Source organism: Culex pipiens, chromosome 3, assembly GCF_016801865.2.
Source record: "Culex pipiens pallens isolate TS chromosome 3, TS_CPP_V2, whole genome shotgun sequence".
Lineage (NCBI taxonomy): Eukaryota > Metazoa > Arthropoda > Insecta > Diptera > Culicidae > Culex > Culex pipiens.
The window spans coordinates 92,515,642-92,586,666 of record NC_068939.1 but is presented as its reverse complement, the minus strand read 5'-3'; the positions used below and the strand labels follow the sequence as shown (position 1 = coordinate 92,586,666).

At 40.9% G+C, this 71,025-nt stretch overlaps 4 protein-coding genes across 12 annotated transcripts in view; 2 read left to right on the top strand and 2 right to left on the bottom strand.

The window, feature by feature from the left end:
* LOC120430839 (protein lingerer-like) overlaps window positions 1–14,439 on the bottom strand; it is a 23,178-nt gene extending 8,739 nt beyond the window's left edge. Inside the window, exons 1-8 of one of the 4 annotated variants that reach the window (XM_039595960.2) lie at window positions 14,268–14,439; window positions 5,962–8,180; window positions 5,723–5,898; window positions 5,454–5,656; window positions 5,255–5,389; window positions 900–992; window positions 628–752; window positions 240–553 (exon numbers count right to left, since the gene is read on the bottom strand). In XM_039595960.2, the coding sequence (XP_039451894.1) occupies window positions 240–553; window positions 628–752; window positions 900–992; window positions 5,255–5,389; window positions 5,454–5,656; window positions 5,723–5,898; window positions 5,962–8,146 (3,231 nt within the window). In that variant the 5' untranslated portion in view covers window positions 8,147–8,180; window positions 14,268–14,439. Of the gene's footprint in view, window positions 1–104; window positions 554–627; window positions 753–899; window positions 993–5,254; window positions 5,390–5,453; window positions 5,657–5,722; window positions 5,899–5,961; window positions 8,181–14,267 lie in introns of all 4 variants that reach the window. The other 3 variants (XM_039595958.2, XM_039595955.2, XM_039595959.2) reach the window with 3 other exon arrangements.
* A 9,242-nt stretch (window positions 14,440–23,681) lies between these two features.
* LOC120430837 (probable 28S ribosomal protein S16, mitochondrial) lies at window positions 23,682–24,363 on the top strand. Its single transcript, XM_039595953.2, has 3 exons — window positions 23,682–23,900; window positions 23,962–24,121; window positions 24,184–24,363. Exons 1-3 carry the CDS (start codon window positions 23,784–23,786, stop codon window positions 24,315–24,317), a joined length of 411 nt encoding a protein of 136 aa, XP_039451887.1. The 5' UTR covers window positions 23,682–23,783; the 3' UTR covers window positions 24,318–24,363.
* A 2,584-nt stretch (window positions 24,364–26,947) lies between these two features.
* Window positions 26,948–58,284, bottom strand: LOC120430836 (receptor expression-enhancing protein 5-like). Of its 6 annotated transcripts, XM_052710046.1 has the most exons (5): window positions 58,037–58,284; window positions 57,682–57,844; window positions 32,556–32,788; window positions 32,394–32,493; window positions 26,995–27,251 (listed from the first exon to the last, which is right to left on the bottom strand). In XM_052710046.1, the coding sequence occupies exons 2-5, from the start codon at window positions 57,809–57,811 to the stop codon at window positions 27,010–27,012; spliced, it is 705 nt and encodes a 234-aa protein (XP_052566006.1). In that variant the 5' UTR covers window positions 57,812–57,844; window positions 58,037–58,284; the 3' UTR covers window positions 26,995–27,009. The 6 variants fall into 6 exon arrangements, 5 of the variants coding, with proteins under 5 accessions (XP_052566008.1, XP_052566007.1, XP_052566006.1 ...); XM_052710048.1 differs by lacking the exons at window positions 57,682–57,844; window positions 58,037–58,284 and adding an exon at window positions 50,894–51,048 and having other exon boundaries at window positions 26,948–27,251; XM_052710047.1 differs by lacking the exons at window positions 57,682–57,844; window positions 58,037–58,284 and adding an exon at window positions 35,869–36,170 and having other exon boundaries at window positions 26,966–27,251.
* Window positions 58,285–59,791: 1,507 nt separating this feature from the next.
* On the top strand, window positions 59,792–61,564 carry LOC120430838 (RNA 3'-terminal phosphate cyclase-like). The gene is made up of 4 exons (XM_039595954.2): window positions 59,792–60,212; window positions 60,285–60,976; window positions 61,043–61,301; window positions 61,366–61,564. Exons 1-4 carry the CDS (start codon window positions 60,171–60,173, stop codon window positions 61,447–61,449), a joined length of 1,077 nt encoding a protein of 358 aa, XP_039451888.1. The 5' UTR covers window positions 59,792–60,170; the 3' UTR covers window positions 61,450–61,564.
* The last annotated feature ends 9,461 nt before the right edge of the window (window positions 61,565–71,025 follow it).

Below are 71,025 nucleotides of genomic sequence, written 5' to 3'. Positions count from 1 at the left end.
GGTTTTTGATACGAGGTTACAAGGTGAGAAGTAGAGTACATGCAAAAAAGACAACGAGTAAAATTTCTACGATTCGAATACTAATAATCAAACTAACTACTAACAGGATATATTGCTGGGGTGCCATATTGGAAGCCGCCGGGCATCACATTACCGCCGTAAAAATAAGCGTATGGCAGGTTCAACATAGGACCACCAGACCCTGTTTGTTGTGACATGGTACTTGGGACGTTACTAACAGGAGACGAGTTGTTGTCGGTCCGAGTGAACCGACCATCGGACATGGTCGAGTACGCGACGGAACCGAGGTTAGCGTCGCGCACACCGGCCGCACCGAGACTCGTCGGCGTTTGGTAGTTCATATCGTAGTATCCAGGCACATGTGACATACGCTGCTGAATCATTTGCAGCTCTTCGTAAGAGTAAACGGGCTGCTGGTAGAACGGCACGCCCGGCTGAATGTAAGGGCTGACCATCGGTATGTTGGGCACAACACCACCGGTTCCGGTGCCACTACCACTACCACTACCCGCACCGCCACTGCCCGATTTAGCTGCAAAAGAAAAAGAAAAAAGAATTTGTTAGTCCAACTCCACAACTCTAACCAACTCGAATCAGAAGCCATACTTGTCGTGGATACTACGGAGCTGTTGTTGTTGGGCAACGATGACGAACTCGACACGCTGTTGCTGTTGTTGTTGTTGGCGCTGTTCTGGTTCTGCTGGTTCGAAACCGCCGTGCTGGAGGCCACACTGGAAAGAAAGCTTTCATCAGTTCAGACGCGCGTCACACTTTTCGCAAGTTGGTTTCCTCTCTTGGATTAAGATGGGTTAAGGTTAAGAAGCAACGAAGACCTTTCTCTCTCTCTCTTGTGGTGAGCGGTGGTGGGGGTGGCTTACCTTTCAAACTGCGTCGACACGGGCGTGTCCTTTAGCTTGGAACTGCTAAAGTTACTGTACTGTCCGGAGGAGGTGCTCGTACTGCCAGAGTAGCTGTTGTTACGTACGTGTTGGGGATGTGTGTGAGTTTCGTTAGCGGGTTTGCACACGCACCAAAATTTTTTTTGGTATGATTAGGTGATGAGGTGAGTGAGTTTGTAGTATGAGAGATATCCGATTCGGTAGGGATTAACGGCAGAAACAAACATGGAAAACGAAGAAAAAAAATAAAATTTGTTAGATGTTATTCGAACAAGGTTGAACAATGATTGTGGGTATTTGGGAAGCGATGAACACTTGTCATGCAAAGAATCATTTCTATTGTTGAGTGCTTCCTGGGAATTGCACAGTAAAACTAGGTTTTGTGTTTTGGTCTTTATACAACTCAATCCATTTTACCGAATCTTCTCTGAGGTTATCTTTACGCAGTAGGCCTGGCCGTTAAGAAAAGAAGAAGAATGTTGGAAGTAATTTCCCCAACATTTTCTTGGGTGAGGAGGGGGGAGGTATGTTAGCAGTCCCGAAACTGTATCATCCTTACTAAAGCGGCCAGGTCTACCGCGTTGCTTCAACCGCAGAGTGGATCACATTTCACAGAATCTACAGGGGAGGAAGGATGCGTGGACAAACCGTACCAAACGCCCTGGATTACGACTGTCCAATTTTATTTCCCCAGATTTTTTTTAGATATTTTGGCTTTGGCTCTGAGGTCAGATCCAGATTCAGTCAACTTTCTTTTGAAATTTTGACATTTCAAGGAAAGGACTCTTTGATTTCCGGCATGTCTAGTGCTAAATCTCTATTTTCAAACGTAAGGGCATCTCCAGCGCTGGGGTGCAAATCAAATTTGCACCCGGCTCATTAATACCGAGATCAAATTTGCCACATTGAAAAAACTCCGTCATCCCCACCGCTAGGGTAGCAAATTTGCCACCGAAACAAGCCCACCGCGGGGGGAAAATATGAGTTTTTATCATTTTTTGCTCTCGTTTACCTTCAAAATCAATAATTATGTGTTGATTCATGCCTAGAAATGCTAAAAGTTTATTAAACTTTATCCTATTGAAAATTTCAAAGAATTTCATTTTTTCGAAAATGTCGAAAGTTAAACCATTTGCTACCCGATTTGATTCCCACCAAATTTGCTCTCGAGTTTGCCCCCGAGTCTCCCACCGCGCGTAGCAAAGCAGGTATCAAATTTGATCTCAAGTTCATTTGTGGAAGAAAAATATGTGTCGGTACCTGTCGGGTACTCATTTTCTAATACCCGACAAGTATCGGCAAGCCGGGGGCAAAGTTTTGAATGCGTGTTTCGGAGATTTTTGTATGTCTGCACTTGTGTATGATTCAAAAATTCAAAAAATCAAAAATTCAAAAATTTCAAAATTTCAAAATTAAAAAATTTAAAAATTCAAAAATTCAAAAATTTAAAATTCAAAAATGCGTTTAAATAGCTTATTTTTTTTCATATATTCAAAAATTTAAAAAAATAAAAATTCGAAGAGTCAAGCTGGATCTCAAGCTGGAACAATCTACCAACAGAAGTTAAGGTCAAACCAACTTTATCAGCATTCAAAAGTTCTTTGAGAAGTCATTTACAAAACTAGATCTAGGTGTTAATTTGTTTCGTTTATTTTGGATCTAAAGTAATCATCACAACGTCCTTCCTTAACCTGATAAAAAGTGTTATACTAACAGGCTATCGTTTCCAATAAATTACAAATTACAAATTACAAATTACAAAATTTTTAAATTCAGAAAATATAAATATAAATATTTAAATAAAAACTTTTTTTAAATAATTTTTTTTAACTTTTCCAATTTTTAAAAAATATTGTTCAATTTCTTTGAATTTTTTTAAATTTATTTTTTTGAGATTTTTTTATGTTTTTTGTTATAATTTTTTAAATGTTTTTAATTTTTTAAATTTTATTTTTAATTTTCCATTTTTTAATTTTTTTTTAATTTTTTCAATTTTTTATTTTTTTATAAATTTTGTATTGTTTTTGATATTTTAAAATGTTTTTAAATTTTTATTTTTAAATTTAATTTTTTTTATTTTTTTAATTTTTTTTTATTTTTTTAATTTTATTCAATCTCTTAAATTTTTTGCAATTTTCTTTTTTTTTATTTTCCTCAAATTTTTATTTTTGTTTTTATTTCAATTTTTTATTGTTTTTTTTTATTATTTTTATACATGAAAAACAATTTATTTATTTTCCGTGCATGATTCAGTTTTCCATGCATCATTCCATTTGCCGCAGTAGCAAACCGGCAGAATAACGGGTAGCAAAGTGAAATCCCGAAGAACTGAGAGCAAATATGCTACCGCGACAGGTACCGCGGTGGGGTTGACGAAACTATGAAACTATTGGCACTACGCCCCCCGGGGCATGGCCTTCCTCTAACGTGGGATTTCTGCTCCAGCGGCTCTGACGAGACAGGAGAAATCGGGACCGACGTTTTACTTCACCATCCGATAGAAGCTCAGTGGATAAGGCGGGAATCGAACCCGCGTCTCATAGCATCATCGGGATCGGCAGCCGAAGCCGCTACCCCTGCGCCACGAGACCCGGTGGGGTTGACGTCAGGTGCAAATTTGATTTACTTCGATGTTTGCTACCCGCGCTGGAGATGCACTAACCCGATGCATAAAAAATGGCTTGTGTTTTCAAGAGATATTTAAGTCTTAAAATTGCATGAAAGGGATAACTTTTGATCAATTAGGTATTCCGCCTACTCGATTAGAAGGTTAGAAAAAGGTGCTCTGTTTACATGAACTTAGCAAAGTTCGATGCGGTCGTCGATTTTGTTCGGGGAAATTCATCGACAATCGACGAAGACCATGTAAACAGTGCACACAAGCTGTCAAATGACGTCACGGCGTAAAACTTATTTGTAGGGTTAGTGAAATTTCTCGATTTCGCGGACAGCGTGAAATCCGCGAAATTTGTGTTTTTCCGCGAAATCCCGTGAAACTGTAACAATTTTTTAAAATATTTTATCAAACTCAAACAGGAATAAAAATAATTCAAAGATCTACTGTAGAATTAAGCGAGTGAAAATACCCTTGTTCAATTACTGATATAGGGTAGTGAAATTTGATGACCGTCCGCGAATAGTGTGAAATTCTTGATATTTATAAATTTTTTAAGATCATTTTTATCTTCAAACAACTTCAATATTTTAACTATAAAGACTTTTTAAGTAAATTTTTTAAGTTTTCAATTGAAAAGCTTGATATGAACCATTTGAAGAATTGTTTAAATTTATCAGATTTTGGGAACTAACAAAATTTAGTAATATTTTTTCACTTAAGTAAAAATTTCACTACTTTTCAGTTTGAAAATTAAAATTTCAAAAAGAATAAGCTTTGTTTTATCCAAAATTAAGTGAAGAGTATTTATTATCTTCGAAATCTCATTTTAAAAACATGTCAGATTTTTCTCTAAGTTCTGTTTAATGTTAGCGATATTTGATTATTTGAGTGGATGAATCCCCTTTTTTTGTTTGCTGTTCTCATTTTAAATAAAAATTTTGATTTTGTTACAAATTATATTATTTCTGCCTATTGATTTGAAATTTTGTTTCTGAAGAGATGAATCCTTAAAAAATATTTTGAATGGGCTAAATGTTGCGAAAAATTCAAACTATTTCACTCATTTTGGGTGAACAAGATTGTTGAATCTTGCTTTGATATGAAATTCAATAAAATGTAAACTGTTAAAACAGAAGCAAATCAGCGAAAACGTTTTTACTTTATTAGTTGAATATCAAAAATGAAGATCAATAAATGATTATACGCATGCCCTACATTTTGTTTTAAAATATAAAAAGAGCTCATCCATAAACTAGGTGGAAACTATTTTGTTTCACGTTCAAATTTAGTGAAGTTTTTTTTAGTTTGTTGAAGAATAATATATAACGAAGCATAAAAAGTAGTTTCTGTGATTTAAACAAAAGATTTTCAGAGTTATTTTAACATTTTTCACGTTCCGCGAAATTTGCGTGAAATTTTGTGTTTTAAAATTGAGGTCCCCGTGAAATTTGGTATTTTCGAGCGTGAAAAATCACTAAGCCTACTTATTTGGTTCAAATTAATTTTTTCTTGCTCCAATCATCGCATTTCATCAAAACTTATTCCTGAATTGCGATTAATTTAAAAACTTACAACTGCAAGTTTATCGTTATCCCCCGTAGTGATCTGTTACTGTTACTAATGCGTTGTCAATTTATCAAACAACAAACGGACACACCGGACTCACAGACAAAGGGTAGTGCAAAACTGAACAAAAACACTCCGAACTGTCACTCACCCGGTATTACTGTTGAGTCCCGAGTTTCCGTACACGTTCTGCGAGCTGTTTTGGTAGCTCTGCTGCGACGGGAAGGCCGACGACGTCTGACTGACCGGGTACTGGCTCGACAGGTAGCCGGTGTTGGTGTTCGAACTGCGGTAATCAAACTCCAGGTTAATAATTATCTACGCGGTCAACGTTGGACCTCAGTGCCTACCTGTTACTGCTAACATTGTTGTTGTTGACGGGCAGGTTCGGGCTGGACTGGTTCACCGTGGACACACCCACCGAACTGCTCGAGTTGTTGTTGGGCACGACACTGCTCGACACGTTGCTGCTGGGCTGCTGGTACGAGTTGACGCCACTCTGGTTGTACGAGCTGTAGTTGTTGGACGATGCGGGATACGTGTTGGTGGACACCTGGAACAGGGAGAAGGTCACTCAAACTCTTACGCTGTTGTGGCGTTGCGTGAGGCGCACACTTACCTGTGTGCTAGAATAGCTGGAGTTGTTGTATCCTTGCGGCGCAGCCGACGATGGATACGAGGATGTTTTGTTCGCCTGCGACGAGGTGGAGTACGAGACGTTTTGATATCCGCCAGAACCTGCGTTCGTTCCGGTGGACTGACTATAGGGATCAGTCTTGGTGAGTTGTTCTAGCGCTGCCAAAGAGAGGTGAGCGTGTTAGTGGGAAACTGTGTGGAGACAGCTAGTTGAAAACTCACTTGACGTGGTGCTGTTGATGGAGTTGACGTTCACCCCTGCACTCACGGACGAAGGAACAACGGTGGAGGCGTTACGCTGCGAGTAACTGCTGGACAGGCTGTCGTTCTGGGACGCCGACAGCGAATCGCTTTGACCGGGCAAAATCTGCGTGCTCTGTAAGCTGCTGGTGAGATTGGACTTGGGCTGCAGGTTGTTGACGACGCTGGCCGCAGACTTGCTCTGGTAGTCGCTGACATCCGGCTGCTGGACGACGGTGGGTTGAACCGCCGACGGAAGCTGCACCGACGCGGACGTGTTCTGCTCCAGACTGCTGGTGCTGAACTTGTCCGTAACGGCCGACACGCTATCGAACGAATCGTCCGTGCCAAAGTCGAGACCACCGAACTGCACGTCCAGATAGCCAATGTTGTTGAGGCTGTCTCCCGGCATTTCGACGGCACTTGACGGAATCTTCGACGGCGGTGGAACTCGCGCCCGCTGCCGTCGAACTGGAGGCTGCTGGGAGGAACCTGTAACCTGGTCACTGTAGCTGCTGGTCGTACCGTACGTGGTGGGATATTGCACGGTGCTCGGTTGGAACGAGTTGACAACACTCGCCTGGAGATTGGAATTCTGCGAAGATAGTGTATTGAAATACTGTGATTGTTCCGCGGAGAGCGACGCCGACGGGTTGATCTGCGGGATCTCCAGCGCCTGTCGCAGATGCTGCGCCGCAGTTGGCGTTGGGTGGAGATCCGGATACTGAACCGTGTTGCTGGCAGCAGCTGCCGCCGTCGCCGTGCTGGACACGACGGTGGTGCTGTACTGTTGCACCAGATCAGTCTCTTTCGGCTGGGGTGGATTCAGAATTTGCTGTTCCAAACCCGGTGGGGCAGACAGTTCCGTAGGATTCGTCACCGAAGCCGGAACGACCGCGACAGGCTGCTGCGAGGCGGCCACGACTGCTGCCGCCGTCTGAGGCTGCTGCGGCTGCGACTGCTGCTGAGATTGCGTAGACGGCAGCTGGGAGGCTGCCTGCTGCTGTTGCGGCTGCTGCTGCGCTGGCTGCGTCGTACCGGCCGCCTGCGTACTCGGTGTGAAAACTTTGGTATCCGACAACGACCCGGTGTACTCCTCGTTGTCCCAGTCTCCCCAGGTGTCGGTGAATGCAGACGTTTCCTCCGGCTTGGTGAGATCATTGGCGGCACTGGGCGTCGACACCGGATCCCAGGCGTCAATCTCCTGGTGGTCGTTCATTCGTGGTCCCCGGTTTTGATCCCGCGGACCGGGACCACGAGTTCCGACCCGAGGACCTCCACCGCGTCCACCTCGCGAACCACCAGCGTAACTGCCACGTCCCGGACCATTGTCGCGACCATCCCGCGGAGGACCACGCGGGCCACGTGCGCCCCGATCGAAACCGTTACGATCACCGCCACGATCTCCATCACGGAAACTGCCACGACCTCCACGACCACCAGGACCGCCCGCACCACCAGGACCTCCGGCGAGACGCTGACCTCCGGGTCCACCCGTACGGGGGCCACGGCGATCCTTCGAATCGTTCGAGTTCATACCGCCACCACCGCCGGAACCTGAACCAGCGTTGCCACCAACATTGTCCCAATCGCCATCACCCGGAGCGGACTCGTTCTGCTCCTTGTTCTGCGATTTATTCTTCTTCTTCTTGGACGTTGTGGCAAACGCCCCGACCGGAAGTGTCTCGAGCAGAAAGATGACCGCTCGGTCCAGATCGTTGTCACACTCCTGCAAGGCGCAGCAAACATCCTCCTCCGAACGTTGCGTTGTCTCCATCAGCTTCTGGATCTTCTCCTGGATCTTCGGATCGTCCATGCCGCTTTTGATGTCTGTGATTTGAGCAATGCGAATCTGTTCGGCCGTCGGCTGCTTTGTCTTGATGGTGTGTGTGGTCGTCTGCTGTTGGTGCTGCTTGTCCTGCTGTCCTTTGGAGCCACCGCCGCCGCTGCTGTTGTTATCTGTGCCCTTGCCGCCCTTCTGTGGCTTGTCGCCACCGGTGCCGCCATCCGAGTTGTTGTTGGTGGCCTTACCGCCCTTCGGCTGCAACTGTTGCTGCTGCTGCTTCTGGTCGTCGGTTTCACCGCCGGCATTCTCTTTGTTCTCCTTGCCGGCCTTGGACTTGGTGCGGCCACCACCACCACCTCCGGAACGGACCTGTGTGCTCATCTCCGCTATATATACAGATGTATTTACAATGTAGCTGCGGGGTGTAGGAGGGAAGGAACGGGAAGGTGGTTTAGAATTAGGTGAACATTTTTTTTAGACTAGCTAAAGATTACAATTCGGATCATTTTGCGATGCGGCGAAACCTCAACCTTTCTAGCTGGGCGGGTTGTTTGTGGGTTCAAGGTATGGTATGTCCAAAATAGAACATAAGTTCTATAGTTCCGGAGTTTTTTTTTTAAGATCTAATAAACATTTTTTGTATTTCTTGCTTTTTGTGTTTTCAAAGTTACGAGCCATGGTTAACATAAACTTTGTAAAATATTTCCAGAGTTTTTTTTATTGAAAAGGTCCTATAAACAAAATTTTCAATTTTTGCTTTTTGGGTGTTTTTGAATACCCCTGACTAAAGGCGGTTCTAAAAACACCCAAAAAGCAAAAAAATAAAATTTGGTTTATAGGACCTTTAAAAAAAAAAACTCCAGAATTTGCAACGGCCTTAGCGAGCAACATTCAATAACTGGGCTATGCTCTCAGCCCAATTACCGAACAAGTACTGTACAGTGTTTGATATCTTTTTAGTAAACTCATCAAAAGTCAGTCCACGTAAAAAAACGAAGTTGACTTTATAGCTGTCTGCCACCATTGCTAGTACCAACCACTAGTGTCTTCCTTTTATCTACAAGGACTTCGCCGCCCTGGGCTCCTAAGTGTATGCAAGTATGGCACGGAGCGACGGCGCTGAATACCCATATTTACACAAAGAATTTTAGAGCGCTCGCCGCGGGATTCGAACCAGCGACCTCAGGATTGTGAGTCCGATTGATCCACACGGGCGGGCAGTCCACGTTAACAACTTTTAAATGAAGGTTAAAGCCAATCATTACGTTTATTTATTGATTCTATTTGTTCACATTATATCCGTAGTACCAGTTCAATAGGGCGAATCTACGATTGTAAACAAGCAGTCTATCCCCCTCTTACTTTATGTGAACTATCACTTGAGCAAAAGGCTTGTTTACAAACGCAGATTCGCCCTATTGACCTGTTACTACGGACATGAACTATAGATTACCCATGGCGCAAAGGAGCTTTTGAAAAAGTACTCTTCCAAAACTCTAAACTGTTCAAAAATCATGGGATTTTTTTTTGTGTATCAAAAGGGGCCATCGATAAACCAAACCAAAATGATGTTATAACTAGTTTACTGGCCGCATTATAATCAATCTTGCTTTTCATTAGAGGAATTATACCCATTTCAATCAGTCTAAGCCGTTCGACCAATTCTCATCACTTTTGCAGTTTTCCGCTATTAAATAAACATTTTCATACACATCAACAATGGAGAATTTCTTGCTCACTTTTATTTGAGCTACTTATTACTTTGGAACAGAGCGAGTTGTGGCGCTATAACCACGGCAAATAGTGTCCAGGTCATTTGAGGAAATACAATGTCCCATCCCTAGAGGGTCCCGGAGCACCAAAATTTCTTAGCATGGTGGCTCCCAACGATCAATTGCCACAACAAACAGGAACGAGAGCGGGGGATCCCCACGTTTCTTCCTCCCTTGTAGATTCAGAACTGTATTGCTGTTTGAACATTCGTGTTCAAACTCAATCCAATTCAACGAATCATCTTTGCGGTTAACTTTACGCAGTTGGCCTGGCCGCTTTAACTTTTGTGATGTTTCAAAGCAATTTATTGCATTGGGGCACTGCAATTGTTAATAATGACAAGAGGATGCTAGGCGTTAATCAACCTAAGGCATTTTCCAGGATGCCCTCGAAAGACTGGCTGCGTTAGGGTTAGATTAGATTAGATTAGATTAGAGCTACTTATTACTTTGAAACAGTAAAAAACACTTTATGAAAGCTAGTTCGTGGTATGATTCACTATACCACAAATAATTTGTCACTATATGGGGAATAAATTGTTAGGCACACTGATTTATTAGGGTATAATTCATAATCTATCATGCTGATAAGGCCGATAATAGAAATAGGCTGAGAAAGGGTATATTTCCCCTAGTTCTGACTATTTCAAATTTTGGATTTAAATGCACCTTGGAAAATATTTTTTGAGTTTTTTATTTTTTTCATAAAAACTATTTTTTGAGTTCTGGTGAACCATTTTGAAAATACCGTTAAATAAATCAAGCAAGTTAAAATTATAAATTCAATTTGCAAAAGCTCTTAAGAAGTGTCCAAAACACTCGTAAACATTGTTTTGTTTTATCTATGTTTTGCCAGCTTGTAAATATAGTATTTAATTACAAACATTACCAAAAAAATACAATTTTTGTTTACATTTTGGTTTGTAAAAAAGCTCGTACTTCACCAATGTGGATGAAATTTGGCCAAAAGTTAGTTTATATATCTCGGATTAGTTTTCAAAAAGACGTAAGGGAATATTAATGTCGGAGATATCGGTGGCTCTTGCGGTTTTTTGAAAACGCATCCGAGATATCCACCCCTTAAAAAGGATCTTGACTTATTATTTATTTAAGATATTTATTTATAAAATTACGAAAAACAACCTTTCAATGGGATTTTAAGTGAAACGTACATGTGTTTAGCAATTTGTCAGAAAAGTTCAACTTTATTGAATTAATTGGGGCCATTTCTTCATTAGAAAAAGACAAGACAAGTTAGTAGTTTTACAAGTTTTTTTTTATGAAACCTTTAGGGGCAGGGGGGCAGAATGGACCGCCTAAGTAAAATGCGCAAAAAACATAGAAAAACGTAAAAAATATGAATTCAGTGTACAGTCATCCCACATATTCGGAACGGTTTCCAGATCGGCCAATGTTCAAAAAATCATAGCAAATCGATAATTGAACTTATTGATTCGCTTTTACCTTCATTTGAAAGCTTTTCTTGCGATCTTTCGAATGCTGTATCGAACATCTGCAAATTTTAACTTTTATATGAAGTTTTTGAAGAATTACTTTGACCCTTGAAAACCACAAATTCGGAACACTTTTTTCTTACGAATGTAAACAAACTTTGGATCTCTCCAGGAGTACATATTTATTACCAAATAAGGACTTCACACACCAATGAAACTCAAGCTTAGTGATGTTTTATACATTGTTTGATAACTTTTTTTTTGTGAAAATATCAGTTAAATTCAGGTGTTCCACAATTGTGGGGCACAATAACATCCCACAATTATGAAACAGGCCATTTGGAGGCAGTGTTTTGCTGCTCTGGACAAAATAGTCTTGGAATGAAGTTTTTTGTTCAAAAAGTACTACTTTTACTAGTGAAAAAGCAAGATAATGTCAGAATGAAGGTTCTAAAAATAGTAAGGTCGACAGAAAAGCTACTTTTGGCATGCTATTGACAAATCATCATAAAAGTGTTCCGAATTTGTGGGTGACTGTACTGCCGTTCTACGCATAATTGTCCCATGTTCAAAAAAGTGCAACTGAGAAAAACGCGATTGAAATTTTTCGACCGATTTCTGTGTTTCTACGCATAATTGTCCCGTGCGTTCCTATTCGCCCTATGTGTCCCTAATCGCCCCAGTTAGCAGTTTATCACTCTTATTTGTGATCCTCTTGCTATACAAAAGGTAAACAAGGCATAATGCTTAGTAAAACTAATGATTCCGTGTAAGAAAATACTTGATGGGACAATTATGCGTAGAAGTTCAACGATGGGACAAACAGACTTGGTGTTGTTTTTGATGAGTTTCCGAACAAAGTACCAAATTTTATGTGTTTTTCTTAAAGTACACATCAGACTAAACTTAAAAATGGCATAAAGTCAAAATCGTCAAAAACTGACATGGGACAATTATGCGTAGAACGGCAGTGTAGTAGGCTTATGCTTTGGGATGTTCCCTTCAATGCTGTATACTTGGTTGAGGAAATCGTTTAGCTTAAATCTATTTTTGATGCAATTTAAAGAATGTTTTTTTCGACTACTTTCCAGGGTGCGGGGCAGAATGGGCCACATTAGAAAACAAGCCATTTCAAGCAAAACAATGCCAAAGGGCCGTTGTGGGTTTATAAACAAAGAGTGTGTCCTCCTCACGCTAGAGGGTGTTTACATCTGGCATGAAAGGGATACACTCTTTGTTTACAAACCCACAACGGCCCGTTGGCATTGTTTTGCTAGATTTCGTCTATTACAATGTTGAAGGGAGATAAGAAATGACTTAAGGGACCTTTTTAACATAGTTTCCATGAAGTTAGATCATTTTTATAAAAATAGTCACTTACAAAAAAAAAACATGTTTAAAAATAGTGTTAATATGTTGTTAAAAGACACTACTTTTACAAATAAGCATCAAAACAAGTAAAAAATCAACTAATGTTGCATTAAACGTGATTTGTGAGGCTACTAGGAGTGAAATAATCAATTTACTCCAAATTTCGTAACTTTTGATTGTTTTTATAAGGCAGGAAAAGGGTGGTCCATTCTGCCCCCAAGTGGATTTTAATTTAAGACTTCCACCACCAAGCCTCTAAATGATTTTAAGGTTCAGTTGTTGTTTGTTTACCTTGGTAGTAACATCTAGTAACATTATAAGCATTGAATAAACTTTTTCAAACAATCCAACTTTTCAGAAAGCTTATTTAAAAACCTCGAAATAAACAACATTTGCGTGATTTTGTCAATAAATTTACATTTTTGCTCATAATTCGAAAAATACAATGAATTCAAATGCCGTTTTCGGTATGGTGATGTTATTTGACGTCCTTTATAAGACCCTTGCCTGACAGTTGGTCTAAATCCGTTCTAACCAAGGGTGGCCCATTCTAAAGCCCAAAACCAAGGGTGGCCCATTCTACCCCCCCCCCCCCCCCTCCTGCCACTATAGGAATCTAAAAATTTTGTATTAGTTACATCACAACTTTGAACATGTGATTTTTTACTATGATTCAATACAAGACAAAATTTAAATGACAAAGTGATGAGCTGAAAGTAGCTGCATGATAGAATCATGTTCTTGAATGGTTTATACATTGTATATCGTTGCTATCTATTTCTGACAGGCAGTAAACAGTTGGACGACTAATTAATTAGCATTACATCGCTAAACCGCAGTGCACTTAATACATATTTTGATAGTTTAACAAATTTACATGTAAAATCTAAAAAGATACTATTAATAAATATATAGAAAAAAAAATCGTAATATTGTTTTACTGATTACTAAATAACTTGCACGCCAAGTGACGTAATTTTCCCATTCCCAACCAGAATTCACAACAACATTGTATGTACTATCGGTGCCAATCACCTTCCCCAAACCGCATCAGAAAAGGTTGAGCTTTCGCCGCATCGCACAGTCAGTGGCTTAAACATGACTATCTCTATGTAGGTAGCTGGCTAGTTTATCTTTGCTCGCGCGAGTCTTAACTAAAAAGTAACAGTAATCAGGTGCCCGGGAGGGGGAACGGACCGCGGTCGGTGGCAAGCGGCGGGGGAAGAGCCGTACTCCAGAGCGATGTACGGTTAATTAATTTCGTACTCCCCTTCTTTCCCAGCCGTCGACGTGGTCCGTTCCGTCCCGCGGCGAGTGCATCTAGCTCTGAGGTGTTTTTCCGGTCTTCCGGGGGCGCTTTGAGACGACTCGGCGGCGGTGTAAGAAATGGGCCGACGTCGCCGCACCCCTTTGCGGCTGTTGTGGACAATCGAGCGGGGTGGAATGACGGCGGCTACTCCTCACCCCCGCCGCCTTCGTCCCATAACACCTCCTCCTTCAGTGTGCGTGTGTTGTGATGTTGGGACGGATAAAAACACACGCACACGACGTCGGTGATGAGTCTCCCGGAAAACCGTAAAACATCTCCCACGGAAATGGGGGGGACGGCGGCACAGTGTGCCGGGTTTGTGGCCTCGTGTACGGTCTCGGAATGTGGTGCCACCAAAAGGGTGGTGCGGGAAGAAACGGCGAAGAAGCTGCGCGACCGCGACTGGTCTGCCCTGGACAAAGACGGGTCGTCGTCGTCGTGCTGCTGATTTTCACTTGCGAAATCGATTTTCTTCCGGCGTCTGCCCCGTTTGTCATCACGCAAAACTCCCGGAAGGGGCAACGGAGGAAGGCCTCGCATTACCGATGGAAGAAACGGTACTGCTACCGCGGCTGGTCAACATGAACCACACTCACTGTCACTGTGTCACCTGCGAAATCTACGCCGTTAACGGGAGGGGTGTCGCCGGAACAATCCGCATACACTACACTAGAGGCTCTAGGAGACTCTCGTCGGGGGAAAAACTACGACGAACCACGGAGAAAATGGACCATGTGCCAAATTTTACTTTCTGCTGCTGCTGAGGCTGCTTCTTTGCTTCGCGAGTTGCTGCCCCTTGTTGCACCTTCTTGTTGTTCTTCTGCTGATTCGCTCTCTCTCGCTCTCTCCCACATACACATACACTCATTCTCATTCGCTCGAAGCGCGCTCTCCCTCTCCATCTCTTTCGCTCACAAACACACCAACACAAAAACGCCAAACCATCATCGTCATCGAAAGCAAAGCAAACCAACAACCCCGGACGCCATTACTGCTGTTGTTCGCCGCCACACCACACGGCTCCGGCGACTTCTTCGGGGGGAACTCTCGCACGAGAGAACCAAGAGAGGGGGAGAGAACACGGCGAGAAGATTTTGGACCTTGCCGTCGTTGTCGCAGAGATACCAGTCAAGAGTTGCCAGGTGTGCCAGAACAGTGTTTATGAAATTTTCAATTGGGTACTAAAGCCCTATGTCAATTTTTATGTACAACGGTAAAAAACACGATTAAAAACCATTTCTGATAACTTTTTTTCATTTCAATGCAAAATTTTTTTTTGACAAGACAACATTTTTTCGATGAATCAACTATGGTCCCCTTGGAACGAGCTGTCAAGTAGGAGCTTTTCTGTCAAGAAGGACCGCGAGGTTAATTTTTCAAAATTGATTTAAAAATCCATTTTAAACTCTTTGTGGTCATACAAAGGGTCATTGTACTCAGAAAAATAAGCTTTATCGCTGTAAACAATAATATCAGCAATCTAAGCTTCATTTTAGGACCCAATTGGGAAACTTACTTGACCTTGAAAAATCCACTATCTTGACAATGTATACAATGTAAAAACGTTACCAAATCCACCCTTAGGTGATTGGTGCCTTCCTCACATTTAGAGGGTAATGCTATCCAAAATAGATACAAAAGGGCGTACCTTTCAGTGTTCTATCAACATGATTTATTATTCATACCATCAGATTGGGTAGTCAGATCATCATAATTCAGGGCACTAATGTGCTTATAACTTTTGATAGGGTTTTCAGATCTTCAATCTCTTGATAGGATTGTCAGATCTGCAATCTATTGAACTCATTGGAAAGGTCTTTCGTCTTTCTTTTCCAACGACAAGTCGCATGACAGATCCGGACAACGTTTTGATCCAAATATATGAGATCCGGCCTCTAAAAAGTTCATAAATAACACTTAAGAGCTTATAACTATTGATAGGGTCGTCAGATCTTCAATCTTTTGAACTCGTTGGAAAGGTCCCGTGGTGTAGGGTTAAGTGTGGTTGCCTCTCACCCAGTCGGCCTGGGTTTGATCCCAGAAGGTCTCGCTGGCATTTTTCGAGACGAGATTTGTATGATCACGCCTTCCGTCGGACGGGAAGTAAATGTTGGCCCCGGACTAACCTAACAAGGTTAGGTCGTTAGCTCAGTCCAGGTGCAGGAGTCGTCTCCCTGGGTCCTGTCTCGGTGGAGTCGCTGGCAGGCAGTTGGACTAACAATCCAAATGTCGTTAGTTCGAATCCCGGGGTGGATGGAAGCTAAGGTGTAAAAAGAGGTTTGCAATTGCCTCAACAATCAAGCCTTCGGACACTTAGTTTCGAGTAGGAAATCAGGCAATGCTGTAGAGCGAATTTGATTTTTTAGAAAGGTCTTTTCAATACCTTTCTAAAAATGTATAATATGATAGGGTTTCTTACAAAAACCACCCTTTTTATTATCTTCCGGACTTTTGATAAAATTGTTTTTTAGCATAACTTTTGAAGTACTAAACTAAACTTTATATTTTTTAACAGCGACTTATGGGACTCCAAGACCGATCGAATGAGATCAAAACGGTCTAAATCGGTTCAGCCAGTGCCGAGATAATCCAGTGCATTTTTTATCATTATCCCACCACACACACAGACATTTGCTCAGAATTTGATTCTGAGTCGATATGTACACATAAAGGTGGGTCTAGGAGGTCAAATTAAGAAATTCGTTTTTCGAGTGATTTTATAGCCAGTCCTCAGTAAGGTGAGGAAGGCAAAAATGCAATGCGAAAACGCAATTGAAACTTTTCTATTGACTTCTGCGTTTCTAAACATATTTTTTCCGGGTCCCTATTTGCCCTGTGTCCCTTATCATCCCAGTTAGCAGTATATCACTCTTATTTGTGATCATCTTGCTATGCAATAGATAAACAAGACATCAGGGAATGCTTTTTTTTTTTCTTGTATTAATTTCCTTTCAAAATGCCTAGATTTATGAAAGCTTGAGTACACTGATAAACAGCATTACACTTTTTCAGTTCACTTTTACACACTTGTATGGGATTTTTCAGTTCAAGTATGATTACACAATTTCGTGTAATCATACTTGAACTGAAAAATCCCATACAAGTGTGTAAAAGTGAACTGAACAGTGTGTAATGTTGATTATCAGTGCAACAAGTGAAAAAGGCGGACAAGTATTTTGAATATTTGAACCATTTTGCTAATAGGGCCCCAAAGCGTTATATAAATTTGTATGTATAACAATAAAAAAAACGAGAAAGGGTAGAAACACACAGGAAGTTTTCTGAATTTTGAGTTTTTGATATTGATAATTTAAACACTGACACTGGCAACACTTCCATGATTGATCTCGGAGTAAAACAATTGAGAGCGAGAAAAAGAGAGGAAGTGGGAGACAGAGAGAAAGAGATTAGATTTCTCACCCTCCCCCAGTTTTGGCCCACCACGCCGGCTTCCTTACCTCGTCTAGCAGTGCACACACACACACACAACGCCCCATCATCATCTCTGTCGCACACGCACACACACGCATACATTACCAATCTGCTTCTTGTGCAGCACCACCATTCAGCACCAAGTTCCGATTCCGATGTCGGACGGCTGGCAAACCGGAGAGCGCACGCACACACACAAACAAGCGCAGAACAAAAAATCCTTACAAAAGATGATCCACGGAGTTGGAAAAAAAAGAAAAAAATGGGAAAGTCTGGGCTTGGACGCGAACCCAAAGTTGGCACTTTTTCCGACCCTACACGGCCACAAACTAGCACAAAGTGGAGCACTACCCTTCCGGCATACTTTAGCACTATTTCCGGTACCGAAAATCTACTTTTTCACCGTTAAAATTGTAAAAAAAAATTGTTGACTAATAATGATGTCCGAACCGAACGTACCTGCAAATGCGCTTTAATACGCGCACGGCGAAACTTTCGCAGTCTGTGAGCGAAGAAGTGCTATGTGACAGATGTAGCGTTGTCCCGTTCTCGCACCCACTCACGAAGGGCTCGCTCGGTCGTGCTGGCTCTGTCTTTCCGAGAAAACGAGCGACGAAAATGGCGGCGGCAACAAAACTCGCCCCGCTCCCTTTCAGTCGACATATACGAAACGAGGGGTTTGCGAGCGAATTTTGTGAATATTTAGCTGCAGGGCTGCAATTCGTTTGGAGACTTTTAATCTTCCTACACTGAAAACCCAACCATGGTAGTTGCTACCATATTGTAGGGTTAAGTTGAGAACACGCACCGACGATTTTAGCTGAAAACATTCCGTGCTTAGATTTTAGATAGAGCTATCTAAGCTCGATCTCACGCACACTAGCTTACCATTTGTTTTTGCTGGCGACCACAAATTTTAACCTAAAAATCCATCGTGTACGTACACGCAATACATGCGCACGTAGATAACTCTATTGACTGATTAAGACAGTCAGTTTTACTATGTCGAGAGCAGTATGGTAATTTTAACCCTCCAATATGGAGAGAATGATAATGATTTTGTAATTGCTAATAAGCAGCATTTTTACCAAATGTTCTTAAAATTACCATGGTTGGGCTTTCATTGTAGTAACATTTAAGGCTTGAAGATGAGGCCCTCGCAACGGAATTCGATTTCGAGCACTTCATCCTCCTTCAAGAATGACACAGATTTTTTCGGCACACTGTCCAGGTTCATTCGGCTGAACTGCGCCGTCGCAAGATGAGCATTTGTGGGTGGTTAGTTGCTAAAAGAGATGGAAGTAAGTGAAGTTGGCAAGCCACTGCACACATTCTCCGATTATCCCGTTTCTCATCTCTCCTTCTCCTCACCGTCTTGCGTCTTCAACGCAATCTCGTTGTTCATGCAACGCTTCGGCAGCGTCATCTCCTCGACGATCTCGTTCCAATCCTCGCGGGAATTGACCTTCAATCACCAATCCCGGGCCACCACCACCGAATACGACCGGTGCGAATCCACATTCCTACCTCCCATCCTACAAAAAAAAAAAAATCAATCACAAACCCCACTGTGGCACTGTCCCCACAAAACACCCAAGCTTCCGTCTCACCCATTCCGGTCGTGGAACAGCTGCAGTTCCTGCAGGAAGCTCGCATTGTCCTTTTTGAGCACTTGACCTCGTTCCGTACCTGCATCACCCTCCTTCGAAAGCGTTCCGCTGCTGCTGTTTGGCTCACGAATGTTTCCGTCGCCGATTCCTGGCTGCTGCCACGGTCGGCTTTGCTTAGCGTCCTAAAATCACCAGCACCACCAGACCCACCAAAGTGTTTGTTTACATTTGGAACTTAGTCGTACACGGTTACAGCGGTGTATGCACATCGGAAGGAACCGGTCAAGAAAAATTTCAAATGGGCAGAGGCGGCAGCGAATGCAAGCCAGTGAGGGTGAAGAAACGCCCCAAGAAAACGCTCCCTCTCCTTTGTTCTGCTGTTCGTGAAGCTATTTCTTGACCCCTTTCCTTCCGATCTGCATACTAGCCTTACACGAGAAAATCAAAATGAAAGAAATTCTACAGTCGTATTAAAGAAGAAATCTTAATTTTGCCTTCCTCTTTGAGCAAATCATTCAAAAATTCTGGAGTTTTTTTTTAAAGTGAAATAAACCAGAGCAAACGAGAGTTGCTCTAGAGTTATCTATGTGCGCATGTATTGCGTGTACGTACACGAAAAAAAGTGAGGCAAAACAAATGGTGCGCTGGTGTGTGTGAGATCGGGCTTAGATAGCTCTCTGGGAGCAAACGGGAGGAAACGAGAGAAATTCAGAGAAACGAGAGAAACGCCATTCTGGCTGTTAAGAAATGTCACTTTTGACATTGTTGACGTTTCTCTCCAATCGCATCTGATGTCCTGTTTTTTTGTCGTTTTGATTGTGCCTTTTGAAAGTGCACAACTTTTTTATTTGTGTGAATAAAACATTTTTGGAAAAGTTAAATGGTGCTGCTTTTTCAATTAATTTGTAGGAAAGTCTTGCTCGACATCCCGCTGCATGTAAGCATCAAGTTCTGGTAAGTATTAAGGAGGAATTTTCAACCGGACTGGGGAACTTTCCCACGGTTTTACTCGAGCATTGCACATCTAATTTTTGTATCTTCCTCATCTGCCAGATCATGCTTGGGAATCTGGTTCCGTGCGGGAAACTTTCGTCGTACGAGGTCATGGAACGAGGCGTATCATTTGCAGGAGCTGCTGACTCTCTTGGACACCTGGAAAGAACAGACATGACCGTACTAACCGATGTACTGACCAAGGACAAGGACAAGTGCACCGTTGGTCGGGGATGAGTGAACAGAAGGCGGATAAGGTTACCAAGACATCGTGATTCCGTGGAAATATGCTGACCGATTATGATGTATACGAATGTAGTTATCTGTGTGTGTGTGTTGGTTAATAAAATCGGTTTTTCGAGGGGTGGGGGTGGGGTTTTTGTTGAATCCCAACCAGCTACGTCGGGATTATGATCGGCCTTCAGCAGTACGGAGTGTTGTCCAGTTCGACAAGCGGATCTTTGAGCTTATTTTGCTTAGCTTTCTTTTTCATGGCGATCGTGGTTCTCGGGAACCAGCAAAAGGTGGTGCGCCGTCATTGAGGTCGGTTTCTCGACATCGGTCAGAGTTTTGCATCAGCATGGGCCGAACCCTTTCTTGATAGATTCGTGCCGGCCTGGGCCGTGCCCTTGCTAGTAAAAACTCGAACTGCTCAAAGGAAAATTACCCAAAAATCTTCAGCCGAGCAGATGATTTTTTTTGTACAAGAGCACAGCGTCCTTTAACTGGGAGAACTTCCGATTCACTAGCTCTGTTCCGAGTCGACAAGAATGGCCGTTTGTTTGAGGGAATAGTCGCGGTAAAACGATCTTGTGGTAGAAACTCATGGTTCGAAAAGGAGCGTGGATCGAGTACGCAGGAAACGAGCGTAACTTTAGGGACCAGATGCACGCCGACCTCGACATAGCCCACAACGACAGGTGCCCTACTAAATGGCACACCGCGCCACAAATACAGCAGCGGAATCTCCGCCAATTCGATGTGTAGCATTTCGAACATCACCACCAGAACGTGGTAGCTCGATGCTGAGGAATTCGCCAGGGTGCCTCACACAACGCCTCAGGTTGACCAGAACTAACGTGGTCTGGCGGTTGGAATGGAGCACGTTTTTCCTTGTCCATTTCGTTATTGAAACTCTTTCTCGTTCAAATCCCCGCTGCTATTGCCGAACAGTTTCCGGATCGGTATTTTCGACCGGTAACTGGACACCGACAAGCCTCTGGAGGACATTTTATTTCCTCCCCAACCCGACAACCAACAACAACTGACCACGAACGACTTTGTAGCCGTCGTTGCCACCGACGGATTGCCTTTCGTCGTTGCCGCTTGAGGTACACATCCGTACGCCAGGAGTTAAAAGTACCGAAGATGCGACAGATTCTTTACGGAGGCTTCATCGATGCTATATCCGCCGTCAGTCTACGCGGGACACTTCCAGTACAATATGGCCAATCTTGCCAGGTAACCTGACCAGGGGCTAAAAGAACACATCAAGACAGATTAGGGACAGAAAATATTATTGACAAATTTCTTTGAGCGACTCAATCTGGTAATATGTAAATAAACAACGAAATGTCATTTTGTTGTTTTGCTCTTCTCTCATCTTTTGCTCTCTTCAGAGAAATTTCTCTCGAAGCAACCAGAGCAACCGAGAGCAAACGGGAGCAATCGGGAGGAATCGGGAGGAATGTAGAGCAACCGAGAAGAATGAGATGGGAAACTGTCAAAAGTCAAATTTCTGAGCAACGGGAGCAAAGTAGAGGAAACGGGAGGAACTTAGAGTAATAAGAGTGACTCCCTTGCTCACTGTCTTGCCCCGAGAAATAAACCAAATTTTCAGATTTTGTTTTTTGGGTGTTTTTTAATACCCCTGACTCAGGGCGTTTTAAAAAACACTCAAAAAGCAAAAACTTAAAATTTGGTTTATTGGATCCTTTAAAAAAATCCAGAGAGGGTGAAGAAATGCCCCGAGAAATCACTCCCTGTATACTAGCCTTAATGCTAGTACGGAGTTCTGAAGGAGAGGGGTCAAGAAACAGCTTTACGAACCGCAGAACAAAGGAGATGAAGCGATTTCTTGGGGCTTTTCTTTACCCTCTGTGACTTGCTTGCGCTGCCGCTGCTGACCATTTGATTTTTTTCTTGATCGGTTTCTTCCGAAGTGCATACCTTACATTAAAGGCAAATGCTCGTTTGGATAAATCAAACTCGTGTTTGTTTGGTAACGTCAAATTCACTTCGACCAGTCTCCCTAATTAGGGTCCTTAGTCACAGTCCCTTCGAAAAATGTTGCCTAAAATTTCGGGTGGTCCGTAAAAAAAACTGCAAAAAGTCGCATAACAAAAAACTTTAGCTGGAAAGAAAAAGCAGATCTGATGAAAACAAAACCGTTATTTCAACGTTTATATTTTCTACCCTATTGAAGCAAACTTTATGTTTTACCCACCTAACCAAAGTGGGAGTCTTTAATTGGGTACTAAAACCCTATGTAAATTTTTATGTACAACGGTAAAAAACACGATAAAAAATCATTTCTGATCACTTTTTTTATTTTTATGCAAAAAAAGTTATTGACAAGACAACATTTTTTCGATGGATCAAGGACCTTTTCTGTCAAGAAGGACCGCGAGGTTAATTTTTCAAAATTCATTTTAAAATCCATTTTAAACTCTTTGTGGTCGTACAAAGGGTTATTTTACTCAGAAAAATAAGCTTTATCGTTGTAAAGAATAATATCAGCAATCTAAGCTTCATTTTAGGAGCCAATTACAAGTTGAGAACCTACTTAAATAATAAAACTTTGTTAAAATACTTAAAAGTTAACTTAAACCTGGAAAATCCCAACCGCTGATTGCTATGTATTGTGTTTCATATGTTTATAGGACCTATTAAAAAAAAACTGTAGGATGGTGCTCAAGCTCAAAACCTTCCAGTCACGACGTTTAGTATGATTCTTGCAGAATCAGTTCTACTAGAATATTTCGTGAGGACTTTCTTTTGAGGTTATTTTTTTAGTCTTAAAAACTATTTTGAAGCATTTTAATTTAGAGGAAAACATTCCATATGACAAATATATGCGTGCTATGGGGTTAGGTTTCGTTCCCCTAACTCAAAGTTCAAATCTGTTTGTTTTTTTTTTCCTAAATGCAATACTATGTTCTGCAGATTTGTTTCTGAATAAGTACAGAGATTGTCGACATTCCAGCCCTGATCTCGCGAGAGAATTTCGTTTTGACTAGGGACCTACATAGGGAAATGAAATGTTCCGAGAGAAATTTCAAACTCCCAAAGTCATTCAAATTTAAGGTTGGAAAACTTGTGGGTTTTCTTTGGTGCTGGCTCGTTTCTTGTACCGAACAAGCACAAACATAACAAAAACTACCAGATTATTATAAATAACAGTTTTACAATGCTTGTGATTGCTAAAAATCTCGTTTTTTTGGCCAAAATTATTTTAAATTGATTCCAACCTTGTTCTTGCATAGTCTTGTTGCTCGATTGGAACCCCGATTTGACAGTTCGATTGGAACCCTGAGAGTGACATTTCGCCTCTCCATATAGACAAATCCAGCGAAAGCTCAACGCTGCTTTTTGATGGTGAGAGATTTGACATCTCCCATACTAAATGTCTCGATTTTCATACTTTTTGTTAATTTTCTTCTAAAATAAAACACCTAACATATGAAAACTATATATTTTTGATGCCCAAAATTCCTGCTGAACCGAATGGTGTACTTATCTCAACTGCAAATTTTTCGAACAGTTTTTATTTTAATAATATTCTAGACACATTTTGTGCACCTAATCAATCAATACTTTTATCATAAATAATCATTTTATTGCTTAAAAATTGAGTTTTCCTGAGCTCCCATATTCAAATACATGAAAGCTGTCATTTCTAACACCATTGGCCACCTAGCGGCCATTTCAAACTGGATACGTCTATAGGCCCTCTAGTTTTGACAGTCGATTTTTTTGCTCAATTGTCAAGATACAAAACAAAAACAAAGTTATTCAAGTGTGTTTTAAAATCTTGGTAATTTTGCTGGAATTGTCCCAGGGCCAGTTTAAAACAAAATGCCTCTAATCCCCGCCAGTGGAACGGGTCGGTTCTGGGCCAAATCGGCAAAAATCATCCGGTTCGCCCGACAAGGCTGCACCAACCGGCCCTTCTTTCACATTGTGGTTATGGAGGTTTGTGCTGTTCACGCGGTCGGTTTGATTGCGTTTGTTCTCATGAAGGCTTTCTTTGCAGCGCCGGAAGTGCCAGTACCAGCCGGTAATTGAGCAGATCGGCACGTACGACCCCATCCCGAACGAGCACAACGAGAAGTTGGTTTCGTTCAACTTTGAGCGCGTGCGCTACTGGCTCGGCAGCGGCGCCCATCTGTCCACGCCCGTCGCGGAACTGTTAGGTAACACCCGTCAGCCTAATTTATTGGTGCAATTTAATGCAATTTGATCTCTGAATTTGCAGGTGTTGCCGGTCTACTTCCGGTCCATCCCCGAACCTACATGAACGCCTGGAGAAACAGACAAACGGCAGAGAAGGTGGCACAGCTGGAGGCGGCCAAGAAGCAATCCGAAGATGCCGCAGAAGCTAGTAGTTAGGACCGAAACATAGTCATTTAGTTAAAATATAAATCGTAAAAACTGACGAGTTGGCGTTTATTCGGGGAAAGAGTGTTAACACAGAGTGGGTGGTGTTTATATAAAAGATGCGCGTGGCAAAGCCTACTGCGCCTAAAGCTAAACTAAACTAATCACCAGGGCCGCACTTAGGGTTGACTTCCAACACCCCCTCTCAAACCTAAAGTGCTTCGAAGCTACTCGGTCGAAACAGCTTCGGCCCTTGGTGAACACATCGGCGAGCTGGTCACTTGTCAGGAGGAACTGGCAACTTGGCGTGTTCTTCCTGGCCAGCTATCACGGATGTTGTTGTTGCGGATGCTCCGAGGTTCATCCGCTTCCGGTTTTGTAGATCTTCTTCGTAGTGTACTTGCTCTCCTCTTGACTTGCCACCGGAGAGTTGATGGCGGTTCCGATCGGTTCGCAGGCAAAACCGAATGTTGAGCGACGATCGACGACGTCGCTTCCCCGGTCTCCGTCCGCAACTCCTAGCAGCGGATCGACGGTCTCGTTCCGTTTGCGCTCCTTTAAGCTTCGAGATCTTCTTGAACAGCAACCGGAACTTGTACCGCTTTTGCCTGTTTTGCAGCGCCTTCAAGCCAACCAGCGATTTGTCCAGCTTTCGCACCTTACTCCCCCTCTCAAATCCTGGAGGCTTCCGTACTTCTGTCTGGTGCAGCTGTTCCACCGCTTCTGCCGGCAGCTCACGAGCGACGATTCGGGCGTTCTTTTCTTTGTAGTCGTACCCCGCACGTTGCGAGCACCCCGTCACGACGAGACGAGCTTTGTACCTGGCAGCAATACCATCTTCTTCCTTCTTGATCCTGAACACCCACTTGCAGCACAAAACTCGGCGACCAGCAGGTGCCTCGACGAGATCCCACGTGCGGTTCTTCTCAAGCGACCGCAACTCGTCGTCGATAGCGCGCTTCCACAGCGGCCAGTCGTCGCGTTTCTGCAGCACTTCATTGGTGTCGGGAATCTCATCCACGAGCCTTGCCGGCCACTTCAGCTTCAACTCGTGGTCGGGCTTTGCCGGATGCTTCTTCACGCGACCTCTTCTTTCTCCCGCAGCTTCCTCCAGTTCTGGTACTGCGTTTTCTTCGGGTACTTCTTCTTCTTCTTGCACTGTGTCATCTGCATCCGATTCTTCACTGTCGAGTTGATCGTCCGTGCACACTTTATCTTCCGGCACTTCTTCTTGACTCTCCAACTCAGCCACCACGTCCGATCCACACATTTCGAGCTCCACGTCAAGCACGAACAAACTTCCGTTCCGCGTTGCAGTGCACTTGACATCTCCGTCCTTCGAAATGCGAGCATGATTCCGGCCAAACGAGACTTCCATTCCGCGCTCAGCCACCTTCTCCACGGAGAACAGATTCGTCGTCAATCCAGGCACGTACAGGACGTCGTGAACCGTGCAGTTCAACGTCCTTTTTCCGACGCCGGCCTTCATTTTCACCTCTCCGACGAAGCGACTTTCGAGCGTCACTCCTGCTTCGGCCACGTTGACCACCTTCGGGGTTTCCATCCGACGCACATTCACCAGCAGATTCCAATCACCAACCATGTGCTCGGAAACATCACTGTCCAGCACCCACCGGAACTTTCCGTCTGCTTCCTCATTGTTGGCTTCTTCCGCTTCTGGCACGAACGGCACGTCTTCCTTGGCACCGGCACTGCTTTCCGCCGCATGCGCCTTCCCCTTCTTCAGCTGCTGCACACTTCCGGCAGCCTGTTTCACCTTCTTCTTCCACGGGCAGTCCACCTTCGTGTGCCCCGGTTTCCCGCAGACGCGACACTTGAACGGAAACGTTCCGTTACTTCCGGCACGCGCTGCTTTCCGGTTCGACACTTCCTCCAGAGCTTCCCAAATCAGCTTCGGCGATGACATTCCACGAACGACTTCCCGATGCGGCTCGGCGATCGTCTTGAGCAGGAACAACTTACACTTTTCGTCCTCTTCCTTCCGGGACTTCTGCAGTGCTTCCTTCCGCACCCGCTCCGCCACGCCTTCCTCCGCAACCACCGGGTAAAACGATTCCTCCTCCAGCGTCCGCAGGATACAGTGATGGAGTTTCAGCGCCTTCAAATCCGCTTCCATCCGCAAACTCCAGCACGAGAAATTCGTCCCGTCGAACACGTGCGACACAAACTCGTTTTCCATCGCACAGTTCTTTTCGCGTCTTACTCCCGAAAAACTTAACTCACTTTTCGATCGCGAAAACTACGTCACCTTCCCGGGTGTCCGCGCACGTGGAAAAACTTTTTCCTTCCGTTCGCGGTTTCCTTGGCAACGCGCCACGCGATGTGCTGGGCCACACAACCTGACGAGTTGGCGTTTATTCGGGGAAAGAGTGTTAACACAGAGTGGGTGGTGTTTATATAAAAGATGCGCGTGGCAAAGCCTACTGCGCCTAAAGCTAAACTAAACTAATCACCAGGGCCGCACTTAGGGTTGACTTCCAACAAAAACTATAGGAATACGGATCTTTTTCAGTCTTCTTCAAATAGACGAAATTATGTTTTTTCTGGTTATTGATTACACTAGTTAATTCAGAAATTTTATTGCATCTGGTAATTTACTTCAATAAACTTGTTGTGTTTTTGAAGTTCAGGTACTTACAGCAGTATTGTTAAAAAAAAGATGGAATTGTCTTGAAGATCATTTTTAACACGCGGGAGGAATTTCTGGAGAAGTATTTGAATTTTCACCCGTTAACAATGGCATTGCTAGATTGGTTGGCTGATGCTCTGAAGTGATAATTTGTTTAATCTCGCATGTTTTAGGTTGGGTCGTCTCCTGTTCGGTCGGGTGGGTTGAAGCTTCATGTTCCTGTGAAGTATTCGGTTTCATCTCGACGGCTTTTTGTTGGGCCGCCACCGGTTCAGATTCAGAGTTTGTATGCAAAACTGAAAAGAAATATCGAAATCAAGACCTCCCGACGGAATAGAAAGGTACCAAAGATATGGCAATACCGTGTTAGGGTGGTCTGAAAAATGGCCATTTTCGTAATTTTTCGCAAAAACCTCTTTTTTCGAAAAATCATATCTCCGCGCCATTTCATCCGATTTTAGCTGTCTTAGACGCAAAAGAAGGTGATGAGTTTGGCTATTTGGGAAAAATAGTAAGAAGTTTCAAAAATCTTGCTTAACATTTGAAAAGGTCGTATGAAAACTTAAAATGCTGAAGGTTTCGGGATCAATGGGTCTGTGTCTGAAAATATTTTTATCGGATTCCTCGGAAAATTTCACATAACATATCAAAAAATTGGCGATGTCGAACCGTACGTTTCGGAGATATGATTTTTTGAAAATAAAAACTGAGTTTTTCGACGCGCCACGCGCAAAAACGGGAAAATGATGAAATCGGCAAAAAATCAACTTTTTTCATTAAAACTGCGATAACTTTAAAATTTCAGCGATGACCTATAGATGTTATGGTACCAAAAGTTGCGTCTTTCAATTACACAAATTTTGATACCCCAGACACGGTCAAAACGCCATTTTAAGTTTTCATGCGACTTTTTCAAACGGTAAGCAAGATTTTTGAAACTGCTTACTATTTTTCCCAAATAGCCAAACTCATCACCTTTCTTTTGCGTCTAAAACAGTTAAAATCGGATGAAATGGCGCGGAGATATGATTTTTCGAAAAAAGAGGTTTTTGCGAAAAATGTCGAAAATGGCAAATTTTCAGACTACCCTAACACGGCGTAGGTCACCCTAATGGCCAAACAAAAAATACGGGTCTAATTATTTTGGCCAAGGAACCCCCAGAAAAATTTTGAGCCCGATCGGAGAACTTTTTTTCGGTTTAGGCTCTTTTCAAATGGAATTGCTGCATTTTTTTTATTCGGTCGGAAAAATATTATTTTTCTTGAAAAAACTTTAATTTTTAATCACATGATCACCCCGAAATTCTGGCTCGATGTCGCCATCATGCGACCGCGTGCTCCGTTTGTTTGTCAACAAAGCTGCAGCTGGATGTTGAGACGAAGTGAGGGGGGAAGAGATTTTGACATTTTTATGCCCGCATTTGGCCCGCCGCCTATTTCGTCGGTCGTTAAGTCGCCGGTCGTTTCCAGCGACCGAGTCCAGCTAGGAACTGATCGTACAATACCAGCGCACCATGACACGCTCGGCTCGTCGGCTCGGTTTCGTGTCTGGCACTAAAGCTAAGAACAAGATAGTCCGTTCAACTCAATGGTGAACGCCAGTTCGATTTTTCCATCAACTTTGCTTTGTTCAATGGTCGATGACCGGCAGGCTATGATGACAGGCGCAAAATTTGCGTTTGCGTTCAGGCCTGACGGACAATCTTATTCTTACCTTAACCCGTGGCATGAACCCAGCGTATGAGCCAAGGTGGTTCACTCGGTACGAGCCGTGGTACGTACCGTGGTATGCGCTGGCGGTACAAACCGGGTTCAATACCACCGGTTTGTACCAGACATGAAACCGAACCCACGAGTCGAGCGTGTCTTGGTGCGCTGGTACGATAAAACAAAAAACAAACACACAAATGGGTTCGGGCTCGTACCGAAGCTAGAAAACCAAACATGCGGTGTGCGTTGTTACTGGCGCATGGGAAGTTTGCTTATAACTATCGATAGGGTTTTCATATCTTTATCATTTCGATGCGTTGGAAAGGTAACATTTCCTCAGTAAGATGAGGAAAGCAAAACACCCGTTCAAGATACATACGATTCGATTGGTATGATCCCAAGCCAAGGCACGTCTGGATAAAATTGGAAAATCTTTGTCGGGTCATATTTGTCAGTATTAAGCCATTCGGATATGTTAGTACCGATTTTTGCCTTCCTCACCTCAATGTGGAAAGGCTATAAAATCACTCGAAAAATGAACTTCCTTATTCGACCTCGTAGACCCACCTTCACGTGTACCTATCGACTCAGAATCAAATTCTGAGCAAATGTCTGTGCGTGTGTCTGGATGTGAGTCCGTGCACCGAAAAATATGCACACGATTATCTCCGGACTGGCTTAACCGATTTGGACCGTTTTGGTCTCATTCGATCCGTCTTGGGGTCCCACAAGACCCTAGTTAATATTATGAAGTTTAGTGAAGCACTTCAAAAGTTATGCTAAAAAACGATTTTAGCTAAATTTCTGAAGATTGTAAAAAGGGTGGTTTTTGTAAGAAACCCCGTCATGCTACATATTGTTAGAAAGGTATTTAAAAGACCTTTCCAATGCATACAAAAGATTGAAGATCTGACAACCCCATCAAAAGTTATGAGCACTTAAGTGTTATTTCTACACTTTTTTGAGGCCGGATCTCGAATATTTTGATGATAAAGCTGTCCGGATCTATCATGCAATCCATCGTTGGATAGGTAATCAAAAGACCTTTCCAAAAAGCCCAAGAGATTGAGGATCTGACAACCCTATCAAAAGTTATAAGTACTTTAGTGTTTTATATACACTTTTTTTAGGCCGGATCTCAGATATTTTGATAAAAATAAGTGTTACACTTACAGTTTACACTTTTTTGAGGCTGTGTAGGGTATTCATTTTTATGAATGCGAGGAAGGCATCAACCACCTAAAGGTGGATTAAGTAACGTTTTTCTTTTTAATTTATACGGAGTTGCTTGAAAAACTCTGAGCTCTTTTTTTTAATCTGAACGACATTTTTTATACTATTCACTTATCTAGGAAAGTTAGATGTCTCCAGAAACTGATTATAGGAAGCAGAACCATAAAAGCCAGCAGAACCATGAAAAGGAATAAGGATTAGGAACACGGGAAATGTTAAAAATATGCAAAACATACTAAGAAAAAGGTTAGCATAACCGCATCAAATTGACCATTTGGCCTCGATCTCGATCTCGAGCTAGATCGACTCAAAGCTCGAGCCGAAATTTTCAGTGGGCGTTGATGTGAGTGACTAAGTGAGATTAGAAGTAGTTTTTGCCATCCTCGCCTTACTGAGGAAAGGCTATAAAATCACTCGAAAAATGAACTTCTTAATTTGACAACCTAGACCCACCTTCACGTATACATATCGATTCAGAATTATGTTTTGAGCAAATGTCTGTGTGGATGTGTGTAGGTGGGTGGACAAAAAATTGTCACTCGATTATCTCCGGACTGGATGAACGGATTTTGACCGTATTAGTCTCATTCGATCTGTCTTGGGGTCCCATAGGTCTGTATTTTAAATCAGCAAGTTTAGTAAAGTACTTCAAAAGTTATGCTAAAAAAACGATTTTGACGTATGTCCGGAAGATTGTAAAAAGGGTGGTTTTTGCAAGAAACCCTATCATGTTATACAAATTCAGAAAGGTATTAAAAAGACCTTTCCAATGAGCCCAAAACATTGAAGATCTGACAACCTTATCAAAAGTTATTAGCACTTAAGTTTATACACTTTTTGGAGGCCGGATCTCAGATATTTTAATAAAAATGATGTCCGGGTCCATCATGCGACCTGGAGGCCGAATTTCAGATATTGTGATAGAAATATTGTCTGAATCTTCCATGTGAACTATCGTTGGATAGGTTTTTTTATCAGACCTTGCCGATGAGCCAGAAATATTGAAGGTCTGCGAACCCTATCAAAAGAAATGACTAATAAAGTTGATTTGTTTAACATGTTAAGGGGGAATGTTGCTATTTTTACTGAATGTATTGACTTTATGAATATGAGGAAGGCACCAACCACCTCTCCAGATTATTGGAAGCTGCTGTTCCTGTTTAAATTTAATAAAATTTAATATTTGAACCGGATTAAAATTTTATATTATAAGGTAAGTATTATTGAATTTTCTATGGTTACACTGCCCCTGATCGCGTACATGTTCCATATGAATTTTCATCACTTTTGAGTTATTGATGCAGTTTGGTTCGAAATCGTGTGCTCTTTCAGAAAAGCTTAAAACATCCAGTACTTTGTTCTAGAAATCAGGAGGAAAGCCAGTCTTTTTTCGTGAAAACTTAACATGTACTCTTATGTGTGGGACAAACTTGCTTTGCGTTTTTCTGATCTTGATGTTTTTGCATGTGGGACATTTATGCTTATGTGTATGCTTTTTTTTGAAGATGATGGTATTTCGCCTGTCATTAAAAATACTCATTAATTTGTTAGGCTAGATCACGCAAGGCTTTCTTTCAAACAAAGTACCACCAATCAGATTTGTGTGTCATCGATTACCTCCTCCTTTTTTGTTTATTACATACAGATTTTTTGTTTGTTTGTGTTTAAAATATAAACCATACTTTTCGAGTGTCTTTTTTTCTTTTCACACGCCCAAATGAAGCGGTGAGTCGCGCGATCTGTCTGCTGCTGATTTGCATTGATTTGAAGTTTTTATAAAGGAAAAAAACATGGCATTTTGTTTCTGTTTCACCCTCGTTTATTACCTAGGCCAGTGTGATGAGTGCAGAGAATAGAGTTTTACAATTTGTGGACAAGTAAGGCAATGTTTATTTCTCTGTTGTTTGCTGCAGTGTTCCCATGCTAATCGATTTTTTTTGCATTGTTTCTTTTTTTTGGTAAGCTGAACTACTTGTCGTTTTTACAATATTTTTTGCCACATATGGTCGAATTAAATACTTTACTAGTGATAAGCAATTGTCCAAATTTGTAGAATATAATTGCAAAATGCCTAAGTTTGTGGTCGAGAGTTTCGTGGTTTTGGTGCGCAAGGGTTTGCAAAAGTGGCCTCCCCTCAACCAAGAAGAATGAAGAGCAAATTATGGGTAAAAATGTCTCACTAAACTAGGGATAAAATCTTAACGCTACCACATAAACACGCATTCGCTGCTGCTACAAGCTAAGTTAAGGGTTGGATGTTTATGACAGCTTTTTGGAGATCACATCACCGGCCACCTGCTTGATCTTACCGGCAGCCTGGTCAAGCAGTTCATCCGCTCCTTAGTGGAATGATTAAAGGTTTAACGAATTTGGTCTGATTTGGGGCTCACTTCTTATAATGTAAGCTGAATGTAAGGAACTTACCAAACAATTCTTGATCTTGATTGCTTGATTTGTTCCCTTGGCGCACGCACAAATTTGGCTTGATTACTTACTCTTTTCGTATTTCTTGAAGTACGGCAGGATCACCCTGTGGTACATGAAGTTGGCGCCGTTGTTTTCGATCGGAACCATGCACCAGATGAAGAACACGCACTGAAATTAACAAAACAAAACGTTCAAAAACAAGTCAAACCCACCAGTAAGCATTCCCATACCTTCAGCAGCCAGTAGAAGGGGATGGCCTGGACGAGGAAGAGCGACACGTGCTCGAACACCGAGAGCACGCCGTAGATGACCCAGTACGTGAGCCACTTGGTGTCGTCCTCCTTGGTGCGGGTTTCGATCGCCTTCATCGAGACGTACGCCGGGTAGGCGACGCCGATCGCGTTACACAGGATCTGCGCGGCATAGCCGAAGGCCAGGTAGAGAACCACAATGGCAACACCACCTGGGAGGGGAGAAAAAAGGAGAGAGAGAGGCATTAATTAGATTTTTATTACTGCATTGAAAGTATTTTTTGTATGTTTCAACCTTCTCTTTGATTAACAATGTCACATGTTAGGTATTGAGGTCCTCTTGGCCCCAAACTTTGAACAATCTCCCGGTACCGGAGTGGCCAAGATATATTAGAGACGGCGTTTATAGTAGATTGTTACATCGTCGTGAAATTGAATTGAATGAAGGTTGATATGCAACATGATGGGCAATGGAGTTTCAACAAAATATTTAATTTGGCCTTTCTTCGGGTATCCAGGAATTGGTCCCAGATTAACCGAAACTCCAACGTGAATACAAATTAATTATCATGATTGAAATGGTATTGATAAATTGGTAGACAACTCTATTATGTCATAAGACGTTACTCTTGATTTTGTGTAATTTGCTCGCATAATTTTTATAATGATTGCTATTGTATTTCCGGTATATAGTGTATACAAAGCGATGTAAATCATTGTAAATTCTCAGTGACCAACGCGAGGTATGAATAAAGTACGGGTAATATGACCAAACCAGAAGAGGAAAAAGAGACTACGGAAACTTCAGCAGATCCTCTATCCAAAGACACACAAGGACGTAAGGGATCGCGCGGAAATTGTATGTCCCAAGATCCAGTAAGAGAGCTAATGAGCTAATGTACGGATGACATGACGCTTGAACAGGCGGTGAACAACGCCAAAGTTCTCGAACAGATAGAGCTGGACGTTATAAACATGAAAAAAGATCGGGAACCTAAAAACAAACAATCTAGAATGAACTTCATGCAACAAAGTGCAACGAGGCACTGCCGAGTAAGATAAATACGACAAATTCAAAATCGAATTTTGCATCGAGTTTCATATAACGTTTTTATGCAAATCATTCAAATATTTAGTTATTCATAGTTAGAAAAGATGTGTTGGCCATCTTACTTGATTTTCCATCTCAGTAGCCTATGAATTCTGAATAAGTTTGTTCTGTCATATTTTTGAAAAAGAACTTTGTCTTAAACTCTATTTGCGATGTCGTTCCATTTTTTTGGGGAGATGTCACGTTACAGTGTTGCATTCACTTTTAGGCACTTGAAGTTCTTGTCCGTGTTTGGGAAGTAGTATGCAACACAACAAATCATGTTACGTGGGAGCGTTGCAACAAAAAGCGAATGAGGTATAGAGTTATCTAAGCCCGATCTCACTCACACTAGCACGCCATTTGTTTTGCTGGCCGGTACAAAATTTAACCTCAATCTTTTTCGTGTACGTACACGCAATACATGCGCACGTAGATAACTCTATGGGATAACCGTTGTCTATTGTTGGACGCCGAGAAGTAAACATCAATCTGGACCTGGAAGCAGATGGCCTGGCGGCTCAGAACAGTTGGTCGAAAAGCAGATGACCTGTAGCAATGAGCAGCCCAAGCGGAGGCAGGACTGCCGGAATGATTGAGAGCCACCGGAATATTCCGGCAACAAGACCCAAAGTGGCCAGATCCCTCGATGGCCTTCCGATGGATTAAGTTAGTTCTTGTATGAGTAATTGTCCACAATCGGCTCTGCTAGCATGTTTCGTGAATGGAATGGATGGCCCTTAGGGTACTCAGAATGTGGGATTTTGGTTCAAAACCATGCTCCACAAGCTGAATATTGTTCTCCGGGTCAAACCTCTGAGCAAAACGGACGATTCTCGCGGGTGAAGTTTGTTATTGTTGAGATCAGTCTAGACTCTGGATCAAATGGACAAAAGTTTTATTGTTTGATCAAAGCTAAACAAGCAACGGAATGGATACAACAACAAATAAGTTTTGTTTGTTTACTTTATCATTATGTGGATTTTATCAAAATTATATATGCTTCAACGTGTTTGACCTTGAACACTGTTCTGTCTGAAACAGGTTTCGTCGGGTTCGACGAACAATTGCTTGAACATTTGTCTTAAACAAAAAGTTTAAGCAAAACACTAGTTTTGATTATGTTTTAAGTTTATTTCATTAAAATCCATGTAATTTTTCAGACAAATAAGGTTTTTTTTTAATTTGTTGTAACCACGGTTCAAATCCGAAGTCACCAAAGTTTGAAACTCAACGTGAACTTGAGTTTGTGTTCGAACATCCGCCAATTATTCTCCATCTATCGATGAATTCTTCAGTCCCTTCAATCTGCATACTTCAATTATCTTCATTCCTCAATATTTTCCCTTGCTTGAAGGATCTCTTCCGCGACGGTCCCTTGGATTCTGTTTGCTTTAAAAATCTCTTCCGGTTGTCAATAATTTCACTTTCTCATGGCTTGCATAGACATTTTTCTTGGCGAAACGAAGCTTTGAAGGGTGTTTGACATTAGTTTGTTTTTGTTTGATGGACGTTGCCATGATTCTCTTTCATAGCTGGGTATCAAGAAAAAATATTTTCAATCGAGTCTTCATTTTGCATCGTTCTGTAAACTGATGATTCTCTTCCTCGACGGCCCTTGGATATTGACAACCAGAGAAACGGCTGAAAAAACCATGCAAAATGTCCTATCGAGCTCTGTGGATCCGTAGAAGCCAGAAGCCTTTGATTTGAATTATCATTTCACCGCTATCATGCGGAAGAGAGAAGAGAGTTTTGTTCTCTTTCGATTTTACTCTCTCAATGATTGCTGTTTAACGACTGCTGCAACAACAAAATATCATTGTTTTACAAAGTATACTGTAGTTAAGTATAAGTACAATGTACAATACATTATGTGTGCAGAGTGCGCGAACAAGATCGCCAATGACATTGAAACCCCTCAACAGGTGGCTTTGGTGTCGTTAAAAATGTACATTTATAAATAGCAAACGAAAGCAATTAAAATTATATAATAGAATTATCATTTTTTTCTGAGAGGTAGTGCACTACAGAACATTCGCGGTTTGTATGACATTCGAGATTGAACATAATTTGGTTGAATGATTATTTATCGAGTCGAGTTTTTAAATATTAACGTACATCACGATTTTTTCCAGTTTAATTTTGTTTCCAAAGTTACCGATCAGAGTACTCTTCCAAAGTTTACAAAGCCTCATTTACCAATCACTGTTGCTTGCGTTCGCAGGTCGTTCTTCTTTTCTCCACCTCCGTCGACGGAGTCCTGGGACACGTTTTCGTCCGACATGCTGGGATCTTCTTCCTAGACCAAAGACTGTGTTCACCTCGACGCTATAAATAAGCTGAAGCAGACGACACTGGAGACACGTGTTGCTACCCGGAACCACGTAACTCCCCCGATGGGACACACCACACGATCGACTCCGGACGCACAGAACCACACGGACCAAGGACAATATGATCTACTGCCGGTAACAACTCGCTTGGGCAACGACAAAACGACACAAGGCTCATTATTAAAAAAAAATAATACATATATATTTCCCTCTCGGTACATTTGGGTGAGACTCTTGAGCGCGAAGAAAAAAGAAAAGGAGCAAAAGTTCCCGGGACCAAACCACAGTTTCGCATCTTAGAACGCCAGATTCTTTGGGGAGGGAAGGAATTTTTCGTCAGGCCGCCACCGTTTTCTAATAATAACCAGCTTGATATCACCAACCGACCGGTTGTTGGGCATAGTAAAAGGCGGCACAAGTGGTCATCTATCTTGCCTTGTCCATCGTCATCATCGTCGTTGGTCTCGGTCTGTCGTTCGCGAACTCTGCTGGCCGGCCAGTGAGGTAACCACCGGTTGGTCAAGCCGGGTCTTGTCGTAACTCGTGAGATTGGCGCGCGCGTTTATTGTTGCGGTGATGGATTTTGGGTAAAATATTTCATTAGCGCGGTAACAGCTGGGAATCGAATTTGGGAAATCTTTGAGGCTTAGGAAAACTTTATGAAAAAGCTACATTTTTGTAGCCAAATGTCTTAAGCGATTGATCCATCAATTAAAAATTTGAATCGAAATCGAGATTGAAAATCATTCCAAGCAACAAGGGTGATAGATATTCAGCCATTCCACGTCAAACAGAAAGTCTCCAAATCAAAAGTGCTCCGATTTGGCTCAAATTTGAAGTGGGGGTTCTTTGACCCAACTAATTAGACCCGTATTTTTTTGTTTGGTGATTAGGGTGCTCTTCTCCGAAATAGGGTAGTCCAAAAAATTGCATGTTTCGTTGATTTTCACAAAATACACAAATATCTCTGGAACGGCTGAACCAATTTTAGAGCGCCTCAACTTAAAAGAAAGATTATTAGTAGTAGAGTATTAGTAGATTCGGAGTTATGAATTTTTGAACATAAAAACTGGGTTTTTACCCTGCCCTATTTCGGAGAGGAGCACCCTAATCACCAAACAAAAAATAGGGCCTAATTGTTTGGGTCAAAGAACCCCCACTCCAAATTTGAGCCAAATCGGAGCACTTTTGATTTGGAGACTTCCTGTTTGACGTGGAATGGCTGTATAAGACAATAGGTCTATTCCCGTACTTGCAGAATTGCAGAATTTCTGCAGCTTCTGCAGAATTCTGCAGCCAGCATAAGTCACTTTTTTGCAGCACGTTCCCGTACTTTTCAGCTCGCTCTCTTCATCTCTCTCTTTTGCAGAAGTTTTGCAAGGAGAGAAGCGGCAAACAATTTGCCTGGGTAGCGCGTTCCAGTACTTTTTCTGCAACATTGTACACAGTTGAGTGGATTTACTCAAACTGGGTATTATTTTTTTTAATTATTTCAAAATATTAAAAAAATATGGTTGACAAAAAAAGTAATTGAAAGAAGGTTACCTCTTGAACTGGGACATTATTGTTTTATGCAGCACAACATTTTATTTAAAAAATCAAGGATGTATTATTTATTGAGTAACTAGAAATTAATTATGCTTAGGTAGAAATCATATATTAGAAACAACTTAAAAATTTTACATAAGGTAAACAATTTTACAAATGAGAGTGGCAGGTACGTTTAATAAATATGATAAAAAATAAAAACAAAGTTTTATATAGAAGGGACCATAAATACATGTTTAATAGATAAATAGAAATGATCAAAAACTCAAAAATTTTGATACACATAAATAAAGCAATCTGGAAATTAAGAAATCCACAGTTAAAAATATAAAAAAAATATTTCCACATCAAGAAACTTAAAAAAAAACATCAAATCAGATATTTGAGAAATTTAAAAATGCAAATAATTATATCAGAAAAATAAAAAAACAATAAATTGAGCTTTGAGCTCAAAAAATCAAATAATTAAAAACTAAATATTTCAAAATGATTTAAGTTCAAAAAGAATCTTAATTTAAAAAAATCAAAATAAAAAAAAGTTGAAAAAAAATCGAATTAACCCTCTCCCGCCCATGGTTACTCCAGAGCACCAAAACTTTGAACTCAAATATCTCGGAACTGACACAACTTTTCATGGTGCTTTAAGTTGCAGGTGTTCATGTAGAATGTATACATACTAACATCTCCCCAAATTACATCAAAATTGGCTAAACACAATCAAAGTTACAGTGTGAAATGTAAACAAAATTGGGCCAATTTTAGGGAAATAAATAAGACTTGTTTACGAAAGCCCGTCAAAATTACCAAACACAAAATTTTATGAAACAAAAAATGTTTTGCTATCATTTGAACCTTGGACAAAAACTTCTGTGAATAACATTGTAAATTTGGACCGGTTTTAAGTGTTTTTCAACCTTTTTCATTTGGTGCACCAGAGCACCACCTAGGCATATGAGCAACTAAATATTCAGGAGCACTTTTTTTTCTAAATTACAGGAAAAGCTTATTTTTATCAAAACAAAAGTTTATAAACGTTTTGACTATTCATAAACAAGACAAAACATTGTTATTAGACCGATAGTTTTATTATTTTCCTCATTTTTTATGAAAATGGTTGTTTGTGGGTTTTGAATGAGCCAATCAAAGAAACCTGAAAATGCAGAAATTTTAGAATTTGTAGTTAATACTTCAGAAATATGGTCTTACAGCATAGAATAAGTTGTTTTTAACACATTTCGAAGCGTTTTCAAACAAATGAACCAATAGATTTGAAGAAAACGAGATTTTGTGGTTTAAAAAAAGTTGCTCATCTTCCTGATGGTGCTCTGGTGCACCACTTCAAATTCTACTTTTTTGCCCCAATTCGATGTTTGTGGGTCAAAGTAAAGTATTTCCTGCATTATTGTACCAAAATTAAGCCATTTACTATTTTTACGATAAGCAAACAGCTCTGGGCGTTAGAGGGTTAAAATAACATTTTGTTTTAATATTTATGAGCTCAGAACACAACAAATTCAAAAGCTACAGTTAAAAATAAAAAGGAAGAAACTTAAAGAAATTATAATTTCAAATACACGTAAAATTAAAAAATTCTGTAAATCAAAATTTTTAAAACTCAAATATAAATAAAATAGGAACAGTCAAAATTTCCAATCTATAAATCCTCTAAACTTGAGTTTCTAACCTAAAATATGACTTCAAATAATGTGTATTTATTATGATTCAAGATGGCGTAGAAATTAAAAGTTCAAGAGTTTAAAAAATTAAGAATTTGAGAATTTGAGAATTTAAGAATTTAAGAATTTAAGAATTTAGGAATTTAAGAATTTAAGAATTTAAGAATTTAAGAATTTAAGAATTTAACAATTTAAGAATTTTAATTTCGACAAAATAACATTTTTTTTGGTTCATGTAAGAATACAAATTGGTAGCACCGTTAAAGGTATACATAATTATTTGCCAATACAAATGTAGGACGATCGAGGCACCCCTCGGTTCCGAACCCGAGGTCTAGAGAGAAAATTTTGTGCTGCTCTCGGCAGTTAGCACTCGACCGCGTACCGACGTAGAAGTGGAATAAACCGCAGTTAAATCGGACAAATAAAGCTACGTTTCCTATTTTCCATTAATTCTAAACTCTTCCCTTTTCTACATGGGGGCTCGTCCGGGAAGCGAGTTAATGTGAAAATTACGCGAAGTGCGCGAAATCGTTACAAAATTCGCGAAAAAAGACTCTGAAAGTGACGCCAGCCGAACGACAAGATGGCGACCGTCGAAGAGTTGTGTGAAAATTTCACCAAGATTGGCCTTGTGCGCGAGTGCGAAAGACTAGGCTTGCCGACGAACGGCGGCAAGAACGAGATGGCGCTACGAATCATCGATCATCAAGCGGCTGCAAACGGAAAGGACAACGATGACGACGGCAGCCAACACGACGACGATGATGGTTCGGTCCACGACGAGCAGAACGACGAAAACGAGAGCGACGCTGATGAGAACGACGACTCACACGCCGACAGTGACGACGCTACCGTGAGAGGAAACGACGCGAACGATGAAAGAGAGGCACGACGAAACACACACCAACGACCGCAGGTGTATTCGTTTCGCGACATGGAAGAGAGCATCGAAAGTTTCGGTGCCGAAGACGGCGAAGATGTGAAAGTGTGGTTGCAGCAGCTCGAAACAGTTGCGGAGTCGGCTCGTTGGACTGGCGAGCATAAGATGATTATGCTTCGCAAGAAATTAACCGGCACGGCGCGTCGGTTTGTGTTCTCTCTTCGGGACGTCAGCAGCTACGCCAAGTTGAAAAAGGCGCTCATCGATGAGTTTGCTCCGTTCGTGCGGGCGAGCGACGTCCACCGCACACTGGCAGGGTTGTTACGGAAAAGTCGAAAAAAAATCCGCGCCAGATCCGCGCCGACCCTAAACCCCGATCCGCGCGAAATCCGCGCCATATAAAAAAAATCGCGACAAACATAGAAGAGAGTAACATAATGAATGAAATTTTAAACGAAAAAAGAATAATACAGAAGGCATTTGGATCAGTACCGTTGATCAGTTGTGGGTTCATATCCCACCTGTACCAAATGGAAACTTTATTGCCATTTCTGAAACAATATTAGCATTTTTTGCAACACTTTAAATATCGTTGCTTTAAAAATAAATTCAGGAAAAAAAGTTAAAACCATAAAATAAATCACCAAATTATAAAATCTAGGGATTTAATGCTTCATAATTCTCGCCAAAACTTAACTCTGGAAAATCGAAACACGAAATGTCTATTATTTTCTTCTCTAAATTTCTCTAAACTAAAATATGACTCCGAAAATGATCCGAACTAAGAAAATGGCAAAAAAATAATAATTTTATAATTTAATAATTTAGTACTTTAGTAATTTAATAATTTAAAAATTTAAAAATTTAAAAATTTAAAAATTTAAAAATTTAAAAATTTAAAAATTTAAAAATTTAAAAATTTAAAAATTTAAAAATTTAAAAATTTAAAAATTTAAAAATTTAAAAATTAAAAAATTAAAAAATTTAAAAATTTAAAAATTTAAAAATTTAAAAATTTAAAAATTTAAAAATTTAAAAATTTAATAATTTAATAATTTAATAATTTAATAATTTAATAATTTAATAATTGAATAATTTAATAATTTAATAATTTAATAATTTAATAATTTAATAATTTGATAACTTAAAAACTTTCTTAAAACATTAAAAATTAACAAAAAAAAATCAATTGTTATATTTTCGTAATTTTTCAATTGAATAATTCTTCTTTTAAGTTTTTTGAGTCTATAAGTTTTATAAGTTCAAATTATGATTTTTTTTTTTATTATTTGAACATGTAAATTCTGGAGTTTCAAATTGTTGAATTCCAGATTTCTTATTTTTTTTTTTAATTTTAACATTACATTTTGCTTTTAGACGAAGATTTTAGCAGATTTCTAATTGGATTTCGTCATGTTGTGATAATTGGGAATAGAATCAATTCTACCTTAATCAGAGTGACAACAGAATTTTAATTTTTTTCAATAAACCAAAAATTTAAAAAAAAAATTTATATTGAAAAAACATAGAAAATCTAAAAAGTTTCACAGCTTCAAATTTTTAAAATTCTGTAATTTTTCGAATTTTGTTATTTTGATTTTAATAAAATTGGTATTTTTTGAATTGTTAAGCAGATGTTTTAAAAATAATGAGTTCTAATGTTATGTTAAATTTATATAACAAATCTCAATACATTAAAAAAAAATCGCTCCTTAAAGATTATTTCAAAGTTTCGTATTAGGAAAAAAAAAGCAATCAATAATTTTTAGAAGAAAATTTTCTTCATTTACAACTTCTTAGAAATTGATGTTTTCGCACTTAACGAAAAAAATTGAATTCATTTAATTCCTGATAATATTTTCCTTTGTAATTTGAAAGAATTTCTATCGTTCTCAATTATTTTGTTTATCAAAATTGCTATCCGCGCGAAATCCGCGCCTGAGCAAAATTTGCCAGCAAATCCGCGCCAGATCCGCGCGATACGCGCCATCCGCGCCATCCGCGCGATCCGCGCCGTCCGTAACAACCCTGCACTGGGAAATCGGAAGAAGAAGCCGACGGAGACGACGCGAGACTACATCTACGAGATGCAGAGAATCGCGCTGGCCATTGACCTCGATGAGCCAAGCCTGTGCGAGTACATCGTGGATGGAATCACCGACGACGAGTTTCACCGCTCTCTGCTGTACGAGGCACAAACCATTCGCCACCTGAAGGAGAAGTTGCTGAACTACGAGAAGGTGACGAAGAACTCCCGCAAGAAGACGAAGCCGGACGAAAAGAGAGAGAAGCCGCGCACGGAGAACAAAGCAAGCGTCAAAAGTGACCCGAAGAAGCACTGCTTCAACTGCGGCGACGCCTCGCACGTCGCATCAGAGTGCCCACAGAAGAGCGACGGACCGAAATGCTTCAACTGCAACGCTTTTGGTCATCTGTCGAAGGAGTGCACGAAGAATAAGGTGAAGCAGAAGGAGAAAAAAGTGAACGTGGTGGAGAAAGTAAACGGCGACAAGCCGGGCGTTTTGCTGAACCTGTTCGGGCGCGAGTTTTCGGCAATCGTCGACACGGGAGCAGAAATTTCGTTGATTCGGAAAGATCTGTGGACGGATCTCGCGGAGAACGGCGTCCAGATGAGAAAGTCGACGATGAAAGTGCGCGGATTCGGCGGTGACGTTCGTGTTGTGTGTGGTGAGGTTGCTCTCACAGCAACAATCGGTGAAGAAGAGTTCCCGATTCGCTTTTACGTCGTGCCAAACGAAGCGATCGATATGCAGGTGTTGATCGGCATGGACTTTCTCAGCGGCGTCGATTATTCGATCAGCCCGGGAGAAGTGCGTGTGAAGAAGTATCGGCCCAGCGACGCCGAACCGGCCGACGCCGACGCGAAGTGGATTCGCCGCGTTGCGGAGTACGTCGCGGAAGACGAGGTGACGGTACCGTACCAATACCGCGATGAAGTGCTAGAACTCATTGAGAACTACACGCCGGAGAAGCCAGTGGTCGCCGCGAATCAGCTGACGATAACGTTGTTGGACAACGACGTTGTTTGTGAAAACCCGCGACGTCTGGCCCAGCTGGAGAAGGAAGTTGTGAAGAAGCAGATCAGTGAGTGGCTCGAGGAGGGGATCATCCAGCAGTCGGAAAGTGAATACGCGAGTCCAGTCGTAGTGGTTCCGAAGAAGGACGGATCGTACCGTGTGTGTGTTGATTACCGGGAGATCAACAAGAAAGTAGTGCGCGATAAGTTCCCGATGCCGAACGTGGAAGAGCAGATCGACCAGCTGTCCGAAGCCCGCGTGTACACAACGCTGGACCTGAAGAACTCGTACTTTCACGTACCTGTCGAAGAAAAAAGCCGGAAGTACACAGCGTTTGTGACAAGTTGCGGGCAGTACGAGTTTTTGCGTGCGCCATTCGGGTTGTGCACCAGTGGAAGTGGATTTGGACGATTCATAAGTGCAGTGTTGAAAGAGTTCATCCACGACGGAAGTGTGATGGCGTTTGTGGACGACATCATAATTCCAACGGGATCCGAGGAAGATGGACTAAAAATGCTAAAACGAGTGCTCGAAGTGGCTGCGAAGGCAGGGCTGCTGTTCAACTGGAAGAAGTGTGTGTTCCTGCAACGTCGTGTGGAGTACCTCGGCTACACGATCTATGACGGCCGAGTGGAACCAGCACCAGCAAAGATCCAAAAGCTGAAGCAGTTCCCGCAGCCGACGACGGCGAAGCAGTTGCAGCGATTCTACGGGCTGGCCAGCTACTTCCGAAAGTTTGTTCCGTCGTTTGCTGGCATTGCCCGCCCTCTGTCGGATCTCTTGAAGAAGGATAAGTTCGCCCAGTTCGACGATGCAGCGGTTTACTCCTTTAACCGCATCAAAGAGATCCTGGCAAGCTACCCAGTGTTGAGGATCTTCCGACCAGACGGTGACGTGGAGGTGCACACAGACGCCAGCAAGACGGCCCTCGCTGGAATCCTGATGCAACGCGCAGAAGACGATGGCAAGTTCCACCCGTGCTATTACTTCAGCCGACTGACGAGTGGTGCGGAGAAGAATTACCATTCGTTCGAGTTGGAGGCGTTGGCTGTTGTCGAGTCGGTTAAGAAGTTCCGTTGTTACTTGCTCGGCCGGCCATTCAAGATCATCACCGACTGTATGGCGTTCAAGGATGCGGTGAAAAAGAAGAAGCTCAACACACGGATCGCCAAGTACGTCGTTGCCCTGTCTGAGTTCCGCTACGAGATCGATCACCGCCCTGGGGAAAAGCTGCCACACGTTGACGCGTTGTCGAGAGCGGATGTTTTGGTTGTGTCTGCACCCATCGTCGCCAAAATCCGTGCAGCACAACAAGAGGATGACCGAGGCAAAGCTCTCCTGACAGCGCTGCAGCAGAACGATTCCGTCGACGGGTTCACTACGAGCAACGGTATTCTCTACGAAGGCGAAGCTGAATCGCGACGACTGTACGTGCCCGAGTCGATGGAAACGGAGATCATCCGGTCTGCTCACGAGCAAGGCCATTTCGGAGTCCGGAAGACGAAGGAGCGGATCAAGGCGGACTACTACATCTCTGGCTTGGAGGACAAGATTAAACGCTGCATCGCCACGTGTGTTCCCTGCATTGTCGGCGAGAAGAAACGAGGAAAGCCGGAAGGTGAACTGTGTCCGATCCCGAAAGGAGACGTTCCGCTGGATACGCTGCACGTGGACCATCTAGGACCGATGCCCTCAACGAGGAAGTCGTACGGGCACATTCTAACAGTCATTGACGCTTTCACAAAGTTTGTCTGGCTGTTCGCGACGAAGTCAACGACCGCAGAGGAGGCCGTGAAGAAGTTACGGGTGATCACAGACACGTTCGGAAACCCACGCCGGATCATCTGTGATCGGGGAGCAGCTTTCACGTCGGGATTCTTCACCAAGTTCTGCGACGAAGAAGGCATCGAGCTACACACGATAGTCACGGGGGTTCCTCGTGGCAACGGGCAAGTCGAACGAGTGCATCGCGTCATTATCCCGATGATCACCAAGTTGTCCGTGGACAACCCGGAGGAATGGTTCAAGCACGTCGCCGTGGTCCAAAAGTGTTTGAACAACAGCTGGCAGCGCGCGATCAACATGACCCCGTTCGAACTGTTGACCGGTGTTAAGATGCGAACCAAAGAAGACGCCGTGCTCCACGAGTTGCTGCTGAAGGAGGTCCAAGACAGTTTCACCGACGACCGGAACGAACTGCGAATGGCGGCGCAGCAGAGCATCCAGAAGATGCAGGAGGAGAACCGGAAGTACTACAACCTACGCCGGAAGCCGTACGTGGAGTACAAGATCGGCGATATGGTGGCTATCCCCAAAACACAGTTTGGAGTTGGCCAGAAGGTCAAGCCGCGATTCTTCGGACCGTACGAGATCACCGGTGTTCTGCCGAACAACCGGTACGAGGTCAGGAAGCTGGACGACGAAACTGAAGGACCGAAGAAGACGTCGACTGCAGGAGACCAGATCAAACCGTGGACACTTCCGGGCCGGAAGTGATGTCAGGAAAGGCCGTGTAGGACGATCGAGGCACCCCTCGGTTCCGAACCCGAGGTCTAGAGAGAAAATTTTGTGCTGCTCTCGGCAGTTAGCACTCGACCGCGTACCGACGTAGAAGTGGAATAAACCGCAGTTAAATCGGACAAATAAAGCTACGTTTCCTATTTTCCATTAATTCTAAACTCTTCCCTTTTCTACACAAATTACCTGTTATTTAACACACATATTTAGTATATTCCGAGGTATATTCGAAAACAATTGAAGATCAAAAATTATTCCTAAACTCGTTCCTAAACAAATATCTATTTGAAATTATGAAACTCAAAAAAAATGTGTCTTTTAAAAGTTTCTAAAAAAAAAGTGTTTATAGTACAATTTTTGTTGGGGTACTAAGCGTGCTGTAATAATATGGCTAAAGTTATCAATTTTTGATCAGGTAAAAATAAAAACACTGAAAAAAATCGCTATATCATTTACATAAATGAACTAAGCCTGAAATCGTTAGCATAAAAAAAATCGGTCTCAATAAAACCATACATGAAAAAACTACCCCAAAATCATTTATTATTACAACTTATAATAAAATGCTTAATTCATCCAACTTGCAAATTTTATGTAAGCGTGTAGTCAACATCTCACACCAAATTGCAGTAACTTTTCAACAAGAAAGAGAAGAGAGAGCTTGCAGAAAAGTACGGGAACGGTTTTGCTGCAACTTCTACCTCTCTCACTGCAGAAGTTCTGCCTGAGAGAAAAGTTACTTTTGTTGCAGAAAAGTACGGGAACGCTCTGCTGCCGTTTTTGTGCAGAATTGCAGAATTCTGCAGTACGGGAATAGACCTAATGACTAACAAACTAGCACATTTTGACAGTTTGCCTGCATTTGTTTGCAGAAACGTCAGGCTGCATATTAGGGTGGGTACGTTTTTTAAAAAGTTCTCGGATCAAGTTTTAGTATAGTTCCCTTTGTAGGGCATGCCCATAGGGACTTTCATGCAAAATATCAGCTCATTTGGTTGTAAACTGGCTGCGCGCATCAGGGTTAAAGTTTACATGGGAATTACTATGGGAAATTGGAACTTTTTGTTCAAACGCTCCTACAGGTCTGGGAAAATCACGCGCCAACTTCTGGTATGGTCAGGCCTATGGGGAATGGTCTGGAGAATACTTTTCCAGAAGAGAGCATATGGATTCGTTGTCCCTAGACCTGGCGCATCGGCAAACAATCCGATGTCTCCGGAATCAACAGTTTTCCCTCAAAAAGCAGCAAATTTTCCTTAGCATGCTATGAAAGCTTGATGTACACTGCGACGCCATACGTCAGGCAGCTACCACGTGGTTGAAATATTTGCAAAAAAAATACAAATTTGCTATGTAAAGATTCTGAATGCGACTAAATAATATCAGGATTACTCGAAATCATCATTTTCTAGTTAAAAGAAGGTTTGCAATTAAATATTCACGTGGTAGCTGCCTGACGTATGGCGTTGCGGTGTTTATCAAGCTTTCATAGCATGCTACGGAAAATTTGATGCTTTTTGAGGGAAAACCTTTGATTCCGGAGACATCAGATTGTTTGCCGATGCGCCAGGTCTAGGGACAACGAATCCATATGCTCTCTTCTGGAAAAGTATTCTCCAGACCATTCCCCATAGGCCTGACCATACCAGAAGTTGGCGCGTGATTTTCCCAGACCTGTACTGCCCATGTTCGCATAAATGTCCCATATGCAAAAACAGCAAGCTGAGAAAAACGCATTTGAATTTTGTCCCATACATAAGGTTACGTGTTAAGTTTTCGCAAAAAACCGAATTTCCTCCTGATTTCTAGAACAAAGTACTGGATGTTATAGGCTCTTTCGAAAGAGCACACAATTTTGAATCAAACTGCATCAATAACTCAAAAGCGATGAAAATGCATATGGGACATCTATGCGACCAGGGGCAGTGTAGGAGCGTTTGAACAAAAAGTTCCAATTTCCCATAGTAATCCCCATGTAAACTTTAACCCTGATGCGCGCAGCCAGTTTACAACCAAATGAGCTGATATTTGGCATGAAAGTCCCTATGGGCATGCCCTACAAAGGGAACCATACTAAAACTTGATCCGAGAACTTTTTGAAAAACGTACCCACCCTACTGCATATACTTTGCTTTGTTTGCGAGCAAACTGACAAACACGAAAAAGTACGAGTTTGTTTACTTGTCATATTCTAATACCTCCTTAAGCCTCATGCTTCCACATGACTCGTCTTGAAGCTCAAATTAGTGTTGCCCAAATCTTTGGGAATGTTTGTGGGATCTGGCTTACTTGAAACATAGGTGTTCAGCGATGGAATCATTTCAAAATTTCGTTTTTCACTGGTGATTTTTCTCACCGACAAAAGTGAGACAAGATGACGAAATTGTCTCTCAAACTCCCAAAGGAACATCAATGAGTACAGACCAGATCGGTAGAAGGGCTGAGCACGTAGCCCAGTAACTGCTGATGCTCGCATACTGGGCTTATCGAAAAATGACGAGGGGAACATCGATGCATTATGTATTCTCAATAAATAATAGCAATAAAGTTACTCAAAAATATCTTCTGAATGTGACATACAAATTTCATCAAAACTTAAAAACCCATTTTTGCTTTGTTGATGTTATTTTTTGCATCTGCTGACCCCTCGATCGTTGTGCTTTGTTTTTGTTGTTTGACGTTAGCGCTTAAACTTGGTAACAGCCCATGGCGTTGAACAGAAACTGATGTGAATTTAAAAGTTCTAATTCAATTTTTTATGTTGGAAATTTCGCCCAAAAATGTTAAATTGCTTGAACGAAATGTCGAAATATATCTAGAGTTATTTGAAAGGTCCTATTAGCTATTGTTGGTTATAGAAGCCATTCAAAAAAATTCTCTAGAGATGTTGAAATATAAAGGTTAAGGCTACTTTTAGGACAATTTAATTTTTGAACTTTGTAAGGCTCAGCAAAAGGGTCTAATTTAGAGTTTCATTTGAGAAGGTCCTATAAACATAGAGAATCCCATAATTTATAGGACCTTTTGTGAACAATGATATCAGTTATTTAAGCTTAATTTTAGGATTTTTATAAGACCGTTGCAAATATTTTTTGCAATTTATGTCCGTGAAGTTTATGCGCTACGAAATCGGTTGATGTCGACCATTTTTATTTTTTTGCATTTTTTATGAATTAAGAATGAAGTGACTTAATCCACCCTTAGATGGTTGGTGCCTTCCTCACATTTAAAGGGTGCTATCCAAAATAGACACAAAAGGGCGGTGTTTTTCAGTGTTTTATCAATTTGACTCATTATTCATACGCATACCACTAGATTGGGTAGTCCGATCTTCATATTGCTTACAACTTAAGATAGGGTAGTCAGATCTCCAATCCAATTCATGCTAGTTGAAAAGGTCATTTGATTCCAATGATAGGTCGCATGAGATTTTCATCAAAATATCTGAGATCCGGTTTCCAAAAAGTGCATAAATAACACTTCAGTGTTTATAACTATTGATAGGATTGTCAGATCTTCAATGTCTTGGACACGTTGATTAGGGCTTTCAAATACCTTTCTAAAAATGTGTAACATGACGGTATTACGAACACCACCCTTGTTACAATCTACCGAACTTTTGCCAAAATCGTTTTTTAGCATAACTTTTGAAGTACTTAACTAAACTGCACAATTTGTTAAAGCGGCTTATGTGACCCCAAGACGGATCGAATGAGGCCAAAAGGGACAAAATCGGTCAAGCCAGTCTCGAGATAGTCGAGTGACAATTTTTTGATCAACATCCCACCGCACACACAGACATTTGCTCAGAATTTGATTCTGAGTCGATATGTGTACATGAAGGTGGGTCTAGGAGGTCTAGTTAAGAAGTTCATTTTTCGAGTGATTTTATAGCCTTTCCTCAGTAACGTGAGGAAGGCAAAAATATTGAAAAGTATTACTTTTCGAAACAAGTGCTGAAAGTTCAACTTTTAAGCATAACAAAAGTAGAACTTTTCAGCATTTATTTTGAAAAGTATTACTATTCGATTTTGTTATTTTTGGTACAGAAAAGTAGACTTTTTCATCGTTCAAGAATGACAGGAAAAGTAAGTAGTTACATGACAGAATTGAAAAATAGTAGTTTATGCAACAAGTTGCAAAAAGAGGATTTTTTCAGCACGAGTCGTACATTTATCCAACGAGGTTCAAAAACGAAACTATTGGCACTACGCCCCCCGGGGCATGGCCTTCCTCTAACGTGGGATTTCTGCTCCAGCGCCTCTGACGAGACAGGAGAAACCGGGACCGACGTTTTACTTCACCATCCGATAGAAGCTCAGTGGATAAGGCGGGAATCGAACCCGCGTCTCATAGCATCATCGGGATCGGCAGCCGAAGCCGCTACCCCTGCGCCACGAGACCCACACCCAACCCAACGAGGTTCAACGAGTTGGATAAATACGAAGAGTGCTGAAAAAATCAAGTTTTGCAAGGAGTTCCATACAACATTTTTTTTGCAATTCCAAAAAACACACTGAGTGAAATTTTATGTCAAATTTTCATGTATTTTGTCAATAAATCGTTTAAATAAAAAAAAATGTTGAAAAGTGTTACTTTTCGAAACAAGTGCTGAAAAGTTCAACTTTTCAGCACCCATTTGAGTGCTGAAAAGTAGAACTTTTCAGCATTTATTTTGAAAAGTGTTGCTATTCGATTTTGTTATTTTTGGTACAGAAAAGTAGGCTATTTCGTCGTTCAAGAATGACAGGAAAAGTAAGTTATTTCACGACGGAATTGCGAAAATATATTTTTTTGAGTTCAGAAAATTTTCTATAAAATTGTCTAAGGTTGGGCCTCTGGTTGCTGAGATACATCGGGTAATAGAAAAATAAACAGTAAAAGTTATGTTCTCTAAGTCTCACCCAAACAACTCAGCAACTTAATGGTCCGATTTTCAATGTTGAAAAATGAAACATTCGTGAAATTTTACTATCTTTTTGAAAAAATAAAAAAAATCAAATAAAATCGATTTCCTAAATTCAGCGACAATCACTCATATGGGGAAAGCGTCGAATTTTAAAGCGTGTTTGATGCATTTTGGCACACTTAAAACACAGACAGACTAAAAATATAATGAGAGCTCACAATTTTAAAGATAAATTTCAATACTTTCGGCTTTGCATAACGAGCCATTCTGGGACAGCTTAAGTTTGATGAAACGAAACGTTTAAAACTCCACCTCAGTACCTCAGTCATTGTACATTCCGAAACAGTTAGTACTTTCCAGATTGCCAACTTAGTGAACGTAACAAATCATTCAAGTTACACTGATTTCTTCCAATCACTGCACACTGCCTGTTCCGTTCAGCTGGAGCAAAGGCGGACTGACCCAGGGCGAGATAACGAAACGTGGTTGTGGACCAGCAGCAGCTGTGCCTCTTAGCTCTATGTGTAACTAATGCAATTTTAAACACGTGTACACGTGTTGGTTACGGAAAACTGATTTCGCACACATGTTCACAACAGTTAAGCCATCAAACGTTGACACGCCACTTAAAGATAGAAGATATAGTTTCGGTGGGAAAATTTGACGAGAAACGAACGGAAAACCGAAAGCTTTCCCACTTAATTGAAAGCGAAAGTTAAGCTGAGTCTTCTTCGTGGTCGGTGGTTCTGCCGCGTTGCGCACAACACTTGAAGAAACGTACTTGAAAGAGCACCGTGGACAAAGTGCCAACGTAACTGAGCCAGCTGAGAGTGAGGCTCCCCCCGAAAAAAAATTGGCATATCGGGCTGCGCTATCACCTGCGTGTCGACGTGACTCTCTTTCTTTCTCTCTCTCTCGATTCGGATCACTAGAGAGCACTCGCGGTGTGTGTTTGAGTGGAATTTAACACTGTTGGGCTCTATCACCAACACTTATTGCCGATATCGAAGCATTTCGAATGAAAAAAAAAAAAATCTTTATTCCAGCGGTATACGAAGTATAGTAAAGTATGTAGTAATTGCAGCAAACCCGGAATGATAATGATGTGCCCTTTTGAAGGGGGGCAATTACACCAAGTAGCGCAGTTATTGAGATTGATCTCAAGAAGTGCAATGTGTACTAAACTCAACGGCTTAAAATTTGTCGATGTGATTGTTTATGTAATGTAAAATATAAATCGATTGACTAAACATTTTAATTTGATGAATACAACTTCTGATATGATCGATAAGCGTCAAATTTTGATTGATTAGACCATGTCCTATGTCTATTTGTTAAAATTAATTTATTTTTGAGATTAGCTAGCAACTTTCGTCGCCATTATCAAGCTGCTTCTTGGAAGCCACCTTTCCCACGTTCCGAAAAAGTCGAGTGACTAATCAGTGCAAAAATAATTCTACCACCCCTCGCAGCTCCGCAAGCCCATCTGTAGTGTGCCGACGTGGTTCAACGCGTCAATGATTTTGCTCAAGTTTTGTAGACTAGGAGCTACTAGCTACACTCAAACCCCGATGGTTTGACACCAACTGTTGTCAACCAAACGTTTGTTTTGATAGTGTGCGTGTAAAAAGTGACAGTTCATCACTTTCTAGTTTTACTTTGTCAAACCAACGGGGTACAAACTAAAAGGTGTAAAACGAAAAAGTGATCAACCACTGGGGGTTGAGTGTACAGACTAAGAGTGTTGACTTACACTCACTTTCTGTTCGATCGCTGATGCGAGTATCACTCTCGGTCTTATGTAACAACGAAGGTTTCAATGTCACACATGCTTGCGAATGAATGAATGAGAGAAGACAACCGACCGGGCGTCTCGTATCGGATTTATTTGTGATTCACAAAAAAAAAAAACCAATGCTGTAGATGTTAAATATCTAATTTGATTAATTAAAATTATACTTATATTGTTGTTACACTTTCAGAATTGTAAGCTAGTTGGTACATTTATTTTTCGCTTGATACAGGGTCTGATCAATTAAACATAAAAGGGTTAATGTAAATGTACAAACTTACACAATGCACTGCCGTAATTCATTTCAAGGCTTGAACCAAATTAAAAATTTGCGTAGCACTACACGAACGAACCGTTACTCAAAAAAGCGAAATGAGACTCCAAAGTTTTTCTGATATCGAACCAAATTTTATACCGCTGAAGGTTGTTATCAACCTGGACTTTGAAAAATTTCCAGGAATTCTCAGTATCGACATATTCATAATCTGCATTTATTGGTATGTTTGAAGAAATCTGTTCAATTGTTAACAATTCAAGGAACTGAGGCTGAGTCATGATTGCCTGTTGCAAAACCATATGCATTTTCTCAGTATTTCCCCACCGTATTGGCCGCCATCTTGATCAACTCTCTGGTTAGTTTTTATGGAACATATAAAATTTCCAGCAGTTAGGGCATGGTGGAAGGAACTGTTTTATGACGAGTCGTTGTGCGACCTGCGGAGGTGAGCAAAAAACTCAAAGCATGCAACACAATCAACGAGAACATCGAAGCGAAATGCTTCAACTGTGGTGGCGACCGTTCGACGATGAATCGGAGCTGCTCAAAAGGAGTCGAATTTGTACAACCAAATCGTCGCAAATCACAGCAATCGGAAGGTAGGTCGAAAAAAGGCACATCGTAGTTCGAATCCTAAGAGCAATCGAGAAATTAAGTGTGAGAGTGTGTGCGTGCAACATGAAGTTAAACTTCACAGCAACTTCACAGAAAGTTTAACTCCATGTTGCAGATTTGACAGCTCGATACACTCAACCCCCGGTGGTTGGTCACTTTTTCGTTTGACACTTTTTTAGTTTGTACCCAGACATGCATTGGCACTGCGCGCGGTTAGCACGCGTGCTATTTTAGCGCATAGCATTGCGCTTTTAATCATAGCACTCGCCCTTGCACTCTAACGAAACTGGTAACTAAGTGTTTTTTCACTAAAATGTCAATAACTCCCTTTAGATTTACCCAATTAAGATGCTTCACCCCTCATTTTGTTGCATTTTCAAGCCATTAATTTGATGAAATTTGATTTAATTTTGCTTAAAGTTACAGACACTAAATTTCTTACAGTTTAACATCAAATTGAAGTTTTTCTTTTTTATGGAACTTGATTTTTTTTAAATAAAAAATGGGTGAGCAAAAATAATGTATTTTTTCAGAACAACTTTTCAGCGATAAAGTTTTGTTAAAATAAAAAGCCTTAAAAAGGCAAAATAACCATACTAAAAATTAAGATCCCAGCACGTTTTTTAAAATTTCTCAAAATTAATTTAAAAATCAGGAAGCCAAAAATATATTTTTTCATAAACTTTCATAAATAAAAAAAATCGAAGAATAATGAATTGAAAACTATTCAATATATTTTTTTTTATTTGAAATGTTCTGTGTGTTAAACATTATTCGAAACTATTTTCAAATGATTGGTGCAATGAAGGTGCACAACAACCTATTTTTTCGTAACGAAGATTTGACTCCATGTTTCGCTTCAATAAATTTTATCCTGTCTCATTCATTTTTTTCAAGGGTCCTGATTTTTGATTCAATGAACATAAACCACTCACTCATCGCCTATCCATTCGTCGCCTATTCCAACCCGCTAGCATTCATGAGCGAATGGTACTCGCAATCAGTCAGCGAGTGGCCCGAACTGTTCACTTAGCGAACAAATACATCGTGAAAATATTAGCCTACTCCGTTGCTCGACGACACTCACACACTAACATGCTCAGCGAAGAGCCATTCCTACAAAATGCCAGCGTGGCAGTCTTTTTGTCTTCACGCCCAAAGGAGAAAAGCGCGGAACTTAACCTCAAAGGTAAACAACCGAATGAACTTTCTTGACACGTGTCAGTTCCGGGACTTTAAAAAAATTTAAAATTTTAATTTTGTTCCGGTTGTTCCGTTTCGCATGAACACAAACACGACCAGGAACAGGCACCTACACGGCAAGTCACACGAAAACCGCCAGAAGCACGGGCACGAACACGGGCAGGAGTCCGGAAAAGGACACGGCCTAGAGCACGGCCACGGGAACGACCAGGAACAGGCAACTACGTGGTCAGGTGCACGTACACGAACACGGCCAGAAGCACGGACAAGCACACGGGCACTAATACGAAAAAAAACTCACATTATGACGTTTCGCGCAATCGGAAGCAAATTCAAATTCAAAAAAATGCTAAGTCCCGATTTGACACCTGTCAAACCACTCAAATGGCACTCACAAAATGAATACTGAGTTCTTTGAGTTCATTTGCTACGTCACGGTTTTCTTGCCTATAGACCTATAATCAGGTTTCAGTGGTAGATTACTCAGACAGAAAAAAAAGTTTCTATCAATGGTGTCTATAATGTTATGAAATCAAAATAAATGCACAATTTTATTGATAACATTGATTTTAGGCAACCAAAATCAATGAGTAAAACGCAGCGCATCAGAGAAAAAATATTTTCAGTTCAGAGTGATCGGAGACGCTCGGCCTGCCTGAGCCGTTCGGAGCCTGAGCCGATCAGAGAGAGAAGGAGAGTAGAAGAGAGAGTGTTCGGGAGCGAATGGTGTGAAAGTGACAAACGGCAGGAATTAATCAGGGCAGTATCGCGTCGCCTGTTACTTGTGCTCGCGAATGGAGTGGTGGATTTTGAGCAATCAGGACCCTTGATTTTTTTCCTTTCTTACAAAAGAAAGGTTTAAGGGTCTAAACTTAAAATATTTTCCCGGTTTGTTAGTCGAATTCTCGAATTTTTCCCGGTGGAATAAATTCCCGGGTTTTCCCGGTTTTTTCTCGAGGTGGCCACCCTGGTTTAAGGTTTGCTTTTGGAAAAAACGCTTTTCTCAGAAATCTATAAAAAAATCGTACAATGCGAGGATTCGTCCCAGGAAAAAATCCTATTACTAAGTTGAAGGTTTAGATGCGCTCTTTCGATTGAATTTTGGCCCGAAACCCGGAACTCAAAGTCTGATTTTTGAGAGCTCTTTTACTGAAATACATGAGCGATGTCTGTATCCGCTCTTAAAAATTTGTGTCTTCTATCACTGGAAAACCGCTCGTAAAACCCACAATTTTTAAATTTCAGATTTGTAGCCGTGGGGTCGGAGACGAACATTTTATTTTTCGATTTACAATTTTCGACCAGTAAATGCGGTCAAAGCCATTTTAGAGGTATTTTTTGCACTATTTTACAGATAACACTGTCAAATTAAACGAATTCAGTTTCAAACAAAAAGCAATTTAAAAACATGCGCCATAAACTGCCTGGGCCCAAAATTTGAAGCTTTTCTAAAATGTATTTCTAGATATATAGCCATATTAGTGTTTTTCGTTTTACTTTTACCCATTTTTTTCTTATTAAATTTTTGGTTTTATACAAAATCATAAACTCAACATCAATTTCGAAGTCCCGGCTCATTCTCGCTCGAAAGCTCGGCAAGTTGTCAAGTCGAAGCATCAACACCAGCGCTTATACGCTTGCGCGTTTTACGCTGCGCGTGAAAGTGTTCTTTCTGGCTTCTCATAATAGATCGACAAAGTGCAATAGCGATACATGTTTTTTAAGTTAATCATAGACTAACATTAAAGACTGAGTACCCTTTATTTTTTCTAATAATGTCAATCCAATATGTTTTTCTTAATTAAATTCAAAGCTTTAGGCAAAATTCTCACTGGGTGGTATCATTATGTTTCTGAAAAATTAATTGCACCAATATATTACTCGGAGTTTCATCATTTTGTAAGAAAGGCTCTATTTCACCTCTGGTGATATTAAATCGGGTTTTTTTTAAATAAATTGTTGTGTTGATGAAATTAAACTAAAAAAACTGGCAACGATCAATGAAATTTGAATGTTTTTTAGGTGATATCATTATCAGCGTATTTAATTGCAACAGACAAAAACAATTACAATAGAATTTTAAACAAAACAATATACAACATCAAATGAAAACATTTTTGTCAAACATTAGGTGCGGCTACACTCCTTTAGAAAAATTAGGTCAGGCCCGCTGGGCCAAAATGTTGGACACCCTTGATTTAGGTTTTCTCACAAAAAACGTTACTTAGTTAGCCTTTAAATGGTTGATGCCTTCCTCATATTTAGCGGGTAACGCTACCTGAAATAGACACAAAGGGCGGACCTTTCAGTGTTCAATCAACTCATTATTCATACCATCAGATTGGGTAGTCAGATCATTCAGGGCACTATGTGCTTACAACGTATGATATGGTTTTCAGTTCTCCAATCTTTCGGGCTCGTTGGAAAGGTTTACCTATCCAACGACAGGTCGCATTATAGATCCGGACAACGTTTTCATGAACATATCTTAGATCCGGGCTCCAAAAAGTGCATAAAAACACTTAAGTGCTTATAAATTTTGATAGGGTTGTCAGATCTGCAGGACAAATGGGCTCCAGAGGGTTAATTTAAAATCACGAGATGCATAAAGTTTATTGGATTAATGTTACCCACACTGACGGTTTTAGATAAAAAATTTCAGCAATAACGTGCGTTCACACTCTCCTTGTCACAAAACACGTCGTGTTCATTTCAAGTGTTAATTTTTAAGATTGTATTTTTAACATTGTCATCCAGAATGCAATTATCTGCATCACTATCAATCGACCGCGGCCACATCACGATTGTGCACCGTAACAACACATGGAACAGTATGGGTAAATGTTGAAAGCTGAATCAACCAGGCACGTGTGCGATACGCGATTTAAGTGATTCTGAAGGCTTTTAGATTCAAGCTCTTTAGGGGAAACACCAGCTTGTAACACTTAACAGAACAATTTCGAAGATATCACATTGCACAATGTCTGAAAGATTGCGAATTGCTAACGAAAATCAATGACTAAAGAGATTTGCAGTTTTTTCACCTGATGCAACAGCAAAGGGCAAAGGTGAGCCAAGTCCCCAATGACTGGCGAAATGGTTCCGGTTAACCTCAAAATCCTACATTATTGCACAATGTTGTCATTTTATTGTGCTGCCTCTCTATTGTTTATCGTTTAAAGGTCTTATCAGAAGTGTTAAACCCCCCATTTTTCACTTACCAAGGAAAATGTAGAGCCTCGGCACGCCGGTTTTCACCTCGGCCAAGTTGAAAATTTTGGTCCACGGTTTGGATTCGTCCTTGAGGGACGTCTCGATGGATGTCCGCACCTCGTCAATTTTGTTGGCCATTTTCAACTGGTTGTGGTCAAGTCACGCACGATTCTGTACAAGAAAAAAAGGGGGAGACAAAAGTCGGCCCAAATTATTGATCGATTCACGGCGACGGAAAACGACAGACTGCCGGGGGCTGGGAAATTCCACTTGAGAAAATTGGGGGATATTTTTAGGACTTGCCGGCCACTCTACTCTATCATCGGGAGAAGAAAGAGCGTGGACTTTTTCGCCGCGACTTACCGTGTGTCGTAGCTCCGCAACCAAACTTCGAACAGCGAAAATGTGTGGTGAGCGTGAACGTGAAGTGAACTGACGTGACGCGCGCGGCGATGAGCAGCAAATTGCGACTTGTCGTTGTTGCTGCCTTTTTGACTCACACACGGCTTCTTCTCTTGTTGCGTGATAAAAAAAAAGTCACCAGCGCCAACCGAGCATCAAATGCATGCAAGCGCACGAGAGAAGAAAAAAAGCCGCCGAACAAACGAACACGGAGAAGAAGTGCGAAAAAAAGGCAAATGACAGTTGAACGTTTGACGCGAGGCTGATACTTTTGCTGCAATTTTCTTGCAGATTGAGAAGCGTTCTTATATTACGTAACGCTGCTTTTATTGACCCCCTCACCCTCTCGTAACAATATTTTCATCAAGAACTTGATCGAGAAATGAAAACCCGCATAGACAATAACCATACAGTCACCATTTGTCGAATGATTTTTACAAAATGTTCTTGATTATACACGAAATAGGGTGCAACCGGTACGGTCCACGTGGTTCACGGTGGACACGGCCGTGTAAAAAATGACAGTTGATCACTTTTTAGTTTGACTTTGAGCAACCAACGGGGTACAAACTAAAAAAGTGTCAAACGAAATAGTGACCACCCACCGGGGGTTGAGTGTACTTACATTTCGATGCCAACATTTCAAAAAGCATCATGTACACACCATCCTTTTTGAGAAAAACGAATTTGAATGTTGAGCATCCATTTTCAATTCCCATTTTAATATTAAAGCAAAATAAGATGTTCTAATGATAACAAACGATGAAAAAACTTGCTTTTATTAATACTTGATCATCCAAATTCAATAAAACAATAATTCCATAATTTTATTTGAGAAAAACAAACATAACTTCTTTTGAAATCATCAACGTCTATATCACCCTGCTGTCATTGAGGGGGGCGCTTTGTTATGATTCGTTTTTCTTCACCGAATGTACATGGCGCTTTTGACAAAGAACTTTGTCCTAAGGGTTCTACTCTGGTGAGGTGTCAATCCAGAAAAACGAAAAATGTCGCGCGTTACGAAAATGTTGCATGCTTGGTACTGCGGAAGGGGTCTGCAACGAATGAAATGTGGCAACAATGGTGCAGCATTCTCGCGTGAAAGTTCCAAGAAAGCAGGAGACGAGGCAAAATTTGCACCATGTTGCCACATTTCATGCGAACTATATAAGCTAACAGATAGCCCGAGGGGAATGACACTTCGCGGGGGATTTCGGTTGCTGGGGGAATTGATTTGTCAAGTCCCAAGCCTCCCCAAAAACCCATCCCATCCAATCTTTCGGACGATCTGTTGGCGACTGAGTCTGAGCGTTGAAGAACTCTGCAACAATACACAGAGAAGAGCTTCAAATGCTGCTTTCGACTCGGTCACATGCTCTCAGGCAAAATTCGAGCTGAAGATTGGACTATATGATTGGTAACGATCTCTAGATAGGTCAAAAATAAACGAGATTTCCCCTCAATCTCGCTCATCTCCACGTCCTCGGATCGGTCTCTCGTGCTCGTGTGGCATGGCATTGGGGGATTGGTTGGGGAAATGAGAGGGGACAACTGCTCGAATAATTCGTCAAAAACTGTCTCGCTCAAACAATAGCGCTACGGAAGACGATGGTTCAGCAGGTTGTAAGCAGCAGCAAAACAGAAAACCTGAGAACAGATCTCGGAACAGATCATACTACAATAGATACGCAAGTGTCGCAGTGGTCCTTGTCTGTTCACAGTTAAAAAAACGTATGTTTTGCGCTTGCAACACTGCCAGTTTTGCTGGGCTTAAATGGCGGTTGGTGTCCAGCGCGTTTGGATCTGTCAAACATTGGCCAATCTGTTTGCCTTGACAATTTCTGTACTTTGCCCCCCTACCTGCATTACGTAATAAAAGAATGCTCCCTAAATAGCAGATGCACACCTTCTTTTCCGAAATGATCGCTACAACTTCACTGTCAGAAACTGACGTTTCTGGGGTAAACAACTGCAAATCTGCAAAATTTCCCGATTAGACACCGGGCCGGACTGTTAATTTTAATTTATCAGTGATTAAGTTAAAAGTTGCGTTATTTTGTGAAATATTGTGTTAGTTTTATACGATCTGAATATGGCCAAACCCATGGATATCGACGGAAGCATGCTAGAAGGAGTAAGCTTGGAGATTTGTTTTTGGTTCAACTGTTGAAATCACTTTAATGATTTTGTTTTTTTTTTTCTTTAGGGCGGACAAATTCTCCGAATGGCGCTCGGATTCAGTGTGCTCTGCCGGAAGCCCATAAGGATATTCAACATTCGCGGTGGCCGCAAGAAACCAGGCCTGTTGGCACAACACATGAAGGGCATTGAACTATTACGAGACCTTTGCAGTGCCGAAGCCAAAGGGCTGGAGATAGGTTCGACTGAGATAGAATTTCATCCGGGGGAAATTGGGCGGGGGAAATTTACGGCGCACATCGAAACGGCGGGGAGCGTTAGTTTGCTGATGCAGGCCGTTCTGCCGGTGGCGATCTTTGGTTCAGGGGCAATTACGCTGGACCTGAAGGGTGGCACAAACGTGGAAATGGCCCCGCAGGTTGATTTCATGACAGAAATCTTTCGGCCAAACATGGAAAAGTTTGGCGCTACGTTTGACTTTGACTTGTTCCGGCGGGGTTACTTTCCGAAGGGGGGAGGCCATTGCGTGGTTCACGTCAAATCGATTCGATCGTTGCGACCGGTCACATTGGTCGACTTTGGAGTCATTAACAAATGCTACGGCTGGAGCTTTGTCTCCGGAGCCGTTCCGATCAAGGTGGCAAAAGACCTTTCGGGAGGTGCCAAAAATATGCTCAAACGAATTTATCGTGAAGATATCGACATAGAGGAGTACCGCGAGAGTGTCGACATGGCGACGGACAACTGTTCCGGAATCATGTAAGTTCTGCACGCATATGCAGTTCAAAATGACCCCGCTCTCATAATTCACACTTTTTCCATTAGCTTGGGCATTCAAACGACCACCGGTGTGGTGATGGGTGGAGCGGCGCTGGGCAGTCGCCAAAAGGACGCATTCCGGATCGGAGAAGATGCGGCGAACGTAATTAAATCCGCGTACAAGCTTCGCGCCTGCGTTGACCGCCACGTGCAGGACATGGTGGTGGTGCTGATGGCGCTGGCGGAAGGTCGCAGCCGGATAAAAACGGAACCCCTCACGCTGCACACCCAGACGGCCATTCACGTGGCGCAAATGATGACGGATGTAAGTTCGCATAAATGTTCGTTTAAATTTGGAGCACATTTAAATTTGCAGTTTCTAATTTCAGGCGAAATTCACCGTCACAGAGCAGGAGAACGGCAGCTTCATCATTGAGTGCGATGGAATAGGAATCCAAAATCAGGTGGAATAATACGGCGAACTAATTGTGTTTGTGTGTAAATTTAGCGTGAGTCCGAAATTCCAAAATTTACAATTTACTCATTTACTTTACTTGAATGCGCCTCAATAGCAAAATTTTATTAGAATTACAAGTTTGAATGCTTGAAACAGTCTGCAGAAATATCACGGCCATCAATGATAATCATAAATTCATGTAGAACTTGTTCGAAGCCAAGTATCTGCTGGCAAGAGCAAACCGAGTCCCTTCGATCTCCAAAATTGGAAGCGCATTATTTTCGGAAGTCGTGCCTTTCGCGGACATCACACGGGTCTTAGGGTGTGGTCACTTTTCTTGAAATAACATGCAAGGTGATTGGACCAAGTGGTGGATGATTTGGAAAGCGTGGGAGCAGCGATTAAATAATCATCATCAAAAGAAAATCTTTGGACGGTCATCAAGAGAAGAAATCCGAAGGGAGCATGGCTCTCTTCTCTCGCTCACGAAAGATTTGTAAAAGGAATCTGAAAAAATCATCATCTTGATTATTCGGCGAAACATCCTTTTCACTTCTACACTTGCAAGTGTAACATCACACGTCGAAAAATGACCTGTCACATGGATGGAACATTGTTGCAAATAAAGCTAAATAAAAAAAATTAAGGAAATTCACAAAAAAATCATCAGCAGATTGATTTTCTTGGAGAATTTCGGGAGCGATTTTCTTTTGCGTGATTTGCCTGCTCTTTCTTTCGCGGGTAAAGATAGTTCATAAGCGAAAATGATTGTTTTTTTTTTGCGGTTATTCCATCCCTGCGTGGGAGTTTTGCAGTGAAACTGGAGAAAAACGATCCAGAACCGATTTTCATTTTCCCGTGTTCAGGAGGTCATTTTGAGCAACTATTGTTCTACGAAACTTTAGTTCTCTTGTTCTATGATATTCTTGTTCCACTTTTAGTATTTTATCCCGAGGTTTGTATGGGAATTGAAGTAATCGATGCAAAAGTATTTTTTTATTTTACTATTTTCAACATAAAATGTGACCTCTGTAACTTTATATTAGTCACAGTTAAATAGTTGATTGCATATAAAATTTACAAATTCATTTTTTTTTAATTTTAATCATGGCTATTTTGGCCGCCTTGGATTTAAAAATTCTAAATAATATTTTTAAGAAGATACGGGAAGGTCCGCCATATTGATGCCACGACTCGAGCTTCCAAAAGTAGTGTTAAATAAAATGCCGTTACGTAAAGGTAGTCATGTGAAGGGTAATAAAATCCAGAATTTTTTAAGAAAGTTACAAAATCGGCCATACCTTTGCCTATTTTGAACCTTATTTTCACTTTTGGTCCTATTTCGGCAGAAATACGTTTTTTTGTGATTTTGAATCAATTTCATCAGAAATAAAAATTATCCAATGTGTTTGAATTTTTTTCATACAAAAATGTATGGAAATTTTGGGTCTCCTACGAAAGGCCGATTCTCAAACTACAAATATTAGATCAAAATGGCCCAAAAGTGACTTTTCCCAATAACTTTCTGTAGCAGGCCTTGACCTGCACAGCTGATGCAAGTCAGTTCAATCCCGACTAGCAAACCAGTCGGATGCAAATAAACAGTTTTTCCGCTACAACTAAACTGTCTTTCTGTTGCATAGTAACGTAACATAAATTTTCTCACTTTATTTTTGTAAATGAGCAATTCTCTACGAAATCGGTCTTTTTTCTTAAATTTTAATTTTTGTATTATTTAATCCGACTGAAACTTTTTTGGTGCCTTCGGTATGCCCAAAGAAGCCATTTTGCATCATTAGTTTGTCCATATAATTTTCCATACAAATTTGGCAGCTGGCCGTACAAAAATGATTTATGAAAATTCAAAAATCTGTATCTTTTGAAGGAATTTTTTGATCGATTTGGTGTCTCCGGCAAAGTTGTAGGTATGGATATGGACTACACTGAAAAAAAATGATGCACGGTAATTTTTTTTTTTGTGATTTTTTATTTAGCTTTTTGTCACTAAAACTTGATTTGCAAAAAAAGCAGGCCAAGGATTGATACCTAAGAGCATGCAATGGCACTGACCTTGTTGCGTGCTCTTCGGTTGACGTCCACGTAAGGAACATCCTGGAAGGAGCGTAACTAACTACATCCGCAGTTCTGTTAGATCATCCGAATTATCTTGATCAGAACAGTATAGCTCTGGTTCCTTGCGAGTGTCCTATTTTCTTACCTCCACGTTGGCTTGGTTTTCATGATGACCTAGCTGGTGGCCTGTGGAAACGGATCGTAAACCTTTGACCACCGCGGGTCAGAGTCGAGACGGCTAAAAGAAAGGGGCGTGACAATGTGGGGCAGGGAAGTAATTTGTGATTGTAGACGGTATTGTTTTGATTCGCTGTATGTTGAGTCAACTGCTGTGGATGTACCTGAGCATCGCAGAACGGGGTTTCTCTTCTCTTCATTCTCAGCTACCACCTATCTCCTATTTTTATTTTGCTCTTCTGATTCCCAATTCTTCACTGATTCTTCTATTTAAGGTGAAGCCGTTGATCATTTTCGAAGAAAATTAATCATCAATATAAATTATTCTGTATTAAATTCAATTTAACGAATTTCAGCACCAAAAGGAATCAGCATGTGCCGGTTGTTGCCTTCTTGAAGCCACTGAAAGAATTTTTGATCTAAATCAAATGTGCTTCAAAATTTATATAATTTTGTGGCACAGTCATTGACGTCCTAGTTGGCAATCATTGATTAATGACGATTTCCATAACTTTACAAGGAATCGGATAATCGTTACCAAAAGGAATCAACATGTGTAGGGCACTATTCTAAACAACTTGTTGAAGGAATTTTGTCAAAATATTGAAAGCAACGCGAAAATTATATCTTTGAACGAAAAATCATGACAATGATGGAAGTCTTCACGTTAATATCCAACATTTGATTTTAATTTTACTAACTTTTGATTCTCTTATCTCTCAAATCTTTTCCACTCTTTTCTATCAATTGATACTGCTGTAACAAACTTTGCTTTGTTTTTTCCCTTAAAAATATACTTTTCCTTAATGTACTAGTAATATCAAGTCTATTTATCATTCGCCTAATCTTTTTTGATTTTATTGCGAATTTATTTATTTGAATAATTCTTTATCTGTCCTATAAATTATCATTCCTATAATCTAAGCTTGTTTTGTATCTCTATTTATAACCTATTGTCTAATTTTACATCTAATACATCTAGCTTCTCATTTTTATTCTTCAAAATACGCTCATCATTCTCTTACTATTGATACTTGAATTTATAAAATAAATTCTCTTTTACTGTCTATTGTTTTCAATCTTCACCCTTTTTTCAAACAAGTGAGGTTTGAGCCCTTACTCAATTTATGGAATGGTTAAAGGATTAACACAAATATTACTATTGTATTTTTAGTAAACTTTTATAACATGCTTAGGACCAAAAATTGTAACAAAACACCGCGACAGAAGAAATAGCAACATATAAACACGACTCAATACTAGGAAAGGTTTCAGGAGAAAACAATACACAGTACAATAACAATTAGTGCTTGAATTCAAACTAAAAATATAACAGTTTTTGCTTTAATGAAAGTTGATAGGCACACTATAAATGGTTAGGCGCTTATACTTACATCAAACCCTACTTAATGTACCACCCCCGGCCGAGTTAAAATGCGTAACCGGAAAAGAAGGTGTGCATGCCTGGCACGAACACTCAAAGCGTGTTCTAGCGTGCTGCTCGTACTGACTCAGAGCAAGGGTGAGATGTAGGTGTAAGGGCAGTGCGTGTTCGTCGGGAACCTAGTGCATAAGATCGGTCAAGGCCCGTTCTTACACTGAAAATTGCGAATTGCGAATACTTAGTATAAATGTTTATATAACTCTGGAAATTCTATATAAAACTTATCTAAACTTAATTTTGCAAACTTTTAATTCAACTAAATGTCAATATATTACCATAGAATTGCTAAATAAACATTTTGGAGTTGGTATAACAACGTGTTGAGGGTCTTTGTAGCGATAGAATAGATTTTTCGATGGAATTTCGTACCAACCCGGAATTACGTCGTCGGAAAATCCGTCGGCATCCGAACCGGTCCACGATTCACAAGTCAACCTATGTGGCATCGGAAAGGGCATAAAATTTCCGATCTTTTTATACCCAGACATCTAGGTTTTCTATAAAATCCACGTTTTTGTCAACACTGACCTCCAAAACATGACAAAAACAACAGCTTTGGGGTCCCCAAAAACACGTGCACTTTGAATTTTTCAAAAATATTAGACAGGGCCGAAAGGTTTTTTTCCAAAGTTTGTATGGGAATTAAAGATTTAAGCAGACGTGCATCCGCTCTAACTCCTCTTTTAGAAGAACTTGTTTGGCATTTGGCGTAGATGATTCCCAGCATGTTGTGCCAGTGTTTAGAGTACACTAATTACGCTAATCTTTAAGGCTCCCGAAGACCCTGAGAGGCTATATTATAAACCAAGTGAGATATAGGGTAAGAACCGTTAAGTGCACTCAAAGAGCTTTTAAGACGTTCTTCTTGAGAGCTTATGAGAACAGTCACATGAAAATATACCTGAAGTCGGTTTTTCCAATGAACCAATGTTTTCTACACATTATTGATGCTAAAAACAAGACATTTTTAACTGGCAACAAGCATAACAATACTTTAAACGTAAATGCCAACCAGAATAAGCTGAGTGCCGTTAAGAAGAGCTCTTAGTGCCGATGCATGTCTGGATTTAAGGCGGTTCGTCGCTCTTGCATACAACTCAAAATTGCATTCAATATGTAGAAGAACCGAACAGCACTAATTCGGCCCTGTCTAAAATTTTTGAAAATTCAACGTGCACGCCCCGTAAAAAAATTGACAGTTCTCGACCTGACGAAACACCCTACGAAATCGGGTAATCAAAAACAACCAACCAGTTGCCGATTTAGTCGGGATGCGTCAGGAGTAAGATATTTAGTTGCCCTACGAATGGACCGACTAAATTGGGTTGAGTCAGATTTTCTTTTTTTCACAAACTAAATCGGTAAAAATTCGGTTGTTTTTATAACCGATTCCGTCGGCCGATTTCGACAATCGATTTTCCACCAAACGCTTATGTAAAGATTACACAGAAGTCCGTTGCCCGATCGGCCGATTCGTTGGCCAACGAATCGGCCGAAACCACCCGGCTAGACCCGACTAAGTTATGCGAATTGTCGGATTTTTTTTTACGGGGCATGTTTTGGGGACCCCAAAGTTCATGCTTCCCCTCGAGGTGAGCCTACGCAGAAATTTGGTGGTCAGAGTAATCTATGGTTTGCATTGTTTTTTTTTTCTCAGATTTGTATCCGGGCAATATGTTGCTGTATTTTCAATACACATTATACAATGAAAAAAAAAATATATTTATAAAGAAAGCTAGAAATCTGGTAAGTTTGGATCGGAATCTTTTTATTGGAGATCAAATGTTTGTCAAATATGTAATTCAGAGTCCCTCAAGTTATATTCTGAAGAAATCTGCTGGATATCAACACGAATCCATAGATTTACAGCGACATTTCGTAAGAAATATCTTATAAAATTGAAAAAAAGTGGCTCAATAGGGACAATATTTTGGTAAAGCGTGAAAAATGACGGGAACGAGTTCTTCTTTCATGGTGTCAATGTCAGACTTGCAGTATTTTGTATCTTTAGTTTGTTCTACGAAATAAACGGTGCGATTATCCGAAGATTTCATTATCTGAAGTGATTTTTTTCTAAGGCCTTTGGATAATCGAGTTCGGACTGTTATTCATTTAAAACAACACCAAGTCTGTTTGTCCCATCGTTACATTTCTACGCATAATTGCCCCACCAAATATTTTCTTTCGCGGAATCACAAGTTTTACGAAGCATTGTAACTTGATTACTCTTGTATAGCAAGAGTATTACAAATTAGAGTGATAAGCTGTTAACTGGGGCTATTAGGAACATATATGGCGAATAGGGACGCTCGGGACAATTATGCGTTTATCTGAGTTGAAATCAAGGTTGAATATAATAACCTTATTATATTATTATACGGATCACATTTTGTTTTACCATTTTCATTGCTATCAAAAAGTGGTCACAAACCAATTAATAAAAAAGTTCTTTTCTGCCCATAATTGAAAATTCGGCTATTATGCCAAATCAAGTATTCCGAGAAAAACGCGTTTTAGTGTTTGTCACAAAATCTCCGTCAAGGCAATTTCTCATAAGAGTGGCATATTAGCCGTTTGGTTTTTCGCATCGGCAGCCAAGTCTAAACACTATTTCAGTAAAATTCAAGTTCCAGAAGATGCGTTGGAACAGCCTCTACCACCTGGTGCTACTATCTCGATTTTGCCAAAAGTGGATATTAGCCGTTTTTTCAATGGTGGGCAGTTTTGAGGTCATTTGAAATTTGACAAACACAGTTGCAGCGGCGGATAACTTTCCAATGATGTAATCAATATACGATTTCATGCGTTCGGTTTATTTCAATTCATTAAAAACACGAAAGAATGAAATTTATAACAGAAAACAATGGCTAACGGGAAACCGGATAACATCTGAGCGATTCCAAGCAGGTTTTTACAAAGTAGTGATCGACGACAGGTTGGCTCCTCCACCTGTATCTCTACGCGTACCTTCACAACCTGTAGATATGGGATATGCGACTTCTTACAATGAACAACGCAACGCCCGCGTGAATGGGTTTCGAGTTTCGATCGATCGATCGTATATTAGTAATCAAAGCATGCGGAAGGCACATCCCGCGTCGGGGGCTTCAGGTTTTGTCGCGTCCTCATATTTTGTCCCCACTTTATATTCTTGATCCATCGAGCCGGCCCACATAAGGCCCGCTGGTGCTTTAAACTTCCTCCAGTTCAACATCGAGAACTCCCTACTAGGAGTGTATTATGTTTTTCTATATTGTCTAAAATTATAAAATAAATAAATAATCTCCCAGAACACCAAGTAGTAATTATTGTTATGAGCTCCTGTGTGCTTCTAGCAAATGCGGCAAATGAAGCTAATTTTGATAATCTCAAATACTCAAAACTTTTAAATTCGATATCTCTGGAACGAAACATATTCATTTATGTCGATAAGTGATTCTTACAGTATGTAAAAAAAGTATTTACACCCCTTGAGCACTATGCACATTTTAAGTTTGACAAAAACGTAGTACAGTTATCCCACATATTCGGAACGGTTTCCAGATTGGCCAATGTTCAAAAAATCATAGCAAATCGATAATTGAACTTAATGATTCGTTTTTACCTTCATTTGAAAGCTTTTCTTGAGATCTTTCGAATGCTGTATCGAACATCTGCAAATTTTAACTTTTATATGAAGTTTTTGAAGAATTACTTTGACCCTTGAAATCCACAAATTCGGAACACTTTTTTCTAACGAATGTAAACAAACTTTGGATCTCTCCAGGAGTACATTTTTATTACCAAATAATGACTTCACACACTGAAACCAATGAAACTCAAGCTTAGTGATGTTTTATACATGGTTTGATAACTTTTGTTGTGAAAATATCAGTTAAATTCAGGTGTTCCACAATTGTGGGAGGCACAATAACATCCCACAATTATGAAACAGGCCATTTGGAGGCAGTGTTTTGCTGCTCTGGACAAAATAGTCTTGGAATGAAGTTTTTTGTTCAAAAAGTACTACTTTTACTAGTGAAATAGCAAGATAATGTCCAAATGAAGGTTCTAAAAATAGTAAGGTCGACAGAAAAGCTACTTTTGGCATGCTATTGACAAATTATCATAAAAGTGTTACGAATTTGCGGGTGTTTCGAATACGTGGGATGACTGTACTACGTTTAGTTCAGGAACTCATGCCGAACATTTTGCTACAAAAATCTTACGAAAGGATGATTTCTATAAAAAGTTCTAAAACAAATACTATTACAAAAATCAAAAAAGGTGCAAAAAAGTTTGTACACCTTTCGAAAAATTAACATAAATAAAGTAGATTTGTTGACAAATCACCATAAATCCAGTCTCGCGACTCCAAATATGTACACAGTAAAACATCCGATGGTAAAATCGCATGCAATAGCATGGTGATGTGCATGCTGTGCTTCGTCAAAAAAAGGCATTCAATAGTATACGGTGCATGTACAATTTTTGTAAACACAAAAAAAAGTTGCAACCGAAGGGATTCAAACCCAGCACCAATAGTAAGGACTGGCGCCTTAGCCCGCTCGGCCATCAGACCGATGAAGAAAGGTAAAGATAAACGCATACATCAGCTTGACATTTCGGTCAAGTAGATTTCCCATAGGGGGATGGCGTCGATATTTTTAGACCACGTTTTCCACTTTTTCTCATCGAAACCGACTACTTTATCGACTTAATTTTGCTGGGCGAGATAGGACGCCGTCTATTTTTAGACGATTACTCACCACTTTTCCACTCTTGCGCTTAAAAAACCAGATGGCAGCACGATGTAACGCCACGTCCCTATACTGATGGGCTACATATTTCAGGGTTTCGCTCAAACTATTTCATGAATAAATGAAAATTGCTAGTATTTATAATTGAGGTGAAAAGTCATCGATTGTGATTGGACACTCAATAATATTTTAACTGAATGAATGTACATGGAAAAGAAAATCTGAATAAATATAAATTAAAAAAAGGGTTTCGCTCAAACATCGCCGAAAGGTCTATTTTTTTGGGGAGGTACTAAAATTGAGAGGGTGGTCCGATTTTTACGAAATTCGGGATTCTTGCATGTTTTGATAGTATCAACACAGCCCTGCCAAATTTGAAGGTAATTTTCAAATGCTGTTTCGTTTCAAATGGAATGCCCAAGTGCTTTCTAAATTCGACTCGTGGCAACATTCATCATTTTTAATCCCATTTTTGTTTGTATTTGGAACACATCCATAGGGACGTGGCGTTACATCGTGCTGCCACCTGGTTTTTTGAGGTGCAAGAGTGGAAAAGTGCTGAGTCATCGTCTAAAAATAGACGGCGTCCTATCTCGCCCAGCAAAATTAAGTCGATAAAGCAGTCGGTTTCGATGAGAAAAAGTGGAAAACGTGGTCTAAAAATAGCGACACCATCCCCCTATTGCTGTCTTATGTCATGTTTTAAGGTTTTAGTTTTGTTGTTTTGGGGTTTTTTTTTTGTTTTTGTTTTATTCTTGGGTTTTGTTTCCCTTTGGATTTTTATTTTTCGGAAAGTTTGTTGAACTGTCTGGAATGGGGAAACTCCGCTGTTGAGAGTTAATGTGGTGGGTGTTGTTCTCAGCATGCTTGAGAAATATGCCTTTTTTATGCCATTTCTAATAACACTATCTTGAAGTAGGTATTTAATAAATAGATCAAATTTAAGTCATCAAGCAACTTCGCTTTCTTGATTACCGTCATCAGGGGTGACATTGGGTCATACAAATTTCAATGTCACCACTGATGACGGTCAATAAAAAAAGAGATTTAGTTTTGTGTAAAACTGCAAAAAGTGATTAGAATAGGTTGACCAGTGTCCCAAAAATCGGTTTATTTCCCCTTGTCCTGGTTCGGTGGCATGATCCACCCAAGTTTTGAA

Coding starts and splice junctions, on each gene's coding strand:
- LOC120430837 (XM_039595953.2), top strand. CDS start 23,784: ATGCCTCTAATCCCCGCCAGTGGAACGGGTCGGTTCTGGGCCAAATCG. Junction 23,901..23,961: donor TTCACATTGTGGTTATGGAG/GTTTGTGCTGTT, acceptor CTTTCTTTGCAG/CGCCGGAAGTGCCAGTACCA. Junction 24,122..24,183: donor GCCCGTCGCGGAACTGTTAG/GTAACACCCGTC, acceptor CTGAATTTGCAG/GTGTTGCCGGTCTACTTCCG.
- LOC120430836 (XM_052710046.1), bottom strand. CDS start 57,811: ATGGCCAACAAAATTGACGAGGTGCGGACATCCATCGAGACGTCCCTC. Junction 32,789..57,681: donor GAGGCTCTACATTTTCCTTG/GTAAGTGAAAAA, acceptor CTCCCCTCCCAG/GTGGTGTTGCCATTGTGGTT. Junction 32,494..32,555: donor CCTTCTACTGGCTGCTGAAG/GTATGGGAATGC, acceptor TGTTAATTTCAG/TGCGTGTTCTTCATCTGGTG.
- LOC120430838 (XM_039595954.2), top strand. CDS start 60,171: ATGGCCAAACCCATGGATATCGACGGAAGCATGCTAGAAGGA. Junction 60,213..60,284: donor ACGGAAGCATGCTAGAAGGA/GTAAGCTTGGAG, acceptor TTTTTTCTTTAG/GGCGGACAAATTCTCCGAAT. Junction 60,977..61,042: donor GACAACTGTTCCGGAATCAT/GTAAGTTCTGCA, acceptor TTTTTCCATTAG/CTTGGGCATTCAAACGACCA.